The sequence below is a fragment of the Hyaena hyaena genome, unplaced genomic scaffold, assembly GCF_003009895.1.
Source record: "Hyaena hyaena isolate Hyena2069 unplaced genomic scaffold, ASM300989v1 scaffold_215, whole genome shotgun sequence".
Lineage (NCBI taxonomy): Eukaryota > Metazoa > Chordata > Mammalia > Carnivora > Hyaenidae > Hyaena > Hyaena hyaena.
In genome coordinates, this window is record NW_024080846.1 from 1,461,907 (window position 1) to 1,532,841 (window position 70,935).

General features: G+C 45.4%; 2 protein-coding genes across 6 annotated transcripts in view; both read left to right on the forward strand.

Annotated features, from left to right (window-relative positions):
- The first annotated feature begins 10,594 nt into the window (after positions 1-10,594).
- Positions 10,595-15,148, forward strand: GOT1L1 (glutamic-oxaloacetic transaminase 1 like 1). 3 transcript variants are annotated; one of them, XM_039242578.1, is made up of 9 exons: positions 10,595-10,802; positions 11,453-11,634; positions 12,332-12,443; positions 12,689-12,798; positions 13,014-13,106; positions 13,202-13,352; positions 13,847-14,012; positions 14,550-14,692; positions 14,949-15,148. In XM_039242578.1, the coding sequence occupies exons 1-9, from the start codon at positions 10,688-10,690 to the stop codon at positions 15,095-15,097; spliced, it is 1,221 nt and encodes a 406-aa protein (XP_039098509.1). In that variant the 5' UTR covers positions 10,595-10,687; the 3' UTR covers positions 15,098-15,148. The 3 variants fall into 3 exon arrangements, with proteins under 3 accessions (XP_039098509.1, XP_039098510.1, XP_039098511.1); XM_039242579.1 differs by having other exon boundaries at positions 13,017-13,106; XM_039242580.1 differs by having other exon boundaries at positions 10,775-10,802; positions 11,333-11,634.
- Positions 15,149-50,650: 35,502 nt separating this feature from the next.
- RAB11FIP1 (RAB11 family interacting protein 1) overlaps positions 50,651-70,935 on the forward strand; it is a 33,303-nt gene continuing 13,018 nt past the window's right edge. The window contains exons 1-4 of one of the 3 annotated variants that reach the window (XM_039242514.1): positions 50,651-51,098; positions 66,584-67,026; positions 68,550-69,351; positions 70,820-70,935. The exon at positions 70,820-70,935 is cut by the window's right edge and continues 1,666 nt beyond it. In XM_039242514.1, the coding sequence (XP_039098445.1) occupies positions 50,722-51,098; positions 66,584-67,026; positions 68,550-69,351; positions 70,820-70,935 (1,738 nt within the window). In that variant the 5' untranslated portion in view covers positions 50,651-50,721. Of the gene's footprint in view, positions 51,099-61,802; positions 61,954-66,583; positions 67,027-68,549; positions 69,352-70,819 lie in introns of those variants that run through there. The other 2 variants (XM_039242515.1, XM_039242516.1) reach the window with 2 other exon arrangements.

Genomic DNA, 70,935 nt, shown 5'->3' on the forward strand with positions numbered 1-70,935 from the left:
TGAGTTGCTAGTCAGGAGCCCCCCCCCCCCTTTATACCACAAAGACACAGCAAACACAGTTCCCAAATTCTCTTTAACAAAAAACAAGATGAAATATTGTTGCTTCCGCTGTTAGTATTCCCAGAAGGGAGAAGGGATGGGTCACCCCTTCCCAGGGAAGAGAGAAATGGAAACGGGAGCTTTGCATCAGCTCAGTGCCACCCACGGTGTCTCTGGTTTCTCTCTAGTTGTTGAATCATGTGAGTGAACCCTTCCTCCCTGGCTTCCCCCTGGACCCACGTCTAAGTCTAATTGATGTTGGAACATTCTCCCAGAACCACAAGGAGAGAGACTGGGAAACTAAGGGAAGCATAGGCAGCTGCTTTTCCAATGGAGAAATTCCTACCATTCTGGGGGAAGGAGGAACATTCAGGGCTAATGGCGAACTTTACTGCTCCAGCAACCTCAAGTTCCAGAGGCTAGCTGAGTGATGGCTTCCTCCCATTTTCTGAGGGAAGAACTAGTCTTAAAAGCAAACTGTTCTTACCCCTAGCTACATGCCCTTGGTCTGGTTGGTAGGTACCTTGGTAGGGTTGCTGGCTACCTGTGATTGATCTGGGTGGTCTGGTATTGGACTGCTGACATCACGGAATGAAAAAAAATTAAGCTTTGCCTTTGCTGTCCTTTAACATTTCTTGCAAGCTGTAATGAAAAATACATTTCTTTAAAAAACAGTAAGGAGGTAGAGGGGCGCCTGGGTGGCTTAGTCGGGTAAGTGTCCGACTTTGGCTCAGGTCATGATCTCACTATTTGTGAGTTCAAGCCCCACACAGGGCTCTGTGCTGACAGCTCAGAGCCTGGAGCCTGCTTCTAATTCTGCATCTCCTTTTCTCTCTGCCTCTCCCCTGCTCACACTCTGTCTTTCTCTCTCTCTCTCTTTCAAACATAAATGTTAAAAATATTTTTTAAAAAAACAGTGAGGTAGAGAAGTTGTACAAAAATAAGTGGAAATTATTATTGACACATAAGATCTTGTTTAAGTTAAGCAAGTATTTTTCAGAACTGTCCCTGCTCACCAACATCTCCCTCCTGCTTGGTTTGGTGCCTGGTATTTTTATGTAGGACATCTGACAAGTCTACCCATTAGCCAATGCCGTAGCTCAGGCCCTCATCACTTCTTAACCAAAGTAACTAAAATAGTCTCTACTTGGCCTGCTGAGTTCTGGATACCCTCCAATTCATCCTCTACAAGCCCCCAGAGAGATTTTTCTACACTATAAATCTGACAATGTCATTCCCTTTCTTAAAATCATTCAATGGTTTTTTAAAAAAATGTTTATTTATTTATTTTGAGAGAGAGAGAGCCCACACATGCAAGTGGGAAAGGGATAGGGAGATAGGGAGAAAGAGAGAGTCCCAGGCAGGCTCCACATTGTCAGTGCAGAGCCTGACACAGGGCTCTATCCTGAACTGTGAGATCATGACCTGAGCCAAAATCAAGAGTTGGACGCTCAACTGACTGAACCACCCGTGTGCCCCCATTCAATGGTTTTGTAAAGCATTTGGGGGTAAGTTTCAGACCCCTCAACAGACCACTCTTCTCCCCCATACACTTTTATTCCAACCACACTTACATTTACTAAAGAACTCATGTTCTTCTTTGTCTTTGTATCTTCACACAGACTGTACACTCTGACATCCATTTAAACATAGATTGTTCACTGAGTTCATCAACCCATGCATCTCAGCAGGAAGTTTTTATGGAGTGAACAGACTTTAGATATGTTACAAAGTAAAACTCACACAGCTTGCCAAGGGCTTGAATGTAGGGTATAAGAGAAAAAGAGAAATCAGGGATGAGATCAAGATCTTTGACTTGACCACTGGTACAGTGGACTTGCCACTTACCAAAATGGGGGGCGAGGGAGGTGAGATATGAAACTATGAGTTACTTTTTGAACACAAGAAATTTGAAAAGTCTATCAATTATTGGAATATCAAGAGACATTTGGATTTCCAGGTCTGTAGATTAGGAGAAAAGTTGGAACTGGATATATCCATTTGACAGATGGGTATTTAAGCTCACCTGCATGGTGACCATAGATAGAGAAGAGAAGAATTCAGAGTGCATCAGATCAACACATGATACACCTTAAACTTACACAATGTGTTATGTCAGTTGTATCTCAGTGATGCTGGAAAACAAAAACAAAAACAACTCCAGGCATGGGGTCGGGGGCGGGGGAGGGGGGGGCAGAAAAAAAAAGAACTCAGAGGACCGAGCCCTGGAGCATTCTAACATCAGAGGTCAAAAATAGAAGGAACCAGCAAAGCCAACTGAGAAGCTGAGCAGGAGGGTGAAAGGAGAAGCAAAAGCAAATAGCATCCCGTTTCCCAGAATTCGTGTTAGATTCTGGGTGAGAGTTAACCAAAGAAGGAAAATTTGCCAAGATATGAGAGGTGGAAGTGAAGTGGTACCCATGAATACCTGAAGGACTTCAGAGTGAGCTACAGAAAGCAGAGGTCCTGGGTGGGTCCTGGATGTCTTCAGACCCTCCTCCTCCGTGCCATGTCGAGCTCTGCTTCCAGACTGTTGACTCTGACAACTGTTGGATGACACACTTGGCTGCAGGCTCACAGATGTAGGAGCTGCACCGAAGCCATATCTTCCCTGAGACCTCTCCCCGCATTTCCCCTTCTTAGTCCCAATTCTGCAACTGGATGTGTCTGGCTTCTGGATTTCCCTGGGTGCTCTGATTTGTCCACCTGAGGGTGCTTCAGGCAGCCTGATTACTGAGTTTTCTTTAATTCTTCCACTCCCTTCCAGGGACCTTCCTTTCCCCGGGTCCTCTTGCAATTGTGCGAGCTCTAGTTCCTGCAATACCCACACCACTCACTGCAGGTCTGCTTTGGATGAACTCTGACACGTGGAGTAACCGCCGGAGAGGGGAGGGGAGGTCAAGGGAGTGCTGTTTGATTTTTTTTAAATTTTATTTATTTCTAGGAGACAGAGAGAGACAGCGTGAGCAGGGGAGAGTCAGAGAGAGAGGGAGACACAGACTCTGAAACAGGCTCCAGGCTCCGAGCTGGCAGTCAGCACAGAGCCCGACGCGGGGCTCGAACCCATGAACCGCGAGATCAAGACCAAAGAGAAAGTCGGAAACAAAACCGACTAAGCCACCCAGGCGCCCCAGGAGTGCTGTTTGATTTTTAAGGTGGGAGTTTTGATGCCTGTTTGCATGCTCAAGAGAATGTTCTAGTGGAGGCGGGTGGCAATAGAGGAGAGGAAGGACAGCGGCAGGACAGTGTAGCCAGGACCTGGGGCACAAAGGCAAAGGGTGGACCGAGATGGGGCACCGAAGAGGTGGGCTCAAGCGCTGCACCAAAAGACGGAGTAGGTGGGCACTTGGGCAAATAGACTGGCAGCTGCAATGGGAGCATGTGGAACTCCTTCCAGAGCTTTTCCTGTCTCTGAAATAAGTACCGTCAGTAGCTGAGACTACTGGAAGTGTGGGGTGCTGGAGTTGAGAACGAAAGGGGTGATATAATTGTGAACAATTTTTTCACAACAATTTTTTTCGCCCGTATTTTTTGCTGCCCAACCTGGGTACCCCTTTCTGAAGTTTCGCAGATTCTCCATGTTCTAAGTCTCCCAGGAAGGCGGAGCTGACCTTCCACATTCGAAGCCATAACGACCAGACTAACTGCTCCACCCCCTTAGCTAGAGCACTGAGGGGTGGGGGCAGAGGATCACGTGAGTGGGGTCAGCCAATCAGGCACAGACTTCCTGGTCTGTGGGGGTTCCGAGCCTCCAGGAGGCTCCTGACCCACCGGAGAAGCTGTGGCAGCAAAGACCCTTTCCTGGGCCCTGCAGTGGCAGCCGGCCTTCCCGAGGCCAAGCAGAGGATTGGGAAGGTGGGCCAATCATAGCATCATCTGCTGTTCAGCAGTAGAAGCCCCACCTGCTTCCTTTTGTGGTCTGATGGTGGCCATGCTCCTGCTCCCGAATCTCCAGCCTCCCTTAGCAATTCTGTCAGCTGCCCTATCTTTCCAGTAAATCCCTCTGAGACTTAAATCAGCTAGAGTCCATTTCTGTTGCTTGCAACCACAAATCTAAACTGATACTGACAGGAATCAGAGGCTTGAGCCATCTAAAAAATGTTCTTTCTTCCAACTTCTCTTCACAAGCAGTTGACGTCACTTTGGGGGGTTTCCTGTATGACAGGGCCAGTAGCTTCTGAAAGCTTTAGGATTATTTCCTTATAGCTTTATGACTAGAGAGTAATGAAAGGCTCTTCTCTTCCAGCTCTGACAAGACTCCAAAAGGCCAGGCTTGAGCCACATGCCCCTTGTCTGAGCCAGCACTGTGACTCAGGATTCAGGAACCAAAGCTGGGGAGTGGGGTGGGACCTGCTACCAGAAAGAGCAGGAAAAAGGTTTCTGGGAGGATTCAGCAAAAAATCACCACCTTCCACCTTTTGGAAGCTCCTCAGCCCATATTTGTTTCCCCCAAACATGTAATTTTAATAATGGTCAAAACTAACAATGAATTTTTCTGCATTTAAGTAAGAACTCACTCTCTCCTCCCCAAAGAGAACAACCTGAACCCACATGCAACATCCAGCTCAGAGTTAGGATCTCTGGGTGAGGTGTATTTTCTTCATCTGAAAGTGGCTATCCATAATACTGCAGCTTATGGACTAAAAATGAATTTAACCATTCCCCAGTGCATCCAATGTTCAATACTGGGTGGGAAATTGCTATAAAAGCCATCTAGAAAGTGGGGAAGGAGACAAACACACAGTGATCACTGGTCCAGAGTATATACCATATTTATGTGGACACAGACATTAGGTGCAAAAATTTTTTTGATCCACATTTCTAGCAATGGAACTAGCTCTTTGGGTCAGCTAATAAGGTGCCCTGCTCTCCCAACCTACCTTTAGGAATTGTTTTTTTATTTTTTAAAATTTTTAAAAATCTTTATTTATTTTTGAGAGAAAGTGTGAGCAGGGGAGAAGGAGAGAGAGAGGGAGATACAGAATCTGAAGCAGGCTCCAGACTCTGAGCTGTCAGCACAGAGCCCAACATGGGGCTTGAATTCATGAATTGCAAGATCATGACCTGAGTGAAAGTTGGACATTCAACCAACTGAGCCACTCAGGTGCCCCAGGAACTGTTTTTTTTTTAACCTTCCTTCCTCCCTCCCTTCCTTCCTTCCTTCCTTTCTTTCTATGTATATATCTTTTTTTTTTTTTTTGAAACAGAGAGAGAATTGCCTGAGGAGCAGAGAGATGGAGAGAAAGAGAGAGAGAGAGAGAGAGAAGCGGGGCTCACTGGCACTGGTGTTTTACCCAACGTAGGGTGTGTGCTCACCTGAAGCAAAACTGTAAAGTTCCAAGTTAACAAAGATTTTGAAAGCTATCTTAACAATTACCCATGAAAACTTTGAAACAGAAGTTTTAAGTCATGTTTTTGCTAACAAATTGCAATAGAGATAACATGAGCATATTTGACTTTTAATAAACCTTGGTAGAATAAAAGTTTCATGTTTAATGCTGATACACAGGTATATCTCAAACCAACAAACTTAAATTAGTTTAAACATCGAGTACATTCCACCTGTGTCCACTTAAGACAATTTGTTCCCCACTGTCAATTTTTACCTGGAACACTAGTGGGGAAATCTGAAGTGGGCGCTCCAAGTTGGTGCTCTTTGTTCCTTGACACCGAGGGTGGGAGGAGGAGCCAACTGTGCCGCAGGCACCAAGGATGGGATAGAATCAGTTATGCAGGCCACACACTAGGTGATGCAAAAACAAGAGGAGGCAGAAGAGGCAAGATGCCACCAGCAGGTAGAGAAAGGTTTCCTGGTTCTACATCTGGTCAGCTCAGACAGAGGGGCAGGTGCCATGTTTGTTTTCCTCCAAAGTGGAAACATGTAGTCCATGTCAGGCCAGAGAAGACAGGGAATTTCCCTGAAACAATGGGAGTTTTGGCAGCTGCTCTCCTAGGGAATATTCCTTAATGCCCTGGGGCATTCATCAGGGATGGCCTATGCTTCCTCCAGCGACTGAGTTCTATCAGGAGGAAGCCTGTTTAGACATCCAATGTTAGGAGGGAGTTTACTAGTTAAACATTTTCAGATAAACACATTCTGTAAGAGGCCCTTAAGTCCAGGTCCTGCTTTAAAGCCATGAAGGGTTGGATCCAGGTAGGGTACCTCTGTTTTGTCGTGTCTCCTGCAGAAGAGTTCTGACTGTGGGATCCTATGAAGACCATGGAGTGTTAAAGAAGATCAGCACTTTTCCAAATTTTGCAATCCTGATGCTTCCCAATGGGCTGAAGAGGCATCCCAAGGGAGAGCCCCTGGGGACCAAAGAGAAGCTCCCATGCTCCTCCTAGAGAGAGAAGGTCCATTACCAGAAAAATTCTCCCCAACTCCCGGGTGATGTCCTATGCGCAGGATATGTCAGAGGTTCCTGGGAACAAAATCACCATGATCACCGACTGGCCATGAAGGGCTCCTGTAGAAGAGAGGCTGGCTTTCTCCCCATTTCTCCATTGTATTCTAGAGTTGGGGGAAGTAAAGTCAAGGGGAAGTTTCCAAAGGGATTTTCATATGCTAAAGAAGACTCACAGGATACTGGAGGCCTACCTACTGTCAAACTAAGATTATTTTTCCTTGTAGCAAAGCATTAACATTAAGACAGTAAGGAGTTCATAGAGAAATCTTTTATTTTGCCTGCCTCAAATATTTGCCAATGGGCTGCCAGTTATAAAGAAATTTAATTGTATCTGCCATTTCCTTCTGCCTTTGTTCCCCACAACGCTATGAAGGAGACGGTGATGTCGAGGCTCCTCCAATAAACTGAATCTATAGGTTTCTGGAAATTAGGCTGTTGATAAGATTGCCCTTTTCTTGTAATTTGCTAAGATATTTGTAAACTGAAAGAGACTATCACTTTAACCATTTGTTTTCTGTCCTTTCCTTTGTCCTTGGGCAGCCAGGAGTGCCTGAGGAATGTCACACACATCCCACCTGGGGAGGGAGTGGGTAATGCTAGCTTGTGCTTTGCCCTCAGCTTGCCTTATGGTCCCTCATCATATTCTATGGATATCCCATTATTCATTTAAACATCCCTTCAGCAATTGGCATTTTGTTTATTTGCAAATGGAGCTGTGACATACATTTCTCTCAAATGCATATATCATTCTGATGGGGTTTGGGGGTGATGGTGGGGGGTTAGAGCTGACAGCTAAGAAAGAATTCTTGAAGACGTCTTTGGTGCAAAAAAAAAGGAGATGATTTTATTAAAGTACGGGGTCAGGACCCGTGGGCAGAAAGAGCTGCCCTGGGATTGTTAAGAGTGATATACCTTCAGGTTGGGAGGGGGTTAGGGAAAGCATAAGTCTTGGGAATTTTGGAAGCTAGGTTTCCAGGACCTTGAAGGGCTAACTATTGTTAGGAAAATGTCATGTATTATTGCATAGAAAACCCTCAGTCCGGAGACCCTTCAGATATATATCAGAGGACGTATGCTTGGAGTGTAATTGCCAACATATACTTGGGGTTTTAAGACAAAGGAGGTTTGCAAAAGAATTTTTATGTGTTTAAGGAGACTCACAGGATCATGGGCAGGGGATTAGGGCGGTCAGGATAATGTTAAGCCAAGATTCCCTTTTGCCCCCAGCAAAGGAGCGGCTAAGCTCCTAGGGAAGATCACACTGCCTGTTTCAAGGGCTTGTCAATGTGCTGTAGGCAGTCAGGGAATTTAATTGTTCATTTGCCTTCCTTTCCCACATCACCATGGCAAGTACTTACACCCCCTCACACCTTGATTTAGGTGATATTAGGGCTCCAGGAAACAGAGTCTATAGGTTTCTGGAGATTAGGCTATTGGTAAGATTGTCTTTTTCTTTTCTTAGGCAGCCAGGAGTGCCTGAGGAATATCACATATATCCCACCTGGGGAGAGGGGGGTGTCCCAGCTCGTGCTTTGCCCTCAGCTTGCCTTATGCTCCCTCATCAATTCTGGACTTGTCCTACCTTCGCTTTGGCTCCCACACCCAGAGTCAGCAGGAGAACAAAGCTGAAGATGCATCCAGAAGAGCAGAGCCAAGGAACTCACAGAGAATGAAGCCGGAGCCCTGAGGGCACGGTGACACTCAGGACTGAACAGCCACTGAAGTCGGATGCATGCTGGGCTGCTCAGTTATGGAGCCAATAAACGATCTCTCTGCTCAAGCTCATTTGGGTTGGGTGTTTTTGTTTTTTTTTTTCTTAAATTACTTGCAACATAAACCGTTCTGATTGGCACACATGTTAAAATTCTCACAACAGAAATGTGAACTGGGGATTCACGCAAATTACATGTAAATTTTGATATCAATTACCTTAAAACATAAACACCATAGAAAAGAAACCAGACGGGGGTGCACCAAAATGTTAAAAGCGGTTGTAAATTGACCATTAGGAAATCCGTGCTCTTCATTATAGCTTTTTGAAGTTTTAAGGTTTTCTAGCATAATAGGGATAATTTTCATAATCATGTGTCACAAGGCAGTTTCCCTAGAAGCACTATCTGAGAAAGGGATCTGAGGCAGAAGGAGCGCACTATAGGAGGGAGTGGAATTGTGATGGGGAAAGGGCTGGGGAAGGATGTGGTCCCAGGTCAAGTCCAGCAATGGCCTGATTTGGAGGTAGGCTGTAGAGAGCAACTTGAGCCAGGAGATACCCCAAGACAAGAGGCCTGGCCTTTTGGATGCCTAGATCAGATAGTAACTGGCTGCCCTGGTTGGTGGAGGTATAAACTGCCAGATTCACACCTGGTTACACCAGGTTTGCCAGCCTCAGGTTATTTGTCAATGGGCTGCAGGTTATAAGGAAATTTAAGTTTATCTTTCATTTCCTTCTGCCTTTGTTTCCCATATCAGTTTCCAGGTGAGCTGGTCCCTGTCAGCCAGGGGTTATTCTCCAGAGAAGGTAGATCTGGAAGAGAAGCCTTATCTACCATCTTGGTGGGTAAGGGGTATCTAGGTGAGATACTAGCAGTGTCTACAACAATCACTTACCAAGTTATTATGTTTTTTTACTTGCAAAGTTATTTTTATTTTATTTCTTTAATTTTTTTTTAATGTTTAATTTTGAGAGAGAGAGAATGTGAGCGGGGGGGGCAGGGGGCAGAGAGAGAGGGAAACACAGAACTCAAAGCAGGCTCTAGGCTCACAAAGTTATCTTTAGAAAATAAAAGAAGAGGGGCACCTGGGTGGCTCAGTTGGTTAAGCATCTGACTCTTGGTTTTGGCTCTGGTCATGATCTCACCATTCGTCAGTTCAAGCCCTGCATCAGGCTCTACGCTGACAGTGTGGGGCCTGCTTGGTATTCTCTCTCTCCCTCTCTCTCTCTGCCCTTCCCCTGCTTGCTCAGTCTCTCTTAAAAAATAAATAAACAAAAAATAATAATAAGATAAAATTAAAAAAAAGAAGAAAGCAAAATGCAAGTCTGATCCTACAGAGGCTCGCTCTTTCTGCCCTTGATTTCTGCAATCTAAACTAGCTGCTTGGTCCACTGCTGAACCAGTTAACACATGTAGAAGTCTTGGCTCTAGAAATGAGAACAAATAGGATTGGCTTACTGAGTTGTATATTATACTGTTTCTTTTTTAAAATTTAATTTTTAAGTAAAGTTTATGTATTTATTTTGAGAGAGAGAGAGAGGGAGTGCAAGTGAGCGAGTGCTTCAGGGAGGTGTGGAGAGAGAGGGAATCCCAAGCAGGCTCTGCACTGTCAGCACGAAGCCCTATGCAGGGCTTGAAATCACAAACTGTGAGTTCATGACCTGAGCCGAAATGAAGAGTTGGATGCTTAACCAACTGAGCCACACGGGTGTCTCATATTATGCTGCTTCTAAACATAGCCTTTTTTATTTAAAATAATTATGGAAGCAAACAGTGCTCTCTTTCTATTCCTGTTAAAATCTGGGACCCTTAGCAAAATGAAAGTAGAAGCTTTCTAACTGTATCCCTCACCTTGCATCACGGCTGGGTCTGAGGTTTTCACTTCTTTTTTAAAAATTTTTAAAAATTTATTTCTGAGAGAGAGAGAGAGAAAGAGAGAGAATGAGCAGGGGAGGGGTGGAGAGAGAGGGAGACACAGAATCCGAAAAAGGCTCCAGGCTCCGAGCTGTCAGCACAGAGCCAGACGCGGGGCTCGAACCCACGAAATGTGAGATCATGACCTGAGCCAAAGTTGGACGCTTAACCGACTGAGACACCCAGGTGCCCCCGAGGTTTTCACTTCTGAAGAGAAGCCCTCACCTGACCCATGGGCCTCCTGCCTTGCCCTTTCTTCCAAGGGGCTGCCTTATTATTTTGGATTGGGCAACTGGGGAAGAGAAGGCAGTAAGTTAGAGAGAGGTACCTGGGAATTCCAGCTCCTCCCGCCACCCCCCACCCCTTGCTCTCTGCCCACTTTTTCAGAGTAAGGTCCTCAACTGCCATGGAATCTTCCCGTAGCCTTTGGGGATCACCACCTCAGAGACCGGGACTTGGAGGGTTCTGTTGCTCTGGTAACCAGCTGTCAGGAGCCTCTGTGTTGGAGCTGTGACGGTTCTGGAAAGAGGCAGGCCTGACTGGGCCAGGTGTGGGGGAAGGCTTTGGGCCAAGAACAGGGGACAGCAGAGGCTTGGCTGTACTTGTACCTCAGGGATGCCCACCCTTTCAGTGTTCTTGGATGTGCCCCTCGCCCAGAAGCTAGAGGGCAGCTTATTAAAGACCTACAAGCAAGATGATTATCTTAACAAGATGTTCCTGGCCTATAAAGGTAGATGCTCGTGGATTTTCATCAGCCTCTCCCTGCTCCCCTCTCCTTTTCTGTTCCTGAACTATGAATGTTCCCCAAAATGGACTCTTGTGAAATACAGCCAGGCCTTGCCAATGTGAAAGTCAGGGTTACCTTTGTTTAGCCTTGTGTATTTATGGCTCCTGCGTGGTTCGTCATTTTTGCCCTTTAGATGACGTAGGTTTAGGAGAGCCTGGATGGCTCCATCGGGTAAGCCTCCAACTCCTGATTTCAGCTCAGGCCATGATCTCACAGTCTGTGAATTCGAGCCCTGACAGCATGGAGCCTGCTTGGGATTCTCTCTCTCTCTCTCTCTCTCTCTCTCTGCCCTTCCCCATCTCTGTCTCTCTCAAAATAAATAAACAAAAACTTTAAAGAAAGTGGCATAAGTTTTTTAAAAATGGCATAGGGTTCAGTTGTCTTTAAAAAGACAAAAATTATACATTCACTGACAGCACGTTGTTTTTATAAAGGAGAAGAAAAAAAAAAAAAAGACAGTTGTCTTTTCCTAGGCAACTTTCCAAAGCCCCAAGGAAGCCAGGCCAGATGAACTGTTTGTGGGCGTCTGCAGAGCCCAGACTCGAAGGCCCTGAGGCGGGGTAGCAGAGCTCCCTCTGTGGCTTCCCTCACAGTCTGCATGACTAACGAAGGCCAGCCCTGGGTTTCTTCTGTGGTGCACAAGATCCGACTGCAGATCGCACAGGATCCCTCTCTCAACTATGAGTACATGCCGGTGATGGGCATGACGTCGTTCATCCAGGCCTCCTTGAAGCTACTCTTCGGAAAGCACAACCAAGTCATTGTGGAGAACAGGGTGAGATGAAGGGCCCTTTGTTTATTCACCCAGATACAGGGAGCGTTGCCCAGTCTTAAACCTGAAAGGGGCCTTGCAGGCCTCCTTGGCATAGACAGGGACACTCCTGAGACTCAGTCCAGAGTCTCAAGGGCAGAGCCAGGATCAGAACCTGAAGCCACTGCTCTTGCGCTGGCCCACACTGCTCATGGACAAGCTCTTTCAAGAAAGAAATAGTCATGGGGCCCTGGGTGGTTCAGTTGGCTAAACGTCTGACACTTGATTTTGGCTCTGGTCATGATCTCACAGTTCATGGGATAGGGTCCCACACGGAGCTCCGAACTGACAGTGTGGAGCCTGTTTGGGGCGCTCTCTCTCTCTCTCAAAATAAATAAATAAACATAGAAAAAAAAAGAAATAGTCTGAATCTGAGATAGCACTAGTATCGCTATTATTCTTTTTTAAGGAGTTCATTCTTTTTTCAAAGTTTATTTATTTTGAGACAGAGAGAGAATGAGGGGAGGGGCAGAGAGAGAGAGAGGAAGGGAGAGAGAGAATCCCAAGCAGGCTCCACGCTGTCAGTGTGGAGTCCAACCCAGGACTCAAACCCACGAATGGTGCGATCATGACCTGAGTTAGAGTCAAGAGCCAGACGCTTAACTAACTGAGCCACTCAGGTGCCCCTCAAGAATTATTTCTGTTTATTTTCTGCTGGCAGGTAGGGGGTGTGCACACTGTTGGTGACAATGGTGCCTTCCAACTTGGGGCCCAGTTCCTCAAAATTTGGCATCAAGATTCTCAAATAGTTTACATTATTTCTTCCAAAAAAGGTGAGTATTATGCAAAGGGAGGGTGACAGAAGGTTCGTCTCTCCTGTTCCTGATTCCCACCCCATTTGCAATCTTCACTGCTGTCCTTCTCACTCTCAGTCATGAGCAAAATGGTGGACGAGCCAAGGATGTTCATCCTTTCCCTGTTACTGTCCCACCTTCACCCATTGACATTGAGGCCCATTCTCTGGCACGTCTGCCTTTATTTTTTCTGTACCAATTGGAGGGGGGCTTTGTTCCCACAGAGCCATATGGACTCGTCTTCCAGGACATAGGCTTTAAAGTTTCTGAATACTCCTTCTGGGACTCCAAGAAGCTGTGCATGGACCCCAACGTGCTTCTCAATGTGGTGGAGGTAGAGGGGCCCTGCTCAGAAACTTCTCCCCAGATCTGATTACAGTTTTATTTTCCTTTCCTCCCCTCCAGCCCTGTCATCATGAAAGACCTTTTCTAGGGTTGGATTTGCCTAGCCCTTAGGAACCAATAGGGAGGATCACTTCTCCTCCATGGGCCCTGGTCCCACTCTCACTTGGTAGGGTAAGTGCCTGATGAGACCATGTCTGCCTGCAGCAGGCCCCACCTGGCTGTATCTTTGTGATCGGAACCGTTGGTGACTGCAAGTTGACCCAAAGTCAGTGGACAAGGTTGATGGCCACCATGAAGGTGAGGCCGATATCCAGCTGACACTTTCCTCCCTCTCACCAGAGACCATCTCCTCCACCAATCTCATCCTTTTCCTGTTCTCCTTTCTCCTACAGAAGAAGCAGATATTCCCATTTTTTGACATTCCCTATCAAGGCTTATCCACTGGGGACCTGGAAGAAGATACTAGATTCTTACAATACTTTGTGTCTCAAGGCTTTGAGTTCTTCTGCAGCCAGTCTCTGTCCAAGACTTTTGGCATCTATGGTATGGTGTGGGCAGAAGGGCAAGGGCAGGCCTAGTGCTGAAATGGTGCCACAGTCATGGCACTAACAACGTGTTTGGCATCTCCTACCCTCTGGAGAGAGCCAAGGCCTCCAGAGAGAGCACTAGGAGGCAGAAGGGAAGAACACTGAGCTACAAGTCAGGTTCTTTGATATTGTCTCCATCAGCTCCTAAAACTAGCCACCGAAACTGACTCTAGTTCAATCATTTTGCCCCTTTGGGCCTCTGTTTCCTCAGCTGTAAGATGAAGGGGTAGGACCTAGTGATCTTTCAAGTGCCTCCCATCTTTGAGATGCTTACTTATGGCTACTTTTTCTGGAGAAGAGCCTCTGGCAACTTCCTGGGGCCTGGATAGCTGCTTGGCCCGGGTACCAGGAGGAGGGCCCTGTGTTCCAAACCTGTCTTCTACAAGGTTGGAGGTAGAGTCATAAAGCAATGGAGGGGGAGACTGAGGGCTGTCTGTTCCAATGCCGCAGATGAAGGCGTGGGGGTCTTGGTCGTGGTGGCGCTCAACAACCAGCTCCTGCTGTGTGTCCTCTCCCAGCTGATGACACTCACCCAGGCCCTGTGGCTGAACCCTCCTGGCACGGGTGCCCGCATTATCGCCTCCATCCTCTGTAATCCTGCTCTTCATGGAGAGTGGTAAGGGCAGAGGGTGGCAGCAGGAAGGGCGATGGCAGAGCCTCTAGACATACCCGTAGACCTGCCGATTCACAGGATTCTTCCCGCCCAGTTACCATGTTGACTCCATTCATTCATCCACATTTGCTGACCACTCACTGTGTGCTAACGGTAGGGGCCATGCCAAAAGTTGCCTTACCTTGGCGGGGGGGGGGGGGGGTGGTAAGAGGACATTCTTTTTGGACACGGTCCAATGAATTATTTGAACTCTCTCAGATTGCAGGAGGAGATTAGGCAGCATCAAGGGTTTGCCACTCTGGCAAAATCTGCCTACAAGCCTGCTTGGCTTGCTTTAATTAATATGGGCTGAAACTCCCCTCCTATTTATGATCATCCCAGATCCCAGGCTCCCCTAGTGTGTCCTCAGGCACTCTGGCTGGGGCCTATGAAGGGAAGAAGAGTAGAAAGGCAACGAGGAGTTGAGAGCTGGGCAGGGTTGGGAAAGGGTGGACGGGTGGGGGCTCATACTTTAAATTCTTGCTGTCTTTTCTTTTGCAGGAAGAATAGCCTGAAAGTACTTGTAGAGGACGTCATGCTGGTCAAGGAAAAGGTGAAGGAGAAGCTCCGGCTCCTGGGAACCCCTGGCTCCTGGGATCACATCACGGATCAGAAGGGGCCCAATAGCTATCTTGGACTCAATTGTAAGTGTCTAAGAGGGGGCAGCTCCCCCGTTTCTGACCTTGGGATTGTACTTGAGCATTAAACTTCACTGACTAGGTGACCAGTCCCTAGCATCACCTCAGAGTCTGACTCTTTCCTGAGGGAAGTAGAGCTGCTTTAAAGACCTTTCTGGATCGCCAGAAATACTGACAATCTCTATCCCCCGTAATCCACTCTGGGCTGGAGGGGAGTTAGAGGTGGCCAACCTCATATCTCAGACCCTGTGATCATCACCAGCCGAGCAGGTGGAATACCTGGTCAAGGAGAAGCATATCTACATCCCCAAGAATGGTTGGATCAACTTCACCTGTATCAATGCCTGCAACATAGATTACATCACTCAGAGCATCAATGAGGCTGTCCTCTCCACCAAGGGCTCACAGTAATGTCTTCAGACAGTCAAGGTCTCCTGGTCAGAATAAAAAGCCTTGGTCTTTGCAAAAATTCTGTGCTGATTATTCATTGCTGCAATTCATTTCTCTGCAAAGCACTCTCTCTTTCCATCTGTTTAGGAAGCTTTGGTCTGGAATCAGCAAGGAGTGGAGAGAAAGGCCCAGAGAAGAAGGGAATGTCTATCTTCATTGACTGTCTCATATTTATTGAACACCTACTATATGAAGGCCCTGATTTGTGGTGTCTTTGTTTGAGTTGTTATACCAAAATACCAACAAATTTGGTGTCTGGTGAAGGCCACATGGTGGAAGAAGCAGGAGATTTCCCTTGGGTTGCTTTTTATAGGGGCACTAATCCCATTTGTGAGAGCTAATGACATCCAAAAACCACCACGTTGGATATTAAGTTTCAACATGTGAATTTTGAGGGGTCAAGAACATTTGGGCAACAAAGGGAAAGCAAAGGGAGGGCAAAAAACCAGGTACTATCCAGTCTCCTTTCTCCAGAACCACACAGGTGCTTTCTTTCTTTCTTTTTTTTTTTTTTTAATTTAAGAGAGAGAGAGAGCACAAGCGGGGGAGAGGGGCAAAGGGAGAGAGAGAATCTTAAGCAGTTACCAAGTTCAGTGTGGAGCCCATTGTGGGGATCATTCCCATGATCCTGGGCTCATGACCTGAGCTGAAATCAAGAACTGGTAGCTTGATCGACTCACCCACCTGGGCGCCGCTGCAGGTTCTTCTCAAGATTCCTTTTGTCCTTAGCTTCTAAGGGCTTCTAGCCTCAATGTCAGAAGAACTCTAGAAGAATGAACCCTCAGTGCATATATTTTAATCATTATCAAAAGTGTGCTAGATACAATTTATTCAAGCAGGTTATCCCCAACATTCTGAGCCTAAGAAAATAATACCAGTGACTTTCAGGTTATATAGGTTAGAAAGCATTAAACTAGCAGAGCGAAACCACCGCCTGTGACCTTTTCCACTAGCGGTTTACATGAGATAGAAGGGTTTCTAATGCCCCCAGCCAGGATTCTGGCAGGGTTTGAGGGAGGAATGTTTGTCCTCTCACACTCTGTTTCTAGTTGACTTCAGGTCCCCATTTAAAAATTTCGCATCCAATATTCATTTAAGCCTTCCTTGAAACTCGTTTCTGTCTTGGTCACCTCTTGTTTAGTTTCAGATGCCTGATCATTACCCTTTTTTTTTTTTTTTAGTTTTTAATGTTTATTTATTTTTGAGAGACAAAGAGACAGACTGAGAGCAGGGGAGAGGCAGAGGGAGAGAGACACACACACACAGAATCCAAAGCAGGCTCCAGGCTCTGAGCTGTCAGCATAGAGCCTGATGTGGGGCTTGAACCTACGAACCATGAGATCATGACACGAGCTGAAGTTGGATGCTGAACCCACTGAGCCACCCAGGTGCCCCACTACTCTTGGTTTAAAGTATTAATGAGTTTAAACTTTTTATTACAAATATTTTCAAGTAGAGTAGAAAGAATTATATAATGAACCCCCTTGAGCCATCATCAAGCTTCAGTGACCGAATCATGGGCAATCCTGTTTCTTCCGTATCTCCAGGCATACCTGCAAATTATTTGGAAACAAACCATTACATGCTTTTATCTGTAAATATTTAGTATGTACTCCCAAAAGACAAAGGCTCTTCTTTTTAAAATAACCATAATACCAACATCACACACCTCCAAACCAGCATTTACTTCATATCAACATACGTCCAATATATCACACGTCTACATATGTAATATAATTTATCTACATTTCTAATTGTCCTACACTTGCACTTCTTAAAATAATTTTTTTAAATATTAGTATTTGTTTTGTTTTTTTGTATTTTTAAATTTATTTTATTAAAAATTTTTAATGTTTATTTTTGAGAGAGAGAGACAGAGTGTGAGTGGAGGAGAGGCAGAGAAAGAGGGAGACACAGAATCTGAAGCAGGATCCAGGCTCTGAGCTATTGGCTCTGAGCTGTCAGCACAGAGCCCAACGTGGGGCTGGAACCCATAAATCACAAAATCATGACCTGAGCCAAAGTCGGGCGCTTAACCAACTAAACCACTCAGATGCTCCTGTTTTGTTTTCTAAAGATTTTTTAAGTATCTATTTATTTATTCATTTATTTAAAATTTACACCCAAGTTAGTTAACACATAGTTCAATAATGATTTCAGGAGTAGATTCCAGAGATTTATCCAATACTCATCCCAACAAGTGTCCTCCTACCATCATAGATGGTAGTGGTGTGTTTCTTCAGGAAGCACATGATACTAATTGTTTTTCTGTTTTTCTGTGATGTTAGTTATTGATGTACTAGATCATCATAGTAGTTATTGATGGTCATTGCCTACCTCCACTAATTCATTAGTATTTCCTATTTTATGTGTTTTATTCCACTGCAGACATATTCTTACTGATATTAAAGATGTCCCAACTTTGGCCTTAGGAGCCAATTCAAATTAGTTCCCGAGATCTTTTGATACAACCCTAGAACTCTGATAGCTTCTCTGCTTTCTGGCATGACATGATATTCCAGGGGAATTTTGAACATCTCTGCTCCAGACCCGGAATCAGTCATTTCTCAAAGGAGTCATAATCATTTTTAGCAGATAAAAGTATTTATACACTGCAATCTGGGTTCCTCAGGTGCTTATTGATGCTGGATTGGTCATCATTTCCAAGTTTTTTCAGTAACATAAAATGCATTAAGTGCAAAGTAATATTCCAATTCCAATCCAGCAAGTGTTTTTATTTGCTCCATTGATTTTATATCTCTTTACAATCTCCTTTCTCTCATGCCTCAAACCCCAGGTTTTGGCAACACCGATACGATTACTTATTTGCTTTAACTGACACTACCTACCCAGTAGATTCTGAAAAATACCAATGCTATTACTATTATGATTATTAAAAACAGTTAAAAATATTTTTTGCAGACTTTTTTGTCCTTAGTCTACATCCCATTGGAGAGGTACACATGAGTTACTTGTCTTAAAGACACTTAGAATAGTTTCTCTCTGTGGTTATGCCACTAATTTAATCTATTGTTGAATTCATTTGTCTTACTTAATTGTTGCTTTCAGAGAATAATTTTTCATTTAATTTAATGATTATGTAAAATTCTTATATGGTTTCAAAGTCAGATCTACAAAAGGCATATTCAAAGAAGTCTAGTCTTTTTTCTAATTAAAAAATTTTTTAATGTTTCTTTATTTTTGAGAGAGAGAGACAGAGACAGAGAGTGAGCAGGGGGAGGGTAGAGAGAGAGGAACACACAGAATCCAAAGCAGGTTCCAGACTCTGAACTGTCAGCACAGAGCCCGATAAGGGGCTCTAAGTCACGAACCATGAGATCATGACCTGAGCTGAAGTCAGACACTTAACTGACTGAGCCACCCAGGCACCTAAGTTTTTAATTTAACTTTTAATTTTATTTTCTTTCTTTAGCTCCCATGCTACTCCCTTCTCCATCATAGATAACTTTGGCAATAGTTTTATGGTTTATCCTTCTATTTTGTTTAAAATGTAGTCAAATGTCTATGTGCATGTGTGTAAGTATTCCTAACTTTTCTTAAACAGTAACCTACTAAACATATAAATATTTCATTGGTTAATCTCAAATTTGAATGGTTCAGCTTCAAGAGGTATGTACACTTACCCTACCCACATCTTGTATGCATCTGGCTTTCATCTTTCCAGACTGGAGTCTAACTTCGTAGGTTGAAGTCATTCATGACAGAAATAACCAGTGAGATTCTAACAAGATGTGTATCTTTGACTAGTCATTTCTTTCCTTGGGGAGCTCATTTAATAAATATTAGGTTGGAATGAAATTTTCTCAAGATCTTTTCTTACCGGAAAACTTTATTATTCCCCAGACTTCCTTAAAAAATATATGTATACATATATATATATATAAATGTTTGTTTGTTTATTTTGAGAGAGAGAGTGCAAGCAGGGAGGGGCAGAGAGAGAGAAAGAGAGAGAGAATCCCAAGCAGGCTCCACGCTGTCAGTGCAGAGCCTGATGTGGGGCTTGAACTCAAGAATGACAAGATCATGACCTGAGCTGAAATGAAGAGTCAGCCGCTTAACCCACTGAGCCACCCAGGCACCCCTTCCCAGACTTTCTTTAGCCAGGTCATGATTTTCTTAAAATTTTAAATTTAGTTTCTTAAATTATCTTAAGTTTTCTTACTTGTCCAGAATGAAATAGATCATCACCTGGCTCTTAAATTCTATAAGGCTGTGTCAAGAATTTGCCAGGATGGCTTTTCTAGAAAGCAGCCTTTGGGAATTAGGAAACTTTTGCTCCAAGATATTCCTGTATCATTTCAGTCATCACCCACGGTAAATTTTGAGCCTCTTTTATGTTTTGTATGAGGAACAGTTTTAGCTCAAGGGGTTACAAAAAGGTACAGGACATTATGAGTTGAGCTGTTTAAATGTCATTAAGAAACACCAATTCTGGGGCGCCTGGGTGGCTCAGTCAGTTAAGCATACAGCTTCGGCTCAGGTCATGATGTCACAGTTTGTGGGTTCCAGCTCCGCATCGGGCTCTGTGCTGACAGCTCAGAGCCTGGAGCCTGCTTTGGATTCTGTGTCTCCCTCTCTCTCTGCCCTTCCCCAGCTTGCACTCTGTCTCTGTTTCTGTCTCTGTCTCTGTCTGTCTCTCAGAAATAAACATTAAAAAATACTTTAAAAAAAAGAAACACCAATTCTGACTAATAGTATTTGCTATCAGCTCCAAAGTAAAACACACACACACACACACACACACACCACACGCGCGCGTGCACACACACAAATTCGTTGATTTGCAACATACATGACCTCAAGAGAAAGAATACCTTGGGGTGCTTGGCTGGCTCAGTTGGTAGAGCATGTGACTTTTGATCTCAGGGTTGTAAGTTCAAAGCCCATGTTGGGTGTAGAGATTACTTAAAAATAAAATCTTGAAAAAGTACTTTGATGAAAAATGGACATAAACAAGCAATTTATTAAAGGACTTAGGATATAAGCAAGGAATTTACTAAAAAGGAAACTTTCAATATGAAAAAAATATTATTCATCATGAATTAAAGAATGCAAACTAAAACAATTGGCAACAGTATGGAGATAGATTCAACAGACTGTAGGGATAAAACAGTTAATCTCATCAGCAACCAAAGGCAGGAAATGAGATAGTCTGTGATACTGCATAAGAATTGAAAAAACAGGAATCAATACCCATTTTTCTGCTTCTCTTTAAGAGTGGGAAAGAGTATTAATTAATTGTAATAAGACTGTCTGCCTGTGTTGAGTGCCCATTTGAGTAGTTATATGGTTTTCTCCAGCAAAATTCAGCTACTTTTTTTTTAATTAAAATTTTTTTATTTTACAGAGAGAGAGAGTACATGAGCAGGGGAGAGGGGCAGAAGGAGAGAGAATCCCAAGCAAGCACTGTGCTGTTGGCACAGAGCCTGATGTGGGACTTGATCCCATGACCCTAGGATCAGAGCCTGAGCAGAAATCAAGAATCAGTGACTCAATTGTCTGAGCCACCCAGACACCCCAAAATTCAGCTACTTATATGCAGACTCAGAGTCAGAGGGTAACCCAATGTGATCAGGCCAGGGATTCTGCAGTAAAGAGTGTGGCAGAGGAGAAAAGGGCAAGAAGGACATGAGATTTTATAGGCAGCCGCTGCGGTCTAGACCCAGGTTCCAGGGTTGGCTGTGAAGGAAAGTTAAGACAAGAGGGGAGGAAGTGACATCGGCGAAATCGGTGCGGTAAAGGCCTCTGAAAATCCTCTCCTCTCTAAAAGCAATGAGAAACCAGCAAAATTGATCAGAAACAACTTTTTCATAATTCTGGAAATTAATCAAAGGTTTGCAGCAATCCAGGGACTGTTTAAAAGAAAAACAGCTGACTCTTTTCTTTTTTAGTTTATTTATTTTGATAAAGTGCAAGCAGGGAAGAGGCAGAGAGAGAGTGAGAGAAACCCAACCAGGCTCTGTACTGCCAACCTGGAGTCCAATGTAGGGCTCAAAGTCACAAACTGAGAGATCATGACATGAATTGAAATCAAGAGTCCGGAGCTTAACTGACTGAGCCAAACAGGAGCCCCCTGACTCTTGATTAGAGAAGGGAGCTTTGTAGGGTTTTAAGCTAATGTGTTCCCATCCCCTCTCTCTAGCTCTGCATAGTCTTAAAAACCAACAGTGAGTCAGACCAAGAAAGACAAATACCACCTGATTTCACTCATATGTGGAATCTAAAAAAAACAAAAGACTTTTTTTTTTAAATGTTTTATTTATTTTTGAGAGAAAGAGAGACAGAGTGCAAGCAGGGGAGGGGCAGAGAGAGGGAGGCACAGAATCTGAAGCAGGCTCCAGGCTCTGAGCCGTCAGGGCTCAAACCCATGAACCCGTGAGATCATGGCCTGAGCCAAAGTCGGACACTTAAGCGACTGAGCCAGCTAGGTGCCCCATAAAACGGACTCTTAAGAGAACAAACTGATGGTTGCCAGAGTGGAGGTGGGTAAGAGGGAAGGGGAAAATAAAACCAATAAACAAACAAATAAAATGCACGTGGAAATGCAAAAGACCTAGAATATCCAATTTGAAAAAACAGCAAAGTTGGAGGACTAATACTACTACTGATTTCAAGTTTTATAAAGCCATAGTAGTCAGATCAGAAGAGATTTTCAGAAATGACCATACACATGTACATGGACAACTGATTTTTGATGAAGATGCAAACCATGCCACAGAAGGGGCTGTAAATGTTGGATATCATATGCAAAAAAAAAAAAAAAAAAAAGGAAGAAAAAAAAGGAACGAACTTCAATCCATACCTTGCCCCATATACAAAACTTAACTCAAAATGGATCATAGGCTTAAATGTAAAATGTAAAACCTAAAAATATAAACTTGTAGAAGAAAGCACAGGAGAAAATCTTTGTGACCTTGGGTGACACAAAGATTTCTTAGATACAACATCAAAGAATGATCCATAAAAGAAAGAATAGACACATTTGACTTTATGAAAAGTAAGCATTTCTAATATTTGAGGTCATTGTTGAGAGAATGAAAAGACAAATCACAGACTGGGACAAAATATTTGCAAATCGTATATCTGATAAAAGAGTTGTATTTAGAATATATAAATAACTCTAAAAACTTAGTCATAAGAAAACAACGCAAATTTTTAAAATGTTTTATTTATTATTAAGACAGAGAGTCTATTATTAAAACAGAGCATGAGGGAGGGAGGGGCAGAGAGAGAGGGAGACACAGAATCACACAGGCTCCAGGCTCTGAGCTGTCAGCACAGAGCCCAATATGGGGCTCAAACTCATGAACTGTGAGTTAATGACTGGAGCCGAAGTCAGAAGCTTAACCAACTAACTGAGCCACCCAGGTGCCCCAACAACACAATTTTTAAGTGGGCAAAATATTTGAACAGATACATTGCCAAGAAGAAAAAAAAAAGATATACAAATGGCAAATAAAGCCCACGGAAAGATGCCCAGCGTCAGTAGTCAATAAGGAATCAATAAGGAAATACAAATTAAAAGACTGACCATACTAAGTGTTGGTAAGGATGTGGAGAAACTGAAATTCTCATAGAGTGCTCCTGGGAATGTAAGACAATACAACCACTTGGGAAAACATGTTCGCAGTTTTTTAAGGAGTTAAAACACTACTTACCATGGGATCCAGTTATTTTAGCTCTACTAGGTATTTACCCAAGAGACAAAAAAATACATGTCCAATCAGAATCTTGTACATGAAGGTTCATGGTGGTTTAATTTGTAAGAGCCAATAACCAGAAACAACTGGAATAAATGCCCATGAACAGGTGAATGGATTTAAACAAACTTACAAATGGTGGTATGCCTATTCAATGGAACGCTACTTATCAATGAAAATGAATCAACTTATGATATATACGATGTGAATGAATCACATAATAGTTACGCTGAGTAAAAGAAGCTAGACAAAAAAGTGCATAGTGTATTCTAGAAAACACAGTCTAAGCTGTGGTGACAAAAAGATCAGTGGTTGCCTCAGAGGGAGGGGTTACCAATGCACACAAGAAAAGTTTTGGAGGTGGTAGAGATGCTCACTATCTTGGTAATAGTGATGATTTCACGGGCGTGTACATATGCCAAAGCTTTTGAAGTATATTTCTTTTTTTTTTTTAATGTCTTATTTATTTCTAGGAGAGAGAGAGAGACAGCGTGAGCAGGGGAGGGTCAGAGAGAGAAGGAGTCACAGACTGAAACAGGCTCCAGGCTCTGAGCTGGCAGTCAGCACAGAGCCCGATGCGGGGCTCGAACCCACGAACCGCGAGATCATGACCTAAGCGAAAGTCGGATGCTTAACCGACTAAGCCACCCAGGCGCCCCTGAAGTATATTTCTAAAAAATGTTTATTTATTTATTTTGAGAGAGAGAGAGAGAGAGAGAGGGACGGAGGGAGAAGGACAGAGATAAAGAGAGAAGCCTAAGTAGGACTAGAGCTGTCAGTGCAGAGCCCCAGGCAGGGCTCAATCTCACCAAACACGAGATCATGACCTGAGCCAAAATCAAGAGCTGGGGGCTTACCTGACTGAGCCATCCAGGTGCCCCACAAATTGTATACTTTAAATATGTGCAGTTGATGATGTCAATTATATGTCCATTAAGAAAAACGATATGAGGAATAAGGGGCGCCTGGGTGGCTTAGTCGGTTAAGCGTCCGACTTTCGCTTAGGTCATGATCTCGCGGTTCGTGGGTTCGAGCCCCGCGTCGGGCTCTGTGCTGACAGCCAGCTCAGAGCCTGGAGCCTGTTTCAGAGTCTGTCACTCCCTCTCTCTCTGACCCTCCCCTGCTCACGCTGTCTCTCTCTCTCTCCTAGAAATAAATAAAACATTAAAAAAAATTAAAAAAAAAAAAAAAGAAAAACGATATGAGGAATGATACAAAATGGAGAGGTCATGGGGCCAATCCATTAGAAATCTTGGAAGCAGAGAAACGTAGAAGGGGATGGTGTGCGGGTGGGAAATCTAAAATCAGTGTTTGGACTGGCTCCTGGGTGGCTCAGTTAGTTGAGTGACGGACTTTCGCTCAAGTCACAATCTCGCTGTTCATGATTCTGCTGTTCTTGGTTGTGCCGCAACCGCAACCGGCTCTGTGCTGACAGCTGAGAGCCTGGAGCCTGGAACCTGCTTCACATTCGGTCTCTCTCTCTCTCTCAAAAATAAGTACCTGAACACTTAAAAAATCAGTATTTCCATAATGGTGCACTTTCCGGTGGAGTTAACATGGGAGGGGATACATTTTCACGTTTGGTTCTAGGGGCCTCTTTTCCTTGTAACCCAGCCTCGGACCCTAGAAACATGGGGACTTAGGTTGAGTAAATGGTCTGCAAATGCATCTGGTTCTTGCACTGAGTGACGGCTGTAGTCGTGACCATTACCAGCATAGCTAAAGATGCTGAATGCTTATCTGGAGCTGTACTGTTCTACGCACTTTATGGCCAACATCTCCCGTCTTGGTGACATGAGTAACCTGCCCAATCCAGGTCACACAACTAGTAAGAGGTGCGGGGGTCCATGTGCATAGTGCCTTGACCCTTCCTAGTGCCGCTGGCCCCCATTCAGGCTGCTGCCGTCACTCCTTCCTTCTCGCCCCCCAAAGGCTCTAGCATTAACCCTGAGGAGGTTATAGGCACGCAGAACAGGGCCCAGAGGAAGCCTGCTTCCACGGAGAGGAGCCCCCAGGGTCCGCGCGTGCCGGGAGCCACCTCTGCGTCGGGCGGAGACGCAGGAGCTCCACGGCTGCGTCCCCTCGGAGCACATACCGTGCTCTGCGCGCCAGGAAAGCTGGGCTCACAGAGAGGCAGTTAGGACCGGGGAGATAAAGAAATGGGTGGGAGGGACCGACTGGTCCGCAGCCTTTCTTAGGACCGGGAAAGCCCGGTGAAGGTCCCCGCGGCGCCACCAGCTCGGGCGTAGCGGCTGGAGGGCGCGGCTGCAGGAAAGCCACACAGACCCCGCGCGCGGCCCCGCCTCTTCTGGTGCGGTTCCAGCGCCTTCCCCGCGCTGGCCCCGCCGACGTGGATGGCCAGCCCTGGCTTCTTCACGTCTCAGGTGTGCGTGCCCGGGGAGGGCGGGGGGAGGGGGGCGGAGGATTCCAAAGTGCAGGAACCGAGCCGCCGCGATCTGCCGTCGGGGAGGTTGACCTTCAAGTGAATCCGCCTCTGCAGGTGTCTGGCAGCTCCGAGGTTCTCCCCGTAGGAGCACGCTGAGATTCCAGAGGGTTCTGTTGCATCGCGAGAGGACGTGCGCCGGAGTGTTTGGCCAGCAGTTTGTGGGTGTGCGTGTGCCGGCATTTCTTGGGCTGCCTTCTCCCCTTTTCCATCAGCGGTGGGTCCCCAGCAAGACCTCGTAGTAAAAGAAAAGGAGGCAGGGACGGGTCTCCTTTGGAAAAGAGACGGCTGAGGACGCCGCTGGAGGAAACCCAGGGACTGGAGCGCTTCCTCCAGGCCAGGGCCCTGTTCTCCGCAGGCAGAGATGGCCCCAGGCTCGGCCCTGAATGGGGGGACGGAGCGAGGAGGGGGCGCGAAAGGAGTGGGGAGGAACCCCCAGGGGAAGGACGCTAAGAAAAGCCGAGCATGGGATTCTGTGGCAGAGCAAGTGCATGGCCTCCAGGACCACGGGGACCACGGGGACTGGGGGCGTGACTCACCGCCTGGCTTCAGGCTTCCGCTTCCCACCTCGGGCGCTGGAGCCAAGGAGCAGCCAGAGGCGTTCTCTCCCTAGGCATCCGCCCGGGGCCCTGGGCTAGCCCGCGCTGGGGCCCCTGTCTCCGCGCTAGGACTGGAGGGCGAACTGCGGAGGAAGCCCCACAGACGAGCCCTGGGGGACTGGGGTAGGGGTGTGGGTGGGGGAAGGACTCGGAACTGCTTTTGAGCGCCCCCAGCAGGCCTTCGCCTTTGCTCCCGGCTTCCATCCTGTACAGGCTCCAGGGCCTTCCCCCGCAACCTAATCTGTGTAACTCGCCAGCTCACCCCTACCGCACGGACCTGTAAGGGGGAACCTTCACCCTACTCTGAGATATAAGAGTTAGGTGCCATTCTCTCCCTTGTTCACCACACTGCAGCCACACCCGTTTTCTTTCAGTTCTTGGAACATGAACAGGTCTCACGGCCTCAGGGCCTTTGCACACATTCTCATGTCAGGAACACTTTCTCTGCTTTTTGCAAGGTCAGCTCTTTCTCAGGGCGTGGGTCTCACTTCTCAGCTTAAACGTCCCCTCACAAAAGTTTTTCTCTCACTCTCCTGCAAAGCAGGGTCTCTGTTCCCCACAAACATTTATTTCTTCTTTCTTGTCCTTTATATCTCTTTGTGTACACTTTGTGTTTATTTCATTTTATTTTCTGACTTTGACAATTTAATGTAACATAAAGTAGGAAACATCTCTGCCCTGTCAAGCCTGTGACCCGCATATAACAACAAGCTCTCAAATTTTTGTGATAGCACTTCTATTAATTAATTGACTCCTTGCTCCATGGAACTTAGAACCAGAAAATGCCTCCTGGGAGAGGGCAGCCTACCCACTTCTGTAGAAACCTGCGCATTTGCAGAAGCTCCAATGTGTCAGTGCGTAAGGGTCGTACCTAGGTATAGTCTTTACTCTCCCTGAACTTGCCCTCAGGGACCTAAGTCAGCTGCCTCTGTAGGGCAGTATTCCTAGGCTCTCATACAGGGGCTGACACTCAGGAACTCGATAAATAAGGGACACTGAGTAGGGGTGGGCCTCTCCCCACCCCTGCCTTGGCTCGACACCATTCGCCCTTTGAAGCAAATTCATCACATCACCACATTTTTCTAACACTGATCTTACGGTACCAAGCTGTAGCTGTCATGGAGATAGAAAGGTGAATTTACCCCATATGGAAACCTTTTGGCCTTGAAATGCCAAGATATAATTGAGTAGCATTTTCTTAAAATACAAAAGATCACTGATCTACCTAAAATCCTTTTTTGTCTGTGTTTAAGTTTACAAACGTGTCTATCATTTTAAATTAAGTTAAAAAATTTTTTTACATTTATTTATTTTTGAGAGACAGAGAGGCAGAGCACAAGTGGGGGAGGGGCAGAGAGAGAATGAGATAAAGAACCGGAAGCAGGCTCCAGGCTCTGAGCTGTCAGCACAGAGCCTGATGTGGGGCTCGAACCCATGAAGCATGAGATCATGATCTGAGCTGAAGTCAGAGCTTAACTGACCGAGTTATACAGTAACATACAGTGTTATATTAGTTTCAGGTGTTCAATATCGTGATTCAACAATTTTATACATTACTCAGTGCTCACCATGGTAAGTGCACTCTTAATCCCCATCACCTATTTCACCCATCTCCCCACCCACCTCCCCTCTGCAACCATCAGTTTGTTCTCTATAGTTAAGAGTCTATTTCTTGATTTGTCTCTCTCTTTTTTCTTCCCTTTGCTTTGTTCCCTTTGTTTTGTTTCTTAGATTCCACATTTGAGTGAAAACATATGCCATTTTTCTTTCTCTGACTTATTTCGCTTAGCATTATATTCCTCTCCATCCATGTTGCAAATGGCAAGGTTTTATTATTTTTTATGGCTGAATAATATTCCACTGTGTATATATACCACATCTCCTTTATCCATTCATCAGTCGATGGACACTTGGGCTGCTTCCATAATTTGGCTATTGTAAATAATGCTGCAATAAACATAGAGGTGTATGTATCCCTTTGAAGTCATGTTTTTGAATTTTGGGGCTAAATCCCCAGTAGTGCAATTACTAGATCATAGGGTAGTTTTATTTAAACATTTTTGAGGAATCTCCATGCTGTTTTTCAGAGTGGCTGCACCGGTTTGATTTCCCACCAACAGTGCATGAAGGTTCCTTTTTCTCCACATCCTTGCCAACCCTTGTTGTTTCTTGTGTTTTTTAATTTAGCCGTTCTTCCAGGTGTGAGATGATATCTCATTGTAGTTTTTTAAAAAATTTTTAATGTTTATTTATTATTCAGAGACAGAGAGACAGAGCATGAGCATGAGAGGGGCAGAGAGAGGAGGAGACACAGAATCTGAAGCAGGCTCCAGGCTCTGAGCTGTCAGCACAGAGCCCGACGCGGGGCTCAAACTCACAAACCGCTAGATCATGAACTGAGCTGAAGTCAGACGCTTAACCAACTTAGCCACTCAGATGCCCTGATATCTCATTGTGTTTGATTTGTCTTTGCCTGATGATGAATAATGTTGAGCATTTTTTCATGTGTCTGTTGGCCATCTGGATGCCTTCTTTGGAGAAATGTCTGTTTATGTGTCTGCCCATTTTTAATTAGATTATTTGTTTTTTGGGGTGTTGAGTTGTGTAAGTCTTTATATATTTTGGATACTAACTCTCAGATATGTCATTTGCAAATATTTTCTCCCATTCCGTAGGTTGCTTTTTAGTTTTGTTGATTGTTTCCTTAACTGGGCAGAAGCTTTTTATTTTGATATAATCCTACTAGTTTATTTTTGCTTTTATTTTCCTTGCCCCAGGAGTCATATCTAGAAAAATGTTGCTACAGCTGATGTCAGAGAAATGACTGCTTGTGCTGTCCTCTAGGATTTTTATGGTTTCATGTCTCACATTTAGATCTTTAATCCACATGGAGTTTATTTCTGTGGACAGTGTAAGAAAGTGGTCCAGTTTCATTCTTGTGTATGTTGCTGTCCAGTTTTCCCAGCACCATTTGTTGAAGACACTGTCATTTTCACATTGTATATTCATTACTCCTTTGTCAGAGATTAATTGGCCATATAATTGTGGGTTTATTTCTGGGTTTCTATGCTGTGACCTTGATCTATACGTCTCTTTTTCTGACAGTACCATACTGTTTTGATAACCACCACTTTGTATTACAATTTGAAGTCTGGAATTGTGATGACTCCAGTTTTGCTTTTCTTTTTCAGGATTGCTGTGGCTGTCTTTTGTGGTTCCATACAAACTTTAAGGTTGTTCTAGTTCCGTGAAAAATGCTGTTGGTATTTTGATAGAGGTTGGATTAAATCTGTAGGTTGCTCTGGGTAGGATAGACATATTAACATTATCTGGGTAGTGTAACATGTTAACAATACCTGTTCTTCCAATCCATGACCATGGGATGTCTTTCCATTTCTTTGTGTCTTCCTCAATTTCTTTCATCAATGTTTTATAGTTTTCAGAGTACAGGTCTTTCACCTCTTTGGTTAAGTTTATTTCTAGAAATTTTATTATTTTTGGTGCAGTTCTAAATGGGATTTTTTTCTTAATTTGTGTTTCTGCAGCTTCATTGTTAGTGTATAAGAGGGCAACAGATTTTTGAACATTGATTTTGTGTCCTGGGACTTTCATTTATCAGTTGTGGCAGTTTTTTGGTAGTCTTTAGGGTTTTCTATATATAATATCACGTCGTCTGCAAATAGTGAGATTTTTACTTCTTTCTTACCAATTTGGATGCCTTTTATTTCTTTATGTTGTCTGATTGATGTGGCTGGGACTTCCAGTACTAAGCTGAATAAAAGTGGTGAGAGTGGACATCCTTGTCTTCTTCCTGACCTTAGGGGGGAAGCTCTCAGTTTTTCCCATTGAGTATGATGTTCACAGTGGGTTTTTCATATATGGCCTTTATTATGTTGAGGTATGTTCTCTCTAAACCTACTTTTTTTTAAAAAAAAAAAATCATGAATGGATATTGTGCTTTGCCAAATGTTTCTTCTGCATCTATTGAAATGATCATATTGTTTCTATCCTTTCTCATAGTGATGTGAGGCATTGCATTGACTGTTCTGTGGATATTGAACCGCCTTTGCAACCTGGGAATAAATTCCACTCGATCGTGGTGTATGATTTTTTTTAACGTATTGTTGAATCCCAGTTGCTAGTATTTTGTGGAGGATTTCTGCATCTATGTTCATCAGAAATATTGTCCTGTAGTTCTCTTTCTTCGCGGTGTGTTTATGTGGTTTCAGGATCCCATATGGCAAACTTAGCGAATTCCCTATTAGAGCTTCTCATTGTCCCCTCAGAATCCCCCGGCTGGTTACCAGCTGCCTCATTTCCCTCCCCCGTCCTCTCTCCTATTTACGCCTCTCAAATTTCTTAATGATCTTGAGCAGCTTAGTTTAGACCCCAAGTTTACACTCTCCACTCAGCAGAGTCTAGTCTTTAGAAGGCAGCTTAGAAAGCACCTCTTGCTACTGGAGCACACCCCCTGGGGGTATCATCGGCCTCTGCATACACCTGAGCAGGTGATTTAGTATTTCCCCAATGAAAATGGATTTTCCTGGAGGGGCTGAGAGGAGGTAGGGTATATTCTGTACTTCAGAAAAATGAGGGGTGTCTGGGTGGCTCAGTCAGTTAAGCATCTGACTCCTGATTTTGGCTCAGGTCTCCATCTCACAGTTCATGAGACGGAGCCCCACAGTGGACTCTTTGCTGACAGTGTGGAGTCTGCTTGGGATTCTCTCTCCCTATCTCTCTGCCCCTTCCTTGCTTGTGTGTTCATGCTCTCTCTCTCTCAAAATAAATAAACATTTAAAAGTAAATAATCTTTTAAAATGAACTTTTCAGGGCACCTGGGTGGCTCAGTCGGTTAAGCATCCGACTTCAGCTCGGGTCATGATCTCACGGTTTGTGAGTTTGAGCCCCACATCGGGCTCTGTGCTAACAGCTCAGAGCCTGAAGCCCACTTCAGATTCTGTGTCTCCCTCTCTCTGTGCCCCTCCCCACTCGCACTCTGTCTCTCTTTCTCAAAAATAAGTAAATATTAAAAAATTTAAAAAAAAGAACTTTCCTTCATTTTATTACACTTAAAACAACAAAGGATAGCCTACTAGTTAAGAGGATGTGCTCTGAAGTGAGGCAGACCGGGGTTCAAATCTGTACTCTGACCTTGGGAAAATTACCTATTATCCCTAAGGCTCTGTTTTCTCCTCGGCAAAATGAGGATTAAAATACCCACTTTGATGGGTTGTGGTGAGGATGAATAAGGTCATGTCTGAAAAGAGCATAAGTGCTCAATAAGAGTTGTTATTATTAGTAGGAATCTTTCAGAAGGTCACCAGAGGGTGACTAAAGTCACTAGGTGAGAACTCAAGGAGCCACCCAAGGCCACGGTGAGGTATGAAAGGCCTCTGTGTAGCCTCCTTATCTCTCTGGCCTCCCAGGAACATTTGCAGATTCTAACCCTCCCCTCATGATTCCACTTCGGTCTTTCTTCCTAGCTCTTGGCTCTAGTTTTCCTTCTGTGATGTCCTTGCCACTCTTTAATGTCTTCACTCACTCATTCACTCCGTCCACAACTGTGGTCAAAACAAGGCAAGGATACTGTTGGGCAACATGTAGTTCACAGCCATAGATTGTTCAAGGAAGGAGCTGGATAAATGAAATCTCCAAGGGTGGCTGTCGGTGGTCGGTGGCTTTTAGACTTTTCTGGGCTAGGGACCCCTTTGAGAATCTGAGAAAAGGTAGAGAAGGTCTCTCTCTAAATACACACACACACACACACACACACACACACATATGTATATGTAAATATACATATATAACGTGTATATATATATATATATATAATATATATACATACATACACACACTCCCACATGCACTCACAATTTGCATACAATTCCAGGAGTTCTTGGACCCAGTGAAGCCTGTCCAGTGCCCCCGAGGGGTCCTCGGGACCCAGGCATCCTAGATGCCAACTCTTTAGCTCCTTCCTGGACAGATTCTTCACAGAGCTGCAGCAGCAGAAAAAAGGGCAAACCTCAACTCTTTTCTTTTTTCCTGCCTTCTCTTTGTTAGGAGGAACTAAAAGGGAGAAACCAAAATGAAATAGACCAGCGTTTAAAGCTAATCTGTGGGAAATTGAGAGATGGCTAAGCCAATGGGGTAGATTTTGTGAGCTCCACAAAGGTTCGTGATGTCAATTTTTAAAAAGTATGACATGGGGTGCCTGGGTGGCTCAGTCCGTTGTCTGACTCTGGCTCAGGCATGATCTTGTGGTTTGTGAGTTCAAGCCCCACGTCAGGCTTGCTGCTGTCAGCGGGAGCCCAATTCGGATCCTCTGTCCCCCTCTCTCTGCCCCTCCTCTACTTGTGCTCTCTCTCTCTCTCTGTCTCAAATATAAACCTTAAAATAAACAAACAAAAAATGTATGACAATGCAGAAAAGCTTGAGATATGAGAGGGGACTGGAAGGTTGGAAGTGGGGGGAGAATGATGTCAAAATGTGATCAGGGTTAATTAAGATGGAAAGAGTTCTGGACACTGTGAATTACTTACCCCTAGTAAACTGTACACCTGGAAATATACATTTTATGTTACGTGTATTTTGCCACAGGTTTTAAAAAAGTTACTGGGGGGGGGGGTGCCTGGGTGGCTCAGTTGGTTAAGTATCCGGCTCTTGAAATTGGCTCAGACCATAATCTCATGGTTTGTGGGATCGAGCCCTCTATCAGACTCTGTGCCCACAGTGAGGAGTCTGCTTGGGATTCTCTCTCTCCCTCTCTCTCTTCCCCTCACCTGCTTGTGCTCTCTCTGAAAATAAATAAATAAACATTCTTTTTAAAGGTACTAGGTAGTATGTCCCTTATGAGGACTTTTAGTGGTCTACCGCTCTACCAGATCGGAAGCAGCTAACCACCTCTTCCTACCAGGATGTGCCAAAGTCAGTGACAGAATTCGGGTCTAGGATCCCCTTTATGGATGGCAAATGGGTGTTGGAGGGAAGGTTGAGGTGGTGCTGGTGATGGAATTAGCATAAAGCTCTGGGAAGTTGGTGGGTTGCGGCAGGGGAGGGCTGGGTGGCAGAGGCGGGGGTGGTGGAGGAGAGGATGTAAAGCTGCCCTGCGGTGTGGGGGGTGGGGCGTTGCGGGTCCAGGCTTTTCGGAGACTCTCTCAGGTTCAGTGAGGGGGACACCCGTTCCACCCCAAACAGGAGTCTGCGAGGCTCACGCAGGCGGCTCGCCCCGGTTTCCTGACCTTGGAGACAGCAGGTGGGGCTGTTTAGTAAACTTGGGAGCTGAGGAGAGGAAACCTGAACTTTTAACTTGAGAAGGCATCTTGCCCTCGGTAACTCTCTCCCTTCCAGCTGCCACAGCAGAGGAGGGTGGGGGAGGTGGGAATCATCTTCCTCTCGGAGCTTCTTTAGAGCTCCTCAGCTGGCCCAGGGAGGAGGGAGGGCTGAGATCTGTTCTCTTGTGTGTTTCCCACGTGTGCTGGCATCCCAAGTGTCTTCGGAATGTGGCTCAGGTGAACTCCTGGGTGGTAGCCACCGGCAGTTTATCTGGGAGGGGTAAAGAAATTCGGACGCATTCTTACACAGCCCTCCATCAGCCAGGCTGACTCACCCTGTTCCCAGCTCAGGGTAGCTTCGATGGCTTTGCCTGCTCCTCCCGCTCCTGGGTTCCCCCTCTCCTTAGAAAGCTTGGGGCGCGTGGGGGGCTTAGTCGGTTAAGCGTCCGACTTTCGCTTAGGTCATGATCTCGCGGTTCGTGGGTTCGAGCCCCGTGTCGGGCTCTGTGCTGGCTGCCAGCTCAGAGCCTGGAGCCTGTTTCAGAGTCTGTGGCTCCCTCTCTCTCTGACCCTCCCCTGCTCACGCTGTCTCTCTCTCTCTCTCCTAGAAATAAATAAAACATTAAAAAAAAAAATTAAAGAAAGCTCAAACTGCTCTGAGGGCTCTGGGACTCCACAGTAACATGGACTGGACACTCGGGAAATGTCTCTTTTATTGTAGCCTTAAATTTCAGGCTTTTACCCAGTGAGCTCAGGTTCCAGAAAGCATCCACGGGGACTAGTTGGTGAGCTGGGTACTTTCTGCTGAGCTGGGGCATTGGATTAGGTAGGAGGTCTCCTTCTATCCAGTGAATCTGGATTTGATTGTTTCACTGGGCTTTGTCCCCAACAATGATAGGATTCTGGGGAATGCAAACACAACACCGGTCTGACAGCTTCAGCAAGTTTTAAAAAGCCCAACACGCCAAAGCCCAGGGTGCCTTTGGAACTCCGTGGCTTGCCAGGCTCACTCTTGACACTCTTTTATGTCCCTACCCTTGTTTTTCCTCTGCCACGCCTTTCCCGTGGTGTTCTAATTTATGCTGTTGAACTTCACTTACGTGATTTTGTCAACAGTCTTAAAGCCTTTTTGAGACAGGGCAGGGTACAAATAAATAGAAAGAAAAACACGACTCTGAAAGGTCAGATGTTTTGATACTGGCTAAACTTTGGGCTCATATAAGAAAATGGCTACACTCCTTTACTGACCGTAACATCCAGAACCTTCCGCGACTCACAGTGGATAGAGGATCTCCTCATGGAAAGAGGTGACAGGACCACACAGATTTGACTTTTGACTCCTGGCATTGCCGATGCCTCCCCTCAGCATCTTTCTCGGGTTGCTGCTGTTCCCACTAAGCCACAGGGCGAGGTGAAGCTTGGGGATGCTGTGACGTTAACCATTTGCCATTGTGGACTCATGACCTTGCCCTAATACTCCCTGCAGAGCCTCTGAAGCTTAAACTCATAAGACCGGAACATTTGAAATGACCTAAAAAGTCTGTTAGACGAGCAAAATGTAAGCAGAAAATAACATGAAAGTAAGTCATCCGAGCAATAGTTCATGATTTTTTATTTTATTTTCCATTACGCACCACATGGTGACCTCAACATTCAGACGAAGGCCAACCAGGACAGTGGTCATATTTTTGTATAGCTGCAAACCAAAGCAATTCTCAGACTGCAGGACCCTATGTTCCCCTTCCTCAAAAGGGTGGTCTTTCTAGCACCCCTTCCCAGAGCAACTTTCAAACCAGATGATGCTTCATAACTTCCAGCACCAGCCTAGGCTTTCAGTTTTAACTCACACACACCCTCCCAAAGGTCCCTCCCCCCACTGCAATCTTAAAAGATGAATGTAGGGGCACCTGGCTGACTCAGTCGGATAAGTGTCCGAGTTCAGCTCAGGTCATGATCTCACAGTTCGTGGGTTCAAGCCCCATGTCCGGCTCTGTGCTGACAGCTCAGAGCCTGGAGCCAGCTTTGGATTCTGTGTCTCCCTCTCTCTGCTCCTTCCCCACTGATGCTCTGTTTTTCTCTGTCTTAATAATAAATAAATATAAAAAATTAAAAAAAGATGAATGTAGCTATACCAAATACTTAGAAGTATTTCCCTGCCTTCTCTGAGGTGTTTCAATCAAAGGTGTGTGGTCAGAGGCATCTAAGCGTTGAAAAGCCGTTTTTACTATAAAATTGGATTTCACAGCATCTTGGAGATGTAAGAGACCATTTGTTGCCCTTCATACAGAGTACTCAGGCTGGAGGTGATTAAATGACCTGAGGGTCCCAGAGCTAAAGAGTCTAAAACTAAGATTTATGCCTATTGAAACCCAGACCACTCTGTTTCTCACTGGAGATTGGCACCTTGCACATCTAAACAGAAGTGTGTGATCATGACTGAGACCTTCTTTGCAGAAGTAGATGACATATGTAGATGCAAACACTTATGCATATGTACACAGGCAAGGTAATAGAATTAGGAATTAAAGTAATAGAGGAATGATTATTTGTGCTAGGTGCACAATTTTAACTGTTTGCCCTGAGTGTCTTAAGCTATGCACAGATGCAGATGTGGACTCCTACTAAATGGAATGAATGAATAAGACTGAGGGAGGACAAAACTTGCAGTTTTATGCACTGAATACAGAACTCTAGGGCAAACAATGTAATTTAGGTAGGGTCCTACCCTCTAGAAGTTCTTGCGGCATGGACATATGCTTAAATAATTCTAATATAAAGCAGACTTTGATCACTACTGTCACAGTTTAGTAAGGAGTTTAGGGTCACTCTACGTGGAAAAAAAAATAGTAACACTAACGACGACACTTATCGGCAAGTACCAGCCAATTACATGTGTCCAATTACGTGTGTCGTGGGTACGTGTATCCATGAGTACAGACATGTAGTAGCTGCCCATTCACATACAAGTTATTTTTCAGTGTATTGTTAAGTATCTGGTATATGTGCACCATATACTCTTCACTACATATAAAGACAAGTGGGCATAGGGAAACACTGGGAAGAAGTGCACTGAAACAGATATTATTTGTGCTAAGGATGAATTCTGGTACAACCTCAGCTCAGCTTTAGGCACACAAAGATACTTCATGGTGTGTCTCGTATCTCTTGGTTTGGTTCTAGGTCTAATGAGGAAAATATGTTTCCTGGCCAGACCTCTCCTCTGAGTTCCAGACTCATATATCCAGCAGTCTGTTTACCAGCCTCTTGGGGATTGCAAAAGTACCCAAAGCTCAACATGTGCAAAATAGCACCTGATCTTGTTTCCAGGATTCCCCGTCTCAGTCAATAGCATTATTGTGTGCACAGGTAGGCAAGCCAGAGCCCAGGAGCCAGAATATAATCTTCCTAAGGGCAGGGAGTTGGCCTGTCTTGTTGACTGCTGGGTCTTCATGACCTCAAACAGAGTGTGGCACAGAGTGGGTGTTAAATCCTGTGGGATTAGTGCCTGTAGACTGTGGGCTGCTCTCATTTTCCTCCATCTCCACCATTACTATTCAGCCCAGGCTGCCATAACTTCTCACTGGCACTGCTGCAAGAGCCTCCTAACCCATATTTCTATATATCTTCCACTCTAGCCAGTGATCTTTTCAAAACAAATCTCAATCTAAGACAAGTGTTCTTGCTGTGGCCTCTGAGGTCATACATGGTACGAATCCTATGACTCTTCCAACCTTGTCTCATATCATGATCACCCTTGCTTTTTTTTTTTTAATGTTTTATTTATTTCTGAGAGAGAGAGAGAGAGAGAGCGAGCGCGAGAGCGTGAGCAAGGGAGGGTCAGAGAGAGAGGGAGATACAAAATCTGAAACAGGCTCCAGGCTCTGAGCTGTCAGCACAGAGCCCGACACGGGGCTCGAACCCACAAACCGCGAGATCATGACCTGAGCCAAAGTCGGTCGTTTAACCGACTGAGCCACGCAGGCGCTCCATGATCACCCTTGCTTTATAGATCTGGCCAAGTAGTCTTTTTTACAATGCTTATCATTGCTTGCTCTGTCCTGCCCCAGGGACTTTGTACATATTGCTTTCTCTGCTTGAACCATTTTTCTTCTCTTCACCCACTTAATTTTTACTCATCCTCCTGATGTCACTGTCAGAGCTTAAAGCACTAGTTCCTGCGTGTCCTGATGTCAAATGTATTTAACAGAAAAGTCATAGTCAAAATAACTTGAAAAATGCTGACAAGAGACAGCTCCAAAGCACGTGTCATAGTTTTATTTTTACATTTGTTTGTATAATTATTTTCTGTGTGAAACTATTCACAACTGTAAGAAGTTTTTGTCTGTCTTCCTGTAGAAGTCAAGGATCTAGTCGAGGAGCATTAAAACATAAGCCAGCATGTATTTTTCTTCATGTATTTTTGGAAAGTACCCTTAAGTATATTTATCTATATTCTTTTTTTCTATTGGATATACATCTTCAGAAGATTACTAATGTTTGATAAACATATCCCAGGATGCTTTCATCTCAGTGAGGGCCTTCTTAGTTCATGAATGCCTATGGAGTGATTTAAATGTCATTCATCCTGGAGATAGGCTATGTATGGACCTTTAGAAGACAGTGCTTTTGCCTATCATACCAGGATTCATTAAATCAAGCAAAGAGGGGCTCATCCAGGTTACCTTCTCCAACGTATATCTTCTCTTTTCTTGAAAGTTCTCCAAATGCGTAAGTTGGTGGAATCTTACAGAATTAAGATGATTAGAATCACTCAGGCAGTCTAAGCATTTCAAACAGACCCTGTAAATATAAGAATTATATGGTAAGGAAGGGTTATAAATCCAATTAGGGAATTGAGTCAGGTTATTCAACAAATTCTCTTTCAATATTTAAACAGCACTTCGGGGGGAAAAGTAAAATTTATCTTGAAACCACGTTATGTACCAACATAAATTCCTGAAAGATGAGTATGTAAAATGGTAAAAACTCAGGCCAGAAAAGGCTATATGAACATAAGTGAATTTCATATCTAGAGGAAGACATTCTAAGCTTAAGAGCAATGGAAAACATTACGTTCATTGCTCCAAGAGAAAATGTTTGACTACAGGAAAATGAAAAATTAATGACCAAGTTAAAAGGTAACAACAAAATGGAGAAAAAAATAGGTTATCGGAAACTGCACAAAGGGTCAATGTCTGTATTACATGAGAACGTTTATAAATCAATAACCAAGTGCTAAGACCCCAGTAAAGAAATCCGGCAAAGGATATGAGCAGACACTTTTTGTGTAAAATAAGATAATTGATATAACACATGAGAAAATATTCAAACTAGCTAGAAATCAAAGAAATGCAAATTACCTATTTTGCAATCGCATAAATGCAAAAATTACCATTTTAATCTATCAAATTAACAGAAATAAAAAGTTATAATACTCAATAGTAGAGAAGGATGGGTGAAATAGCTTTTCACCAATACATTGCTGTGGGGAAGTGACATTTGTCATTATGTATAACGAATATTAAAAATGTTCACAATTTCTTTTAATTTTTTTATTAAAAAAATTTTCTTTATGTTTTATTTATTTCTGAGAGAGAGAGGGAGAGGACACAGCATGAACAGGAGGTGGTCAGAGAGAGAGGGAGATACAGAATCCAAAGCAGGCTCCAGGCTCTGAGCTGTCAGCACCGAGCCCGACGCGGGGCTCGAACCCACGAGCTGTGAGATCATGACCTGAGCCGAAGTTGGACATTCAACCGACTGAGCCACCCAGGCGCCCCAAAATGTTCACAATTTTTGGCCCATTTCCCAGAATGTGTCATTAGGAAATGTGTTAAGGAAATAAATCTAAATATAAGCAGTGTTTCATGCACAAAGATTTTCATGGAAGTATTATGTATAGTATTATGTTTAATAATAGGGAGACCGCTAAAAAATGAGTGTACATGCACATAATGAAATTAAACAACCATTAGGAATTAAGTATATGAAATTTTCCAATAAAATGAGAAAACATGGGCAAAATGGGAGACAAAAGTGTGTGCACCATATACTCTTCACTACGTATAAAGACAAGTGGGCACAGAGAAACACTGGGAAGAAGTACACTGAAACAGTAACATTGTTATTTGTCCGAGGTAGAATATAAGTGATTTTTAGATTTTTACTTTTTTCTACTTATCTTTTTTTTTTTACAAGATTTCCTATGAACCAATCCTTTCTTTTTTGGTTTTTTTTTTTTTAATATTTTTTAATTTATTTCTAGGAGAGAGAGAGAGAGAGACAGCATGAGCAGGGGAGGGTCAGAGAGAGAGGGAGTCACAGACTGAAACAGGCTCCAGGCTCTGAGCTGGCAGTCAGCACAGAGCCCGACGCGGGGCTCGAACTCACGAACTGCGAGATCATGACCTGAGCGAATGTCGGACGCTTAACCGACTAAGCCACCCAGGCGCCCCTGAACCAATCCTTTCTTATGGGAAAACAGAGGCAATGCCATCAAAACGAATCAAGTACTGACACAGGCTATGGCCTGGATGAATCTCGAAAACACAAGGCTAAGTGAAAGAAGCCAGACACAAAAGCCCACATATTGTATGATGCCATTTACATGAAATGCAAATCTACAGAGACAGAAAGCAGATTAGTGTTTGCCAGGGGCTGGGAAAGAGGAATTGGACTGATTGCTCATAGGCATGGGGTTTCTTTCTTGGGTGATGGAAATGTTCTGGCATTAAACAGTGGTGATGGTTGCACAACATAGTGAAGATACTAAAATCCACTGCACTGCACACTTGAAAATGGCTAATTTTAGGTTTTGGGAATTAGATCTTGAATGAATGAATGAATGAATGAATGAATGAAAGCTTGATATTAAAAAAAGAAAGAAACCGAGGTAGATGAAAGCTTTAGGTTAAGAATTTAGGGGCGCTTGGGTAGCTCAGTCGGTTGAGCTTCCGACTTTGGCTCAGGTCATGATCTCATGGTCCGTGGGTTCAAACCCCGCATTGGGCTCTGTGCTGACAGCTCGGAGCCTGATTATCTGTCTCCCTCTCTCTCTCTGCCCCTCCCCTGCTGTCCCTCCCCTGCTTGCGCATGCTCTCTTTCTTCCTCTCGAAAAGAAACATTAAAAAAAAACTTAATAAGAGTCCATTTTCCAATGGTCATCTCTGCATTCTCAAGGGAGCCCTCTCACTTCTTTCTGTGAGGTGTCAAGGATCTCACTGGGTGGTGTATAGATCAGAGAAGAAGAGAAGGAAAATGATGGGTGCCTCCGTGGCTCAGTTGGTTGAGCGACTGACTCTTGATTTTAGCTCAGGTCATGATCCCAGGGCTGTGGGACTGAGCCCTGCATAGGGCTCTGCACTGGGTGTGAAGCCTGCTTTAGATTCTCTTTCACTCTCTCTCCTGCCCATCCCTCTCCTCCACCATCTCCCTCTCTCCCGCAGTGTCTCCCTCTCTCCTCCCCCGTTCTTGCCCCCCATTTCTCTCTTCTCACCCCACCACCCTTCTCTCCCCACTCTGCCACCTCTCTCCCCCACTCATGCTCTTTCTCTCAAATAAAAAATTTTTTGAAAAAAAGAGAGGGGGCGCCTGGGTGGCTCAGTCGGTTAAGCGTCCGACTTCGGCTCAGGTCATGATCTCACGGATCGTGGGTTCGAGCCCTGCATCGGGCTCTGTGCTGACAGCCAGCTCAGAGCCTGGAGTCTGTTTCAGATTCTGTATCTCCCTCTCTCTCTGACCCTCCCCTGCTCATGCTGTCTCTCTCTCTCTCTCAGAAGTAAATAAGACATTAAAAGAATAAATTATAAAAAAAAAGAAAAGAAAAAAGAGAGAGGAGGAGGACGAAACATTGCTTTGTGTTTTTAACATTTTAAGTAATCCCAATGTGTGGCTTGAACTTACAACCCTGAGTTTAAGAGTCACATGCTCTACCCTCTGAGCCAGCCAGGTGCCCCAGGATCAGAGAGGTTTTATAAATTATGAGTGGCTATTAAAAATGAAAATGTAAAGTGATACTGTTTACAATAGCATCAAGAACATCAAATACCTCGGAATAAACCTAACAAAAGATGTACAAGACCTGCATAGAAAACTATAAACACTGAGAGAAATAAAATTTGAAAAGGACATATCTTGCTCATTGTTTGGAAGATTCAATATTGTAAAGATGTTAAATTTCCCCACATTGATCTATAAATTCAATGCAATCTCAATCAAAATTTGAGCAAGCTTTTTGTTGTTGTTTTGTTTGGTCTTGTTTTGTTTTAGAAATGAACAGGTTGATTCTAAAATGAATATGAAAATGCTAAAGGCCAAGAATAACCAAGAAATCTGGATGGAGGAAGGACAAAGCTGAAGGCTTTACATAAGTAGATATCAAGAAGAATTAGAAAGCTATAATAATTAAGATAATGTGGCATTGGCTCAAGGATGGACCAATAGACCAATGGACCAGAATAGAGATCAGAAACAAATCTGATGTAACCGTGACAGTGAAGAGCTAAGTTTTTCAATAAATGGCACTGGGTCTATGGGATATTTTTGTGAGAAAACAAAAAAAGAATCTTGATTCTTATCTGACACTATATGGTAGGAAAAGTTTATACTTCCATGGAAAACTGCATTTTTGTAGCATGCCCTCTGGGTTATCTGATTGTGATTTTATGGCAACTATTTTATAACTCTGTAACTTGTAGATAACTGATAGCAAAGCAAAATTCATGAAAATAAATTCTGTCTCATGGAGGGACATCATCGCCCCCTGTAGAAAAATTTATTTTGCCTCAATTTGCATATTCATTTCAATATTCCTGATCTACAAATGTGTCTGTTCTTTGGACTCACCTTTGAACAGGTTGAAACACCTGGCCAGTTTTTCTTCTAAATAAGTTAAATAAAATGTTAATATGTGTTTATTTTCATATGTGTATGAGAGTCGTGATTTTTATCTTTAAAAACTTTTAAGTTTATTTATTTATTTTGAGAGAGAGTGAGCACACATGTGTGCACACATGTGGAGGAGGGGCAGAGAGGAAGAGAGAGAATCCCAAGGAGAGAGAGATCCAATGACAGCAAGGAGCCCGATGCAGGGCTTGATCCGGTGAATGGTGAGATCATGACCTGAACTGACATCAAGAGTTATCTTTAAAAAATTATCTTTTAACAATACATACAAATTAATTCTAGATGGATAGCTAACCTAAATGTGAAAGGTAAAGCAATAAAGACCACTGAGAGTGAAGGGGTAAGCCACAGAGTGGGAGAAGGTATTTGCAAACATTTTCATATATTACATATATGTGTGGTATATATTACATATGATATAATAGAAATATGTTATATATACTATGTAGTAATATACATATACATTCCAAATCAATAAAATAGATAACAGAAAAGAAAAATGGACAAAAGACCTGAATAACACATCACAAAAGACCAAATCCAAATGGCTAATAAACAAGTGCTCAACCTCATTAGTCATCAGGGAAATACAAATTAAAACCACTGCATATCTACCAGCAGGGCCAAATACAAAAGACTGACAATGCCAAGGTTGACAAAAATGTGGAGAAACTGGATCTCGAACAGCACTGGTGGGAGTATAAATTGGTGTAACTGCTTTAAAAAATTATTTGGCAATATCTCGTAGTGCTGAACATATACCCAACCCTATGATCTGGCAATTCCATTCTTAGGGGTGTGCGTGTATATTTATGTATATGTACAAAAAGACAGAAGAGAATGGATAGCAATGTGTTCCTAATAGCTCTCTGTTGGTTTCCCGTGGCTGCCATGATGAACTACCACAAACTCGGTGGCTTGAAACAGTAATTAAATCTCTCGCTGTCATGTCTGGAGCTCAGACGTCCACAGTCAAGGTGTCAGGGCTACACTCCTTCCAGAGGCTCTTGAGAAATTCCGGTTCCCTGCCTCTTCCAGCTGCCAGCGGTGGCTGTGGGCATTCGTTGGCTTGCGGATGCATTATTCCAACCTTTGCATCTTCTCATGACCTTGGCCCCTTCTGGGTAACCTCTGTGGCTCATTCCTTTAAGGACGTCTGTCATTGGATGGAGGGCCCACTTGGACAATCCATGATGATCTTCTCATCTCAAGATCCTTAATGATATCTGCAGAAACAGATTTTACAAGCAAGTAGCATTCACAGGTTCCAGAGATTAGGACATGCATACATTTGGTTTTTTGGGGGGGTAAGGGGAGAGTGCCATTCAACCCACTACAAGCCATGTCTATCAACCACAGAATTAAAAAAAGTGATATATTGCTATAAAACAATAAGGATGAACAAATTACTACCCACAAACACCACTGGTGACTCTCATAATACTGAGTGAAAGGAGCCTGACTCCAAATAAATACCTAATATATGATTCACTTATACAATGTTCAAAAATAGCTAGACTAATGTAGGGGACAGAAGCTGGGGTGGTGGTTGGTACCCTATGGAAAGGAGGGGCACAGGGACTGAAGGGGACTCCGGTATGGTTTCCGCAGTACGGATACTGTCCTGCTTCCTGATCTGGGTGCTGAAGACTCACCACGCTGAACGCTTTTATGCACTTTTCTGCTGATAATGATTACAGTACATTTTCCTTTTCACCTTCTTTCCTTTATTGTGGCTGTGGTTAAAAAAAAAATCTGTCTCTATGTGATAATGTTCTTTTCTATTTTCTGAATATATTAGATTCCAATACCTATGTTTATTAAAAATTATGAATGGAGGCACCTGGGTGGCTCAGTTGGTTAAATCTCTCTGTCTTGATCTCCGCTCAGGTCTTGATCTCAGAGTTGTGAGTTCAAGCCCCGTGTTGGGCTGCATGCTGGGCATGAAGCCTACTTAAATTTAAAAAATATATGATTATTTTTAAAAAACGTTCTTTAAAATTGATTTATTTTTGAGAGAGGGAGAGTGAGTGGAAGAGGGTCAAAGAGAGAAGAAGACACAGAATCCGAAGCAGGCTCTAGGCTTTGAGCTGTCAGCACAGAGCCCAACACAGGGTTCAAACCCATGAACCATGAGATCATGACCTGAGTGGAAGTCGGATGCTTAACCAACTGAGCCACCCAGGTGCCCCCCTCCCAAATTATGCTTATTGACAATATTTTCTTTCTCTTTTCCCAAAGGTGGGTGGAGATTCATCAGAGGGACTATAAGGTCAGGTAAGAAGATACTTAAGGATAGAACCTGGTTTGAACCTGGTTCAAGCCCCTAGGTAAGGAAGGACCTTTATTCTGGCCATGCCCACCCCCAACCCTACCCCAACCTTGGACTTAGTGAACTGTCAATTGCTGGGCTTCCCCTGAGGCTTCCAGGCCTACATTATAATTCCTTAGGATCAAAAGCCAACATATGCTGTGCCCTGTTCTGTGGCATCAAAAGGGAAGCGAAGTAAAGGGATGGTTGGCTGCTTACACCACATCTTGGCCAGCTCTGCCTCCGTGAGTCTGTGTCCAGGGGTCCCAGCAGTTGAGAAAGTGGAGGCTCATGGCTCACATGGAACAGGCCAGGAGGAGAACAAGACCCTGAGGGTAGCTTCCAATGGGACAATTCAAGGAGGGATAAATACTTGGAACTTCTGCGTTCCCTTCTCCCTGTATGCCGCGAAACTGATTCTGGAAAGGTAAAGTATGGCTTGCATCTACAATGAACACATATATTTTTAAAAAATTTTAAATATTTAATTTTGAGAGAGAGACAGAACATGAGTGAGGGAGGGGCAGAGAGAGGGAGACACAGAATTTGAAGCAGGCTCCAGACCCTGAGCTGTCAGCCCAGAGCCTGCCATGGGACTAGAACTCACAAAACAGTGAGATCATGACCTGAGCCGAAGTTGGGCACTTAACCGACTGAGCCACCCAGGCACCCCCACATATTTCTTTTATAATTAGAAAGAATAAACCTGGGGCGCCTGGGTGGCTTAGTCGGTTAAGCGTCCGACTTTCGCTTAGGTCATGATCTCGCGGTTCGTGGGTTCGAGCCCCGCGTCGGGCTCTGTGCTGACTGCCAGCTCAGAGCCTGGAGCCTGTTTCAGTCTGTGACTCCCTCTCTCTCTGACCCTCCCCTGCTCACGCTCTCTCTCTCTCTCTCTCCTAGAAATAAAAAATAAATAAATAAATAAACATTAAAAAAAAAAAAGAATAAACCTGTATTTTCTAAGATGGTTCTATTCGGTTGTGCTAAAAGTGGCCTTGACTGGACTAATGCCGAAGGCTTCAAAATCATCCATGCCTCTCCTACATAAGCTACCTTGCCTTCTGCTTGCACCATCGGAGATGGGGAATTGGTAAAGCCCCCATTTCCTGCCTTCCAGACGCTTACAGGTGAATAAAGCAAGTGCTGAATCAGAGCGCAGGAAATAAGCTAGGAAACCAGAAGGAATTTCTGAACAGGAGGGGCCAGAGGCCAGGAGAAGCACAGGGGAAGGCTTAGTTCAGAAAGCAGGAAGGGAAGGGTCCACATTCTCTAGACAGCCTTTCACTTGTAAGATTCTGGGGCCTTCTCTGAAGAAACTGGGCAAATTAGAAAGATACCTTTGTGTTGTTCGCGATGCAAGCTTTGTTAAACTAAGTAACATTGACAGCAAGACTGTCTGGGGAAATGTTAGCCATTTGCCTCTTGAGACCATCCTCTGTCCCACGTGGCCACAGTTTTAACCTCCACATTGCCACACCCACTGGGGCGATGGAAAGAGAGCCTGACGTTGGGGACTTCCTTGTTCCCTTGGCTCGCTGACCCCTAAGAGGGGAGCCCCCTGCTCACAGAGCCTACAGAGATACCTTGGTCGTCTCCTTGGTCAGCTGAGTGGGCAAGAGTCTGAGGCAGCTGGACTTGGAGAAGCCAGAAGACTGTTTACCAAGCACTCCAGTGAATGAGTCATGTGTGGACGTTTGTCACCACACCCCAGAGTCCGAGGCAAAGGAGAAAGACAAGCAGCCATCACCAGCCTCTCTCTGCTCCTCCCTTGGGCTGGCCAGCACATTAGCCCGATCAGAACCCCCAGAGGTGGGTTTTGAGTTAGTTCTCTGGCAGATGGGGGTGTCCTGAGGAGCTGTGGGCAGGAGTGGCTGGTTGGCAGTGGTAGAGTAGTGAACATCTCTCCCTCTGCTCGCTCTTAGCCTCCCCGGCAACGTGGCTCTACAGGAGGTCTTATCCTGGGGGGCTGTTCCTGGCCCCCCCTAAAAGCAAATCCCCGCTGGTCACCTAAGCGCACAGCTGTGTCCTGGTGTGCTCCTCTGTGGGGGGAGGGGCAGGATGGCTAACCTGTCCAGTCCAACCTGCCAGGCACCTTGGCCACATGCTCAGGGCCCACAGAAATTCTTTTCCTCTTCCAGTCAGGGCTAGAGGCAGGCCGGCCAGAGGAACGCGAAGTCATCTGGCCACACCCTGGTGTGGGAGGTGTTTATAAACACTCCCGGCATGCAGGGAGCCTGCGAGGGGTCAGCGCCCCAGGACCGCCCAGGCTGCCCGAGAGGCTGGGAGGGACGCCCAGGTGGGTTCCCCCGAGTGCAGGTGGGGAACGGGGCTCCTGGCCCTCGCCCTTGCACCTGCACACCCCCTCGCTGGACTGTGGGGCTGTAAAATTGGGAGAAGACAGGCTCACTCCTGGGCGGTCAGCAAGCGAGTCTTCAGGGACGCTGCGCTCTGGCTGGAGAAAGGAGAAAACAGCCACCGAGGCGTCTAGCAGGCAGTAAGGCAGCTCCAAGCACATCGTGTGCTGTAGCTCCCGGCTCCTCTCTTCTCTGACAAACTTCCAGTTCCCGCCTCCGGTGAGCCCACACTCCTCTGAGTGAACTCCTGCCAGCGTCCAGTGTCTAGAAGGATCTTGATCTGGATATCTTGAGGTGGTGGGGCAGCCCTGCCCTCCCCAGTCTACCACCTCTGCTCTAACCACGGAGCCCGTGTGTCTGACAGAAACCCAAACACATGAGGTCACAAGGTGCTCATAATTTTTCCTCCCTCGTTGCCCCTCCCCCACCACTTTGTCTTCCAATCCTTTCCATGAATGGAAGGGATGCTTTGTGTCATACTCAGCCTGTGAGGCTGCCCAGCTAGGTTTAGCTCCTTGCTATCTTTATTGTGGGCTCACACTAACAAGGTGAGTGTGGGGGAGGATGGGTCATGAGAGCTGAAAAACTTTATTCCCAGGGTCAGCTTTTTTTTTTTTTTAATTAAAAAAATTTTTTTCACGTTTATTTTTGAGAGAGAGAAGGACATAGTGAGATCAGGGGAGGGGCAGAGAGAGACACATACAGACACAGAATGTGAAGCAGGCTCCAGGCTCTGAGCTGTCAGCACAGAGCTCATGCGGGGCTTGAACTCACGAAGCAGTTGATCATGACCTGAGCCGAAGTCAGACTCTCAACCAACTGAGCCACCCAGGCGCCTCTCCCAGGGTCAGTTTTGAACCCAAATCCCTGACTTTGTCCAGCTGGGATGTAGTAGAACAGTGCACAGGTAGGAAAACCGGGAGGGAAGTATATGCCTTATTTAATACACTCCCAACTTGAAATAGACACCAAAGATGGGTAAGTGGTAGGTGGAAGGGGCCAGAGGCAGACAGTCCCCAGGTAAAAATGAAGGCATCTGGCCATGACCTGCCATGATATTGACTGCTGGGCTACTTCGGCTCATACCTGCCTTACAACCTGAAGCACAACTTCATCACGCCAGTGCTCAAACCCTCTGAAGGCTGGCTCGCCCTGGCCTAACATGGTGGTATAAACTCCTTAGCCTGGTGTTCATAATCTACATGATCTGGGCTCACCTACCTCGGTGTCTCTACGACCCACCCCCGGTGTCCTCCTAAAATATCCCACATTCCAGCCCCAGTAGGGTGCTCATAACCCCTAAACATGCCATGAACTCTCTGACCCCCATACCTTTGCATAGGCTGTTCTGTTCTTTCTGAAATATTCTCCCCGCCCCCCGTGTCCCTCTCTCTGCCTGTCAAATATGGTATATGCCTTAGGGCTCAGCTCAGTCCTACTTCCTTCATAAAATTCCACCTGCTAAGAAAAATCACTCCAACCTCAAAACCCCCAAAGCATTTTATTAACACAGAACTTCCTTTACAGCATTTGTCATGGTGTGCCTTGGGACGGGATCTTGCTCAGAAGGCTTTGTGCCCTCCCTAGCTCCTAGCTGCCGGGCACCAAGTAAGTTCTCAATAAATCTTTATGATAGTGAATGGACCCATGAGGTTGAATGGCACTAATATATTGTCAAGAAAGGGAAGTGGTTGGGGCGTCTGGGTGGCTCAGTCAGTTAAGTGTCTGATTCTTGATTTCGGTTCAGGTCATGATCTCACCGTTTGTGAGTTTGAACCAGGCACTGAGCTCCACACTGACAGCGTGGAGCCTGCTTGAGATTCTTTCTTTCTCCCTCTCTCTGCCTCTCCCACAGCCTCTTTCTCTCTCTCTCAAAATAAATAAACTTTAAAAAGGGGGAGGGGAGGGGCACCTGGGTGGCTCAGTCAGTTGAGCGTCTGACTTTGGCGGTCATGATCTCACAGTTCATGGGTTCGAGCCCCGTGTTGGGCTCTGTGCTGACAGCTCAGAGCCTGGAGCCTGCTTCCCATTCTGGGTGTCCCTCTCTTTCTGCCCATCCCCTGCTCGTGATCTGTCTCTGTCTCTGAAATATAAATATATGTTAAAAAAAATTTTTTTTAAATAAAAAGGGGAGGGGAGAGGGATGGCACCAAAACAACAGAGTTCTGTTAGGCTTTCCCGTCACTTACCTGTCTGGTGCCTCCTTTCTTTTCCCTTTCTATCACCATTAAATATTTACAATGTACTGAATAGATCTTTCCCACAGGGTAGCTACCCTCCGTTGCAAACCTGAGGCATAATGCATCTTCTAATTTCCTCCACGATAAAAGGAAACGATGTGTACTGGTAGTAGGCCGGAATAGCCCGCAAACTCTTCAATTCTGTAGCACTTTGTGAGTACCTACTGTGTACCCAGGTTTCTGCCAGGGACTATGGGAGACACAAGTGAGTCACCACCTGGTCCCTGCCCCGACAGGGACTACTGGGAGCTAAACCGTGGGGGAAGTCTGAGTGAAGTCTTGCAGGACCTGGGTAGGCAGAGAGGTTGGCAGGGCAGTCATAGGACAACAGAGGGAGTACAGGCCTGGAGGTTTGTTTGGGAGATAGAGTAGAATGCGTCAGGGTGGGGACAAAATAGGAATCCCTTGAAATCTGACGTCGGAAGTATATGCAGTTGGTGGTGAGGCAAAGTCACTGGTTTGAGCAGGTCAGTGAAGCAATGCGTAGTGTGAATCGAAGGGAGGATGGCCTAGTGATCAGGTGAGAAGCCAGCAGTAATTCAAGACTGGGGTTCTGAGGACCTTGAAGAAGCAAGGGATGTAGCAAAAACACTGGATGGGAGTCAGGACACTTAGGTTCTAGTCCTGGCTCTGTCGTGGGACCCTGAACAAGTCACTTCTCTGCTCTGGGCCTTTCCTTGGCTGTAAAACCTGAAAGCTTCAAAGTGGCCTTTCCAATCTGATGACCAACCCATCCATGGTTAAGCCTTTGAGGTAGCATTTGGGGAATGAAGCGAATCTGCCAATCCAATGGATATCCGGAACAAGGAAGTGAATGATTGGCAGCCCAGAGATAAAAAGCAGGGAGAAACTGAAAAGGATTCAGCCGGGGAGAATTGGGGAACTGGGGGGGCGGGGGGGGGTTGGCACCCTGTTCCTGATGTCTGGTTTGGCAATCCGAATTTCAGTTCCTCCTTTATTCCCCTTCCCTAATTTAGCCTCTTAGCCTCACCTTTTTTGGTGAGGGCAGGGCAAAACGGTCACTCCCACACCACCTCCAGATCTCACCCCCCTTACCTTCCCCTTTTCTGGCCCTCAAACGATCCTCCCCCTTCCCCGCCCACCTGGCACCGTTCTTGAACCCACTGCCCTCCAGAGTAAGCCGCCGGCTGGCCAAAACAGAGAGCGGTGAATTTGGGATCGCGTTCATTATCACCCTCAGAGCTACTCTTGACTGAGCACTCACCGCGGGCCGGGCTACATTATTATTATTATTTTTTACAGCACTCGTATGAGGTGATTGTTATCTCATTGTAGGGATGAAGAAACTGAGACCAAAAGATGTTAAGTAACCGGTGCCAGCTCACACACCTGCCAATTGGCGGTGCCGGATTGGAAGAGAGTTCTGACTGCCAAGGCAGTGCCCCGGCCGGTTCCGGTTGGGCCGTGCGACCTTTGGCAGTTGGGGACCTCGGCCCTTCACTAACACCTCTCCCGCGGGAATTCTCCAAGGCCCCGCCCCCGCCCGGCGGCGCCGGCCTCCAGCGCCCCGGGTGTTCTCCGGCCAGTTCGGCGGAGGCCCCGCCCCGCGCGGCAGGTGGGGCGGGCGGGGCAGGCGGGGCGGCCCGGGCGGAGGGAGGCGGACCCTGGAGGGGGCGTGGCCGGAAGCCTTAAAGCGGCGGGGCGAAGGGGCCGGCGGCAGGGGCCGCACGGCGCGGCGATCTTCTCCTCGCTTCTGAGCCGCCCGCGGCCCAGTCACCATGTCGCTGGCGGCCTCGGCTGGCCGGGGCCTGGGGGCCGTGTGGTCCCCAACGCACGTGCAGGTGACGGTGCTGCAGGCGCGGGGCCTGCGGGCCAAGGGCCCCGGGGGCACGAGCGATGCGTACGCGGTGATCCAGGTGGGCAAGGAGAAGTACGCCACCTCGGTGTCGGAGCGCAGCCTGGGCGCGCCAGTGTGGCGGGAGGAGGCCACCTTCGAGCTGCCGCCGCTGCTGTCTGCCGGGGCCGCGCCCGCGGCCGCCGCCACCCTGCAGCTCACCGTGCTGCACCGTGCGCTGCTCGGCCTCGACAAGTTCCTGGGCCGGGCCGAGGTGGACCTGCGGGAGCTGCACCGGGACCAGGGCCGCAGGAAGACCCAGTGAGTGCGGGCCGGGGGAGAGGACGCGGAGCGGGACGGGGGGGAACGTGTGGCTTGGCGCTGAGATCCACTTAGAAAGAGCACGGCAGTCTCCGTATCGCTGCGTCCCCAGGGGACGGACGGAGAGAGGCCTTTCGAGAGGGATCTCGCCGGCCGGTCACCGTATTCTCACCTAACTTCAACTTCTCCTTCGGCTGTCCCGCCCCGGCTCCTGTGGGCTCCCTGCAGCGGGCGTGCGGGGTGGGGGCGGGGAACACCTGGGATGTTTTTGAACCCACGGGACGTCGCTCAGCGGCCGGAACTTAGTAAGCGCTTAATGAATTATTGATGAATTGAAAATACATGTGGGCTGACGAAGTCTTCTTATTACTGTGGGTAGTGTGCATGTGTGGTACACACATTAGCTTCTGTGGGAAGCCTCCTGGGTATTTCACTGGCCTAGTCGCTGAGCTGGGAATGCCAGGGCCAGGGCGCAGGGAGGATTGAGTGGAAGAATGAAACCCACTACAGTCTCTGGCCCCAGAGGCTCATCGAGGGGCAGTGCAGGGGCATTGCAGCATGACTATTGCATAAGGGGTTGGTGAAGAGAATTTGCCTCCCCCTCCTCCCCTTTTCAGTCCGCCCACCCGAAATTAGTAAGGATCTCCCAGTGCTGGTTGGAGCCAGGGTCTGCCCTTGGCCAAACTAAAGTGGGCGGTAGGCACTGTTTCTCTTTGGAGTTTGTTAGGTTCTCTCTGGTCCCACTCTGAATGGATGGTTGCTCACCTATGGCTTCTCAGTGTAGAGTTCTGTGCTCGGGTATCTCGCTCCCACAGGGAAAGCTGGGCAACACCCAGTTCACTTCAAGGTGTCACCCATTTGTTTGTTCTCTTGCGCAGGTGTTTGCCATGGAGCGATTTGATCAGGGAACGTTTGATTATGCTCACCCTATACCAAAAGCTGGCCTCCTGAGCTTAATTGGTTACTTTGTGCTGGACATTAACTATGCACACCAGTCATATTACCACGACTCTTCCTACAGTTTGTGAAACATACTGATTCACACTGGGTGTTTTAGATATAAACGGCATTTTAACTTTCCCTTGTGAACAGGGCAGTAAAAGCCAGAGGGTTCAAAGGGACCAGATTCCCTTTTCTCTGGGATGGGTCCACTTTCAGCTTGCATGCTTGCAAATGTAATATACGTGATTCACCTATCTGGCCAAAGATGAATGGGCATTTCTGAATTCAAATCAGATAAAAATAGAGAGCCTTGAGGTGAGGATGGATAGGCTATCTCTTGGCATCAGCTTACAAGCCAGAAGGTGAGCAGTGTCTTTGCTAAGGAGGTGCTGAAGCAATGCAAATTTTCCATTTGATTAAATGACGTTTGGGGCCATGGGTTGGCTTTCTTTCCAGCTTCAACTGGGAGCCATTGGCTCTCCCGTGTCTTGTCCCGTCCCAAGATGTGTGGATACTATCCTCTGTTTCTGCCATCTGTTTCTTTGTGAACATTTTAGTCCCTTGAAGGGTAGATTGCACATCGCTGCCAGAGATGAGGGTTCCAGATTCCTGGGTCCGGTGCTCACTTTGGTCCTGACTCATTGTTAGGCTTCAGGCTACTCGATCTCTAAACACCTAAGTTTCCCTGTTTATACAGGGAGCTTGTTACCAGGCTTAATTGATGTTTATAAGATGTTTCTAGGTTCCTGGATTAATGGGGCCTGTGTATAGGCTCGGAAGGTTCTGTTACTCCTTTGTGAGCAATGAAACCCTCCTTAAATTCCCTATTTCAGAAAGCATTCAGAGGTCCACATCTTCCTTTCTCTCATCCTCTCCAGTGTAACCCTAAGCCTAGATTGTTCTCATGTCTCTATTGTATGAGCTGATTATTACTTAGTCACAGTATCAACCTTGTAGGAAGATGATGCTTAGTTGATGTGTTTTGTTTTTTTTTTTCTTTTTCATAACTGCAAAGGAAGTCTTCTTTGCCCCATTAGTGGTAGGTGAAATTGCAAGCTTTCCATCGGCCACTTCCTGGGACTTTCCAGGGTGCTAGGGAACCTAGTTAAACCAAGCTTCTCTGACGCCTTGGTACATCACTTGGGTGCTCAAGATAGCTGAGATTTGGAGAGTAGATGCATACTGAGACAGGTGGAAGTTTACCAGAAAGAAACTGGTTGGGCTAGGAAAAGCATGTGAACTAGTTATTAATGGTTTGACTCCACCTTATATATTAAAAACCAGAAACAAAACGAAAGCTGAAATTTTGGTCTTAAGGTGTGTGCGCGTGTGTGTGTGTGCGTGTCCATGTGTGTTAATTTCTAGAAAGAAGAGTTGCTGCTATAGAGTATGACTTTTGTCATGGATCCAGCAACTCAAGATGTTAAGAGTTAACCGTGCTAGTATTTCCCTTTGTTCTCGTGATAAGCCCTTATCTATCAAATGTTTGGAGTTAAGGGACGCCTGGGCGGCTCAGTCTGTTGAGCGTCAGACTTCGACGCAGGTCATGGTCTCGCGGTTCACAAGTTCGAGCCCGGTGTCAGGCTCTGTGCTGACAGCTCAGAGCCTGGATTGTGCTTTGGATTCTGTGTCTCCCTCTCTCTGTGCCTCCTTCCTTCTTGTATTCTGTCTCTTTCTCTCTCAAAAATAAATAAACGTTAAAAATTAAAAATATACTGGGGCGCCTGGGTGGCTTAGTCGGTTAAGCGTCCGACTTTCGCTTAGGTCATGATCTCGCGGTTCGTGGGTTCGGGCCCCGCGTCGGGCTCTGTGCTGACTGCCAGCTCGGAGCCTGGAACCTGTTTCATTCTGTGACTCCCTCTCTCTCTGACCCTCCCCTGTTCATGCTGTCTGTCTCTCTCTCTCTCCTAAAAATAAATAACATTTAAAAAAAAATTAAAAATATATATTTGGAGTTAAGAAAATCTGCTTTTCGTGACTCAAATTTGGGGGACCTCAAATTTAGTGTGATTATACACCTCTTTAAAACACCAAATGGAGGCTGACATACAGGTAGAATACTTTTAATGGGGAAGAGTGTATGGCCACTTTCATTGAGATGAAATTGAAATGGGGGCCCCTGGGTGGCTCAGTTGGTTGGGCAGCTGACTTCAGCTCAGGTCATGATCTCATGGTTTGTGGGTTCAAGCCCCATGTCAGGTTCTGTGCTGACAGCCCAGAGCCAGAAGCCTGCTTTGGATTCTGTGTCTCCCTCTCTGGTCCTCCCCCACTCACGCTCTGTCTCTCTCAAAAATATTAAAAAATATTTTTTTTTAAGAAGAAGAAATTGAAATACATTTATTTTGCACTTATTAAAGACCTGGGGTCACAGTTGGGCCTTGAAGAAATAGAAATGGGTTAAGTCTCATGCTCATAAAACAGACATGAAGCTGAGAGGCAGAAACAGGTGACCACCATGTAGGATTCTCTGTTCAGCTCTCTAGTCTCAGGTAGTTTGGGATCTTAGATTGATCTAGTGGGGGAAAAACCTTTTTAGGATACTAAGAGCAACAAAATTTGGGGGAAATAATCTGTTAAGAGCAGATTAAAATAAACATCCATTCAGGCTAGTGACTGGAAGGCCATTGTGTAACTGAATATCATGACACTTAATACTGTAATAGTCGTCCAGCTGTGAAGGGAGAGTGTGAGTGATGGAGAGTCATTTTCTTACAGTCTCTTGAAGATGCAAGAGGATGTTTGATTGCATATGAAAGGATTTGAGATTTTGAAGAACTGTAAGCATAGTAAGATGCTATAATAAGTTGCCAGAGGAAATCCTGGTTATTAAGAAGAAATAAGGGCTCAATAATTGTTTTCCTGAGAGAGTTGGATGCAGAGAAATGATTTAATTGACCAGAGAGATAAATAATAAGCAATCAGGGGAGCCTGGGTGGCTCAGTCCGTTAAATGTCTGACTTTGGCTCAGGTCATGATCTCACAGTTCTTGGGGTCGAGCCCCGAACTGTCAGCGCAGCGCCTGCTTCAGATCCTCTGTCTCTCTCTCCCTGTGTCTTTTTCTCTCTGCCCCTCTGCTGCTCATGCTCTGTCTCCTGTAAATAAATAAACATTAAAAAAATCATAATAGGGGCGCCTGGGTGGCTTAGTCGGTTAAGCGTCCGACTTTCGCTTANAGCTAATGAAGTCAGCGAAGTTGCAAGGTATAAGATCAACACATTAAAACCAGTTGTGTTTTTATACACTAGCAATGAACAATCTGAAAAGGAAATTATGGAAGCAATTCCATTTAAAATAGCATTAAAAATAATAAAATACTGGGGCGCCTGGGTGGCTTAGTCCGTTGAGCGTCCGACTTTCGCTTAGGTCATGATCTCACGGTTTGTGGGTTCGAGCCCCGCATCGGGCTCTGTGCTGACTGCCGGCTCGGAGCCTGGAGCCTGTTTCGGTCTGTGACTCCCTCTCTCTCTGACCCTCCCCTGTTCACGCTGTCTCTCTCTCTCCTAGAAATAAATAAAACATTTAAAAAAAAATCATAATAAGCAGTCAGTGTTTGTGCTTATACTGTTAAGTTTCCTAAGTGCATTTAGGTTTTTTTTTCTGTAACAGATTGGAAAATTGGAGCAATGTTACTGATTAAGTTTTTCCTTTCTCGGGATTCCCCTTAAAGGTAACATTGGGCCTTACTGGAAACCCTCCTGCCTCTCACAGTCCCCTCCTACTTCAGTGTAGGAAACTGATAGCTCAGTGCTTGAGATGGAGTTGTCTGTCGGCTCTGGGATAAGTAACCCCAACCTGCTTGTAGCCATGGAGTGAAATGACTAAGAAGGTGGTGAGTCATTGTTCCGGTGATGAGAAAGATGCTCCCTCATGTTCCTCCTGGTATAATTTGTTTATTATTATTTTTTTAAGGTCGGGGGCAGAGAGAGAGGGAGAGAGAAATCCCAGGCAGGTTCTGGGCTGTGAGTGCAGAGCCAGACTTGGGGCTTGAACTCAAGAATTGTGAGATCATGACCTGAGCCGAAACCAAGAGCCAGCCGCTTAACTGACTGCGCCACCTGGGAGCTCACGGTATTATTTGATTATGATTTCATTTATAAGACATTTAGTTAGCTTGAGGAAAGTTCTAACTGCCCTTTTATTTATTTATTTATTTATTTTTGTCATTGAAGTCCATATTTTTGGCACTTTTTTTTTTTTTTTTACTGAAGTATACTTGACACACAGTACTATGTTAGTTTCAGGTGTCCAGCATGGTGATTCGACAATGCCATACACTATGGTATACTCGCCACAGTATAGCTCCCATCACCATGCAGCGCTATTACAGTACCGCTGACTCTTCCCTACGCTGCACCTTTCATGCCTGTGACTTTGACACCTGGAAGCCTGTATCTCCATTTTGCCCATTGCCACCCCCTCCCTCCTAACCACCACCACTTTGTTCTCTGTATTTATGGGCCTGCTTCTGCTGTTCATTTCAGCTTTTAGATTCCACGTAGAAGTGAAATCCCATGTTATTTCTCTTTCTCAGTCTTTCTCTTATTTCACTTAGCATAATACCCTCTAGGTCCACCCACGTTGTGCCAAATGGCAAGATCTCATGCTTATATTTTTAGTAAATATATTTTAATACCTACTATGTGCCAAGCACTGGGGTGTAAACAGTAGTGACCAAAACACACATGATCCTTGCTTTCAGGAAGCTCAGAGCCTGTGGGGGAGATAGACATTAAGCAAATGAACACATAAATAAATAATCATGTATTATGATAAGTACTGTGGAGGCAGAGTACAGAGTATCATAAAAGGAAAGAACAGGAAGGACATGACTTGAAGAAGGAGATGGTAAATAGCTTTCCAGTGGCAGAAGTCTGAAGTACAAAGAGATTTTTCTGGTGAAAAGTAGAGGAAAAGGGCCTGAGGCAGGGGGAACAGTCTGTGCAAGGGCCCTGAGGCAGGAACACCTGGGAAACTGGAGAGATTGTGTTGATTGAGGCTGCAGAGGAAGGCAGGGTTTTTTTTTAAGAGCAGTGGAAAGTCAACAAATATGAAAAGCAAAGGGGTGTTGGATGTTGTCAAAAACCACTGTGGCTGTTGGGTGGAGAATGGATTTGAAGCAGGCCTAGCCTGGAGTCAGACAGACAAAATGGGAGGCTGTTACAGTAACCTGGGCCACCAGTGGTGGGAGCTTGCACTTGGGTGATGGCCATGGAGGTAGACAGAGGTGGTGAATTTCAGAGATATTTTGGAGGCTTAGTTGGCCTGATTGTGACAGATTGGATGTGGGTAGAGGTGAGAGAAGAGGAAGTGACAAGAATGAACTAATAAAATAAAGAGAGTTTGCTGTTGAAAATGAATCAGGAAGTTACGGTGCTTTCTTTCTTCAGTAGAGTGAGGTCACCATTACAAAGACAGCTTTGGGCAGTGACACCTGTGAGCTGAGTCTCCTGTTGGAATGAATTAGTAGGAAACACCATTGAAACCAGGGTGGAAACCAGGGTGTGTATATGTATGTCTCCAAGTATTTACAGTTTTAGAACAGGCCACATCTTTGTTTTGTAATAGTGTACGTAGCTAATTAAATCCCACTGGTGTGTTCTAACACAGCTGATGAGGTCACTGCTTCAAGGAGTATTGGACTAAGAAAAGGGAAAATAATATATAGCATTAGGAAAAATAAACCTATAAGAGAAAAATAAAACTCTAGAGGCAAGTAAGTTAACTACGCGTTTTTCACATTAGGGAAGGTGAGCGTATGAGAGAGTCTGGTGCCTTTTTCGTTATGCTTAAACTTCCTCTTGATTACAAAGACCTCTATTGTATTTCTGTAACTACCATGGGAGGGAGGTTTTCATAAATAGTATCTGTTATGTCATTTTAATTGTAGCAATGAGCCAAAAAAAGTTATAATTACGTTAAAATGAATACATGTGCTTATTAAAATATCACCCACTCCAACATAGGTTTGCTGACCTTACCCTTTTCCCCCTTAACAGTAATCTTAGGTATCTATTAAAAATACTACAATTTTAGTTGCCAGACGGCCTAGGAAACTGTGCTCCTCACTCTATACTTTTGGAGACGCCAGCCCAGGCTCAGTTCCAGAAGGATTGAGAAGCCCTCACCTAATGGAGGAAGTGATAGGAGGTCATTTTGGGCTTTCTTTTCATGTCAGAGCAGTCCCTTGTGTGACCTGTGGTTCTCCATCTTGTGCAGATCTCTAAATCTCCGGGCCTTTGAATCCCAACAAAATCAACACCTGGACCCTTGTAGTGGCTTTTGAAGAAAATCAGTCCACTGCCAAGATCATTTGTTTGGGAAAAGACTTGGCAGTGAGCGCTTCTCCTCTTAAGGTGTCCTGGGTCAGCTCTTGCACCCGAGCCTGGCTCTGCCTGACTTTCCCTTGGCCACGGACCACTTTGGTCCTGTTCTTTGCTGTGTGACCCAGTGCAGGAGCCCGTAACATCTGTGTGAACGACTGAATGGTTGAGGTCCCCGTAGGCACAGGGCGGACGTGGAATACGGTTTAATCTTAGATTTAGCCCAGTGGATTAAAGACCAGAGGTGCTTGAGGTGTGAAGTCAAAGCTCTGCTCTTCAGTTTCTCAGTTGTGGCTGTGGCTTGTCAGTGCCTTTTCTTAACACAGAGGAAGCAGGTTCCCTTCTGCTGCTGATGCCTTTGGCAAGGGAGCTTTTAGCCACTAATGAGATGAGAAATTCCTTTCCTGCAGGGAGAAGGCTGTAGATCATCTGTTAGAGAAAAATCAAGGATTTCAGTCTCCAGGGTGTCCCCGAGGGACACATTTAGGAATGTGCCTGCGGAGAGAAAAAAGGGCAGCGGTAATGAAGTGTCCTTTGCTGAATGCGGGGCTTTGAGTGGAGCAGAGGGGAGGCATTTATAAGAAATCCCGGAAAAATGTTTCCAGAGGTGTAGCTGCTGTACACTTCACCTTTTAAACACTCTTTTATGAGGAAGGACGTGGCTAGCCCAGGTGGAACAATTCGGGCTTCCAGAACGCCTGGTCTGAAAAGGCCTCTTGTGATCACGAAGAATGGGGAGACTGTGCGAAAGGCACGCTGGGTCCCGGGACATTTCTTCAAGGGTATTGCCCCTTCTGGTGTTGTACCAGAACTGTGGGGTTTTCCTTTTACGCTAATGGAACTTTTCATTTTTACTAATCATTTGTTGTTAAAACAGGATTTTAAAATGTGGGGTGTTTCCCACTCCCCCCCCCCCTTTCTCTGAGGGCTTAGCTGATTACAAGATAAATCACAGACACTCCGCTTTCTTGCCAGGAACTCTCACAGAAAGAGTGCGAACCTGTTTGTGGGCTGGGGAGTGGGCTGTCGGGTCCTTTATGTGAGAGTGTGTTTGTGTTTGTTTCCTTTTGTCCCGCTCCTGAGATGGCCCTGAGATGGCGAATTAACCCTAACCCAAACCCAAACCATTTCACATCTGTCCCATTCTTAAAGTCTCTTTGCATGAATGATAAAGGACCCTGTGGTTGCTGTGAGATTGTTCTTTGACGGACCAACTGGGCAAGAGGCGAGATACCTGATCTGATGGTAGAATATTAACATTTGTGGCTTTTTGAGATATGATCAAGTAAAAAAAAAAAAACGGCAAGTAAATGAATACAGGAAGGGTAGACTTCCATGTTTGGAAATGTGTTGATGTTTTTCTAATTTTTAGAGAATCTTAAAATACCAATACTTGCTATTTCTTTTAGTCTTCACCTGTTAAGGAGTCTAGCAGTGAGTGATTTTCAACTTGGAAAATATGTCTTGATTCTTAGATTTCAGTCGATTATGCCATCTTGGCATATCTCTGCAATAGTTTGGAAGCCTTCTGTTTCTTGTTTCTGCTGTGTAGAAACCTCGAAGGGTTCGAGCTGAGGCTCATTACATCTCTCAAGTTACAGAAAATACGCACTGATCATGGTGTTTTAAAAAACTCATATACTTTTTATTTCGCAGATTGCGTCATACAAGCTCCTCCTCCCTTCAAATGCAAATCTTTATCGTTTGTATTTGTTGGGTCAGTTTGGTTACCTAGGAGCATAGCCAGTCAGAAATGTTGGTATCTTCAATTCCCTTCTGAGAACTATCTGCATGGGTAAACCATGGTACAGATGCACTTCACAGGATACCAAACAGCCACTAGAAATGGTGGGTATGAAGACAGTAGGGCAAGAATGCACAGCATGCTCTAAAAATAAAATTGCATGTAAACTCTGGTTAAAACCAAGTAAGGATTATGGCTAACACTTATCGAATGCTTATTAAGTACCAGGCGCTACACATATGAAGTCCCTTAATCTTCATAGCATCCTTATGAATTAGGTGCTTTTAGCCGTGTTTCAGAGGAGGAGCCTGAGCCACAGAGAGGTTAAGTAACTTGCCTGAAGTCTCTCAGCTAGTGATTGTTTTTTTTTTTTTTTTAATGTTTTATTTATTTCTGAGAGAGAGAGAGATACAGTGTGAGCAGGGGAGGGTCAGAGAGAGAGAGACACACACACAGAATCTGAAGCAGGCTCCAGGCTCTGAGCTGGCAGCCAGCACAGAGCCCAATGCGGGGCTTGAACCCACAAACTGTGAGATCATGACCTGAGCCGAAGTGGGACGCTTAACCAACTGAGCCACCCAGGCGCCCCTAGTGATTGTTAAAATGTACAGGAAAAAGAATTCAGGAAGATATGTAAAAAGGAATAATGGTCACAGTAGCATGAAAGTTGAGTCCATTAAAAAAATTAAAAATTTTTCTGTAACTTGTGCTCACTTTTTTTAAATTTTTTTTAGTGTTTTATTTATTTTTGAGAGAGAGAGACAGAGCATGAGTGGGGAGAGGGGCAAAGAGAGAGGGAGACACAGAATCTGAAGCAGGCTCTGAGCTGTCAGCACAGAGCCTGATGTGGGGCTCGAACTCCCCAACCATGAGATCATGACCTGAACTGAAGTCAGATGCGCAACCGACTAAGCCACCCAGGCGCCCCGTTGCAACCACTTTCTAAGAGAATTTCTGTAAAGCAAATAATACAGAAGGGACCCGGGGTGTTTTCAGCCTGTTTTTTCTGTTCTCCCTCCTTTAGCACGTCACTTACCAGTTTTCAGGATGGAGTTTGGTGGCTACAGATGGCCTTTCAGTGCTGCTAGAATGGCTGTTTTAGAGGGTGGGGTAAAAAATGAGCCATTTGCCACTCTCAGAAGTTCTTCCAACTTGTTAACAATGAGCAGAGAGGAAGGGTCACCGAGGGAGGCAAGGTTTGGCTGATTGGTCATCCTGTAGTCAGAGTTAGGTAATAATGACCAGCTACCCAGGGCAATAACAAAACTTGTGAAACTGCTTAGCCTGTGTAGGGTATACACCGCACATGTTTTATAGGCCATAAACATTCTGTCCCTGTTTGCTCTGCACTGCTTCTAGGCCAGCAGGAGAAGAGCCTGGACGTTTCACCCATATGGAATCACTCCTTTTCAGAACCCCTTTCAGATGTTCTCAACTGCTAACCCCACATGAGTTTCAGCTTTATTTTTATTCCCCAGGGGAAGACAACGAATGAGTTGCTTTTTAAAAATTCTTCATTTACAAAAGATTGAGTGTCCCCTGTGTCAGACAAACACTAGATCAGGTGCCTTTCTGTTCTTCCTGCTTCCTCCCTCACCTGAGGCCATAATCCCCTGTGTCATGATGCTTGGTTACCATGGAGATGACTCATGCTATAAGTCACGGGTGAGATTTGGCAGGGAGCAGGTTGGGGCCAGGGCCAGTCTACCCACTGACCCTGGAGTCCAGACGAGACCCACAGACAGGGAGCCCTGAAATTAACACACATGAAAATATGCTGAAGTGGCTTGTAGAGCTCTAGCCGTCTTTCTTTCCTGGCCTTCCCCGGAGCCTCCTAGGTCTAATACAAGTATGTGGTATTAATTCGTTTTGCTGGAGCCCCTAGGTAGGTGGTTCAGGCTTAATTTTGCTGAGGACCTTATTTGTGTGTGAGAGCCCTTATTTGGGATGAAATTGTATATGTTAGCAGGCATTTCTTTCTGTGTCTAATGATTTTCTCATGCTTCAAAGTCAGAAAGAAAAGGCAGCAGGGTTCTAATGGAACACTTTGTGATGTCTGGTGAGCCAGCTCTCTCTGTCCCACTGGAGGGTACACCTTTTAGGGCAGAATCTGGCCTTTTCATTTCGTATTTCCAGTGGCTGTTATGTAAAAAAACATATTTGAAGCGAATCTTTGAAGCCATCGTTTCTCTGTACGTGTCTGCCCTGTGGAATGCTATAAAGGAAAAACATGTTTGTTTCAACTGCAGAAAGATTATTTTTGAGACATACCAGCCAGTCCTTTACAAGTAGAATCCCGAAAGCCTGCATTGCTGTGGGACTTTTCATTTCCCAAGAGCAGGACCCGTATTCCCCTCACCCTGCCACATTCCGATGGAAGGCCTTTGTGATCAGCTTTCCGTGTATTTGAGCCATGAGACACAGTGCGTTCCGAAAGCAGACAGGCCCTGAGAATTGGGCACGGTTGGATAATTGTGGCTCTTCTCAAAATGACCATTGAAAGGCCCAGGAGATTTGACGATGTCAGCCCAGGCAATAGAAGACACAAAGGAATTTTTCCATATTTTTAGCTGTTGCCTTGTCTTAGGTTAAAAAAACCTAAAACCTGACACCCTAAACTCTAAAATACCAAGGCAGCCTGTTTGGATAATGGACATTTTTACTTTTGTGCGCCCAGGACCATCATCCCTTGACTAAGGGGCATTGATGGGTAGGAAGATTGAAGTTTTCATTTTGTACCATTTTGTGTGACGTGAATTTTCACCCTATGGATGTTATTGCTTTAGAATATAGTTGTTGTTATTTTTTTATAAGTTTCCTGTCACTTTCTATGTATTCAAAGATCCTTTTAATTTTCAAAGAATTGAGTTTTTAAGTATAAGTTAAAGTAATTATTTGATTTTAGAAGGGATCGTTGGATTTTCTTGATAGGTTGCAGGAATTTTTCAGAATATGGTCTTAAAAACAAACTCACTACCTTGGGATTATGGCTTTCTTTCTGTACCCTGCCCTTTGGACTAGGGAAATCAACCCAGCCCTGATTTCTGAGATAATTCAGGCTTCCTGAGCCTACTTGAAAGGTAATGCTAGACCACACCCACGCTGTCACCTTATGCTGGGTGCCATGCTGGGACTTTGTCACTCACGAACTGCTTCTGCATTTAAGTGAGTTACAAAACAAATGCATAAAAAAAAGCACTGAAAATCAAAACCCACAAACGTATCAGGCTTGGGATTTCTTAGGGTGAGAGACCTTTATGAATCATGCCTTTCATTTATTATTAAATTATCCCCGTACCAAAGATCCCTTGCCTAAACGGGTCAAATTTCACATTGTTAGACAAAACAATTCCCATATTCTTCTCCAGCTTTAATAAATCTAGCACAGATTTTTAAAAATTCTGAATATTTGCATGGGACGCTTACCTGGGATTCAGTCTGCTTTTCACATCCTTCAATAGCTCGGTGGCTGTTCTTGGAGACCTGTTATTCGGTTTGAGGTTTGCCTGTGAAAATAAAGGATAGGAACAGTTGCTGGGGCATCTGTTCACACCTCCTAGTGGTTTTAGAAGCTCCCCCAAACAGTTCCCACTTTAGTGCCGGGGAATGAACCTGTGCATAGGCCCCCAGGGAGGAGCCTAGAGTTGGCTGTCGCTTCACTCAAAGTAAACAGACTGGCACTGGTACTTCTGGAAGGGCGGGCTGGTCCTAGGAACTGTCGATGGCACGCTTTGAAGGTCGTCTCTGCATCCCCTGTGAGGCTGACAGGGTTGTGTGGAGGAGGCTGGGGAGAAGGCCTGGCTGACCCCACCTCCCCGGGTGGAGAGGTGACACTGCTTGCGGCCGGTGAGGTCAGGCCGGTGTGGTCATCCGAGCCTCGGCATCCAGCTTGAGCAGCTTCCCCTTTCAGGTGCCTGCAGTGGGTATTTACCAAAGCTAACCACCCTTCATCACCAGGGTTACTGTGTAGCCACATGACCGTCAGAAGAGAAAAATAGGAATAATCCTCTGGACGTCTAAATGACCAATGAGTGAGCTATTCCAGGCTAGTCTTGGAAAATACATTGGCAAGACACTAGGCTGGCAGGGGTGAGGTTGGCTAAACACCTAGCATCTCTCCCTCCACGCTCCCGCCCTCAGCTGTGGATTGTGGTTTTAAAAACCATAAAAGATTTCCTCTAAAAGTCCAGAATGGCAGCTTACATCATTTTCTACAATTTTTGGCTGTATTTTTTAAATCCAGCTTAAGCTGTTCTTGATGACTCTGTATACTGGACGCTATATGTAACCTCATGATTTCTGGCTGGTGGTGACTCTGGTGGGATATCCCCCCTTTTCTTCCTAGAACGTTTCTCAGCACTTTTTTTCTCAGCATTTTCTTTCTTATGTTAGGACTTTTTATTTTTATTTTTTATTTTTTTAAAATGTTTTATTTATTTCTAGGAGAGAGAGAGACAGCGTGAGCAGGGGAGGGTCAGAGAGAGAGGGAGTCACAGACTCCGAAACAGGCTCCAGGCTCCGAGCTGGCAGTCAGCACAGAGCCCGACGCGGGGCCCGAACCCACGAACCGCGAGATCATGACCTAAGCGAAAGTCGGACGCTTAACCGACTAAGCCACCCAGGCGCCCCAATGTTAGGACTTTTTAAATGAGAAGCTTAAACCTGCCTCAGAAAGAATGTATTTATTTGTATTCTGAAGTTTATATATTTATCTTGAGAAAGAGAGAGAGCTGGAGAGGGGCAGCGAGAGAGGGAGAGAGAGAGAATACCAAGCAGACTCACCGCTCAGCACAGAGCCCGAGGTGGGGCTCAGTCTCACAACCTTGAGCTTGTGACCTGAGCCAAAATCAAAAGGCCAACGCATAACCAACCGACTGAGCCACCCAGGCGCCCCCCCAACCCTTTTTTTTTTTAAAGTTATTTATTTAGAAAGAATTTAAATTTGAATCTCCTCTCTGTGTGTTGTGAACATGGCCCATGGGAGGTGAGTTAGGAGAGAGTGCAAAGCAGCAATCTTAGGGTAAGAGAAAGAATAGGAGCTTTGGAGAAGTGCAGAACTGATTCAGAATCCTGGCAAGCTACCTAACTTGTGAGCCTCAGTGTCTTTGTAAAATGGGTGTAATGTCCACTGCGTGTCATTCTTGGGACGCTTATTCGAAGATGTTCCTAAATGTGTACAGTGCCAGGTATGTCGTAGGTGCTAGTTAAGTGCTAGGTTTCTGCTTCCTTCTGCCACTTTTCTTTCAGTGTAGAATGAGCTAAGGTCCTGGGGCAGGGATCTGCCCTGCAAGCGAGACAGGCTGTGAGTGAAGGAGGAAATTGTGCTCTTTTGAGCAAACCTGTCATTTCCTTAATGTCCACAACCCTCAGCTCTTAAGTAGGTCACTACAAACAACATCCAAATGTGGCTTCTCGGTCTGTGGGTACCGTGGGGGATGGCTGTCGGTGGACCCTGGAATCAGGCTTGTTTGCTCTGTAGTGGTCCTGCCACTGATCGGCCCATGTTCTTGCAGGTCACCAGATGGAAAATGCCAAGGGGAGATTTTTTTTTCTGATCAGTTCGTCTTTCAGTAGAATTGGACGGATACAGTACTTGCCATATCTTGTAGTTTGCAAAAATACTTGAATCATGTTTGAAGTCTCCCCTTTCTCGGATTATTAAGCTAGGAAAGAATGCCTCCTCTCGAGTTCTAATTTTTTTTTTTTTTTTTAGTGTGGTAAAGTATACATAACAAAATTTACCAGCCATTTTTGTAGGGTACAGTCTGTATGGTACATTCACACTGTTGTGCAACCATCAGCCCAGCCTTGTCCAGGGCTTTTTTATCTCCCCAAATGGAAACTGTACCCATTAAGTACTAATTCTTCATTCACTTCTGCCCCCAGCCCTGGGCAGCCAGCATTCTGCTCTATGAATGGGACTGCCCTAGGCACCTTGTAGAAATCGAATCCCACAATATTTGTCGTGTTGTGACTGGCCTATGTCACTCTTTTTGAAACAAAAGTGTTTTTTTTATGCCGTCTTGTATTTCTGTTAACTCTCTGGCATGGACTGTCCTACAGATTCTTGCCTTTTTTCTGAGAGTTATGTGTAAACTTACATTCTGCCTTCTGTTTGTGTATGATCTTTGGATTTCCCCCCTATTGAATAAGGAAAATACCAGTCATAGGAGATGATTTGATGGAATGTTTTATTTATTTTATTTTTGGAAATAGCTATTGAACCAATATTTTAAGTCACTATACATTAAAGTACAGAATCAGATCCTATCTTTGCCTAGGGGGTGTCTTCTCAAAAATAAAACTATAGGTTCTGTCCTCATTCCCCACCCCACCCTCTACTCTCCAAAGAAGAGAGCCCAAGAATGCATTTATGTAAGAGGTTGGCAGTAGCAGAGAAGAGAGGCCAAGTTAATTGACATTGTGAACATTGTTTTAGGCTCGATTCAACGGTAACCTCTCCGCCTTTCTCCTTGTAGGTGGTATACCTTGAAATCCAAACCAGGAAAGAAGGATAAAGAGCGAGGCGAAATTGAGGTCGACATCCAGTTTATGAGGAACAACATGACCGCCAGCATGTTTGACCTTTCCATGAAAGACAAGTCTCGGAATCCATTTGGGAAACTGAAGGACAAGATCAAGGGGAAGCATAAAGATAGCGCGTCCGATACCGCGTCAGCCATCATTCCCAGCGTCACACCCTCTGGCGACAGTGATGATGAGTCTACTTCAAAAGACAAGAAAAAGAAGTCGAAGATCAAGACCTTGTTTTCCAAGTCAAATTTGCAGAAAACACCACTTTCCCAGTCCATGTCTGTCTTGCCTACTTCAAAGTCAGACAAAGTGATGCTTCATCCTGGAGGCTTTCAGTCCCGGTGGGAGGATGAGGAAAATGAGGATGAGTCCTCCTCTGCCTCGGATGGTGAGTTTTCTCCTCCTCCTTACTTGGGCGATTGTGCATGCGCGCGCGCGCTCGCTCTCTCTCTCTCTCTCTCTCTCTTTCTCTGTGTCTCTGTCTCTGTCTCTCAGCCTACTTTGCTTTGAGAGAGAAGAAACGATGGGGCGCCTGGGTGGCTCAGTCATTTCAGCATCTGGCTCTTGATTTCACCTCAGGTCATGATCTCATGGTTAGTGGACTCTGTGCGGACAGCATGGAGCCTGCTTGGGATTCTCTGTCTCCCTCTCTCTCTGCCCCTACTCCACTCAGCTCACTCGTGCTTGCTCTCTCTCTCTCAAAATAAACTTGAAAAAAAAAAAGAGAAGAAGCAAATCTTTTTTTTATTTTTTATTTTTTAATTTTTTAAAATATTTATTTATTTCCGAGAGAGAGAGCGCGAGCATGAGCAGGGGAGGGTCAGAGAGAGAGGGAGACACAGAATCTGAAATAGGCTCTGAGCTAGCTGTCAGCACAGAGCCCGAATCGGGGCTTGAACCCATGAACCACGAGATCACGACCTGAGCCGAAACCAGGCATTTAACTGACTGAGCCACCCAGGCACCCCGAGAAGAAAGAAATCTTAAGAGAAAGATTTTAATTCAGTTCCTCAGTTACTGACATGGTGATGGTGATCATGAGGGTGGTGATGATGGCGGTGACGGTCATGATGATGGCTCATCTTGGTTAGAAAGACTTCTTGGGCCACTTGGGTGGCTTAGTCAGTCAGGTGTCTGACTCCTGATTTTGGCTCATGTCATGATCTCATGGTTCGTGGGATCGAGTCCCACATCGGGCTCTGCGCTGACAGTGCAGAGCCTGCTTGGGATTCTCTCTCCCTCTCTCTCTGCTCCTTCCCTGCTTATGCATGCGTGTGCACCCTCTTTCTCTCTCAAAATAAATAAACTTAAAAAAAAAAAAGGCTTCTCTTTTTCTAAGCACTCTGGTTTCTAAGAATGCATAAATTCCTTTTCTAAAATGTCAGGCTCTGTAACTGATGTACATTAATATAAGCTTATGGAATTAACAATGTATGCATCCAGGTTTTTTTTTTTTTTCAATTAAGGATAAAATCATGCAACCTTAGAGTTGTTCTGATAGTTCATTTATTCATCAGGTATTTATTGAAGTGCTTCACCCTCACGGGATATATCCTAAATGAAAGTTGAGGAATCCAGTTCTTTTAACTGTGGATTAACTGTGTGTTTTGAACTTCAATGTCAAGGACCAAATCGTTACTGTTGGCCAGATTCTGCCCTTCTCAGTGGTTTACTGCAGGGTTTCTCAACCTCAGCACCATCGGTAGTTTTCTTTGTTGTGGGGGTTGCCCTGTGCACTGTAAGGTCTTTAGCAGAACCCTGACCTCTACCTGCTAGAGGTCACTGATGCCAGTGACACACCCCATGCTAGTTAACCAAAAATATTCAGACATGGAGAGATGGACCCCCTTTAGTTGTGAACTGCTTGTTTAACATCTTACTTCCTCTGCATCTTTGCTTTTCTTCCCACAGTCCTGTCTCCCAAGAGAACAGAGGGTGCACACCCTAAGCAACTGAACCAGATCAATTTCAACCTTCCCAAGAAGGAAGGACTCCCCTTTCTTGGTGGCCTCCGGTCTAAGAATGACTTCCTTTCTCGCTCTAATGTCTGTATCAACGGGAACCATGTTTACATGGAGCAGCCAGAAGCCAAGAGCGAGACCAAGGACAGCACCCCTACCTCTTCCCCGTCCCCCCAGGGCTTCAGGAAGAAGCATTTGTTCTCCTCCACCGAAAACCTGGCCACTCGGTCCTGGAAGGAGCCCGGGGAAAGTGGGCCAGTGTCTTCTGACAAACGGTCCTCTGAGTCTTCCACAAAAGACTCTCTGAAATCTATGTCTCTGCCATCCTACCGGCCACAGGTCAGTGGGGATATTCAGGAGAACACGGCTCCAGTGAACTTGGAGGCAGCAAAAGAAACCAAGGAGAGCAAGAAGCAGGAGAACAAGAAGTCCTCGTTGCTGTCTCTGGTGACAGGAAAGAAGGACGTGGCTAAGGGCAGTGATGGCGGAAGCCCCCCTGCCATCCCAGGGAAGGAGAAGGAAGGCACGCTTATGGAAGTCACACCCAGGGAGGACCAGTCGGGGCCTGACGAAGACCCAGCGAGACGAGCGGAGAAGGATTCCGTGGCTGTTGCCTCCGGACGGGGCAAATCCCTGAATCCCTTTGAGGAGGTGCAGATCGCAGAACCGGAAGCTGACCGAGAGCCCAAGTCTGAACCCGCACCACCTGCTTCCTCTGCAAGAGCTCCACAGACCAAAGCTGTCAAGCCTCGGTGAGTCTTGGCCCTCCTCACGCAGGGCGGCCCCTCTCTGCTCCCGGTGAGCAGCCAGGTCTGCCGTTAGAGCGCGTCTCACTCCTTGTTCTGTGGCCGTCCCTGTAGGTGACATACCTTTACTAGTCTGAGTTGTTTGTAACCAGCCCCGCCTGCCTGCCCGCCCAGCCCGCCCTGCCCAGATGGCAGTGATGTGTCCCCACCCCAAGCCACTGTCACCACGCCATCACGCATGGTCTGCCCGTCTCAGTACGGTATTCAGACCCCAGTGGAAGACCCCAGGCGGTAGCAGATTAGGTTCTGAGTACCGCGAGCTGGGAATACCAGGTTTCGGTTGTGGTTATACTCAGAACGTGTGTATATTTAAAGTTCTTATCACATATATCCGTTTGAGGCAGATGGTGTCCTTCCTCCTTGCACTTTGGCTCTGGTTTGCTGGCCTGATACCCTTGGTCCACCTTTGAGTGTGCCTGAGGCAGTCCTCGGAGTGTTTAGGGTGCCTCTTGTGAGAGCCTGGGTGGGGGGCGTCAGGAGCTTTATGCTTTCAGCGTGACTCACATTCACACCAGCAGCATCTCTGTGGTCTTGGGGAGGGGGGGGAGACTTTTTTTGAGATTCTGCTTACTTTGATTTCAGACACACAGACACATACACACAGGCCGTTCCTCTTCAGAATCTGTGCCTGTTGCCTTGAGGTGCCTCTTAACACTGCTTTGAACTTTTTGGACGCTTTTTGTTTATCACCGAAAGACACTGTAAGCTGTTGCTTTACCTGGAGGTTTTTCCATTTCTGTCGCAACAGCCCTTTGTGTGGCAAGTGTGCTTGGTGATCAAAGCATCCCTTTTATGCAGGGCCTGGGTGGCTCAGTCGGTTGAGTGTCCGACTTTGGCTCAGGTCATGATCTCACAGCTTGTGGGTTTGAGCCCCGCGCCAGGCTCTCTGCTGTCAGCACAGAGCCCATTTCAGATTCTCTGTCCCCGTCCTTTCTCTGCCCCTCCCCTGCTCATTCTTATTCTCTCTCTCCCCCCACAAAAGTGAATAAACATTAAAAAAATTATTTTTAAAGTGTATATGTTAGGTAATTCATGTTTCTTCAACTTCTTTTTTAAATTTATTTATTTTTGAGAGAGAGAGCGCAAGGGAGGGACAAAAAGAGAGGGAGAGAGAGAATCCTAGGCAGGCTCCACACTGTCAGCAAGGAGCCCGATGTGGGGCTCAAACTCACAGACCATGAGTTCATGAGCTGAGCTGAAACCCGAAGTCAGATGCTTAACCAGCTGAGCTACCCACGTGCCACCTCCTTTAACTTCTTGAGATACTGCCCCAAATATAAAAAAGCTCTCCCGTTTGGATCACCTTTATTTTTACATGGTTTTCTTTTTTTTCTTTCTTTCTTTCTTTTTTTTTTTTTGCCTCTTCTGATGCATCTGCAACTGACCTGCAGATTTTATTTTGTCCTTTTTGCAGACTGGAAGTGTCTCCAGAGGTTCAACCCACAGCCAGGCTTCCTTCTGCCCCTGACTCTTCTCTCTTTCCTTCTGCTCTTCTTTTCAGTTCTGGCCACACACCCGTCCCTTCTAAAT

Coding starts and splice junctions, on each gene's coding strand:
- GOT1L1 (XM_039242578.1), top strand. CDS start 10,688: ATGCCCACCCTTTCAGTGTTCTTGGATGTGCCCCTCGCCCAGAAGCTA. Junction 12,799..13,013: donor TGCTTCTCAATGTGGTGGAG/GTAGAGGGGCCC, acceptor GTCTGCCTGCAG/CAGGCCCCACCTGGCTGTAT. Junction 13,353..13,846: donor CAAGACTTTTGGCATCTATG/GTATGGTGTGGG, acceptor CCAATGCCGCAG/ATGAAGGCGTGGGGGTCTTG.